The following is a 72,089-nucleotide window of genomic DNA, read 5'->3' on the forward strand; positions in this document are numbered from 1 at the left end:
CACATCGCGTATGAAATCGACCACATATATGCATATCAGAATTGTCAGAATTGTATGCTTACACTTCTTATTTTGAGAAGGCTTATCAAAATTATAACTTCGTTGGTCGTTAGAGCATCTTCAATAGCTGCCCTGTTTTAGGGCAGTAGGCGTTTGTAGGCAAAAAACACCCTCCAACAGCTGTCTTATCATAAAAATTTTGTATTTTTTTTGGGCAGCCTTAAAGTGCAGCACCAAGTGATGCAAATATACAACACTTGTATGGCTGCCACAAAATAGTGCGACTGCCCCGTGATGCCAAACCGAAGCCGTTTTACTCCCGCGCGTGGCTGGACCTCCACCCTGCCAAAAGTCACTGCCGCCCGCCTCCGACTCTGCCCCGAACCCACCTTCCACCCCGCCCCCTCTCACAGAGTGCCCCTCAGATTTTGCATCTGGCGCCCCTCCGATCCTGGCCGTGTCCCTCCGAGGTGGACTAGCGGCCGCCGGTACACCGTCGCTTGCCGCCCTACCGCCGCCACCGAGTGGATCCACAACAAGCTTGGGATGGTGTCGACGGCGCGTCATCGGTGATTTTCGGCTGCGTCAGGCAATATGATCAATGAGAACGAGCATGGACAAGATTTGAATTACAGTGTGTATGACCTCATGGGACGACCGGTGTGGCCGAGTCAAAAACAAGAATGATCCGTCGCTTTCTTGAGGTCTACGATGAGGAGTGGTGGGCATGGCATGGGAGACAACAGACCTCGTTTTATGTCTATGTTTGTTGCATTTGTGTGATGAATTTGTTGTATTGTGTGCTAAACTTTGTTGTTGAGCTTGATGAACAATTTATATTGTGGGTTTGATGAACTATGTAATACTTTGTAATTTGTTTGGGAATCATTTGAAATGCATTTGGTATTATGTATGTTGCAATATGTATAAATAGAAATGAAACATATACATGTGGAGTTTTAGTGCCCTAAAATTTTACTCCCAAGTCCAAAACAGACGGCCTAAAATACATATATGCAACTCGTCACCTAGAAGCGTTGCACGGTGTATTTCTGATTTAAGGTCATGTTTGTTTGAGCCGGAGATTGACGGCAAGCAGCTGCAATACGCCACCAAATGCATATAATGCACTGAACTGAATTGTCTCCATATTCGTCTGAAAATATGTATGTAGCATGAAACATATAGTATGCGTACAACAAATCCGCATTTGCCATCTCGATGCTTACCACAATTTCTCCACAAAAATGAATCACAACTGTACCATGATAAAATATTTTCCTGGTCTCCTAGAGAAATGATCTCCCTATCCCTAGCATGACCAGGATTGCAGCATCATAGGCGTATATCCTAGCTAGAACTACCTATCCGGATATCAGGTAGTTCGTTCAGGGGGCATCAGACAGAAATATCTACTTCTCTGAAAACAAACACCGGCCGGAGCAATCCGTCCAGCCATGGCACGAGCCAGAGGAGCAAGCGGCCAGCTGGGTGCAGAGAGAGACACGCTTGCCTCCTCGCGTTCCATGTGATCTCCCTGACCCCGAGGCCGTTGTCATGCCGCCACCGACCAGTAACTAATAAATTACCCAACGACGGCAATGATACGGTAGGTTTTGGCGGCCTTTCCATTGTGCGAAAGCGTAGCTTGCTTCATCAGGGACAGAAACTGCGCAAGTGGCTGTTGAATATGAGTGTATGACCCCAATCAGGCAGCATCGATCGGCAACACATGAATGAAAAATTACCCTCGTCGGCGTCGCGGTTTTCTGAGAGGGGTTGGTTGTTTGGCAGTTCAGTTCATCGTCATCAGGAGAAAAGAAAGCATAGCTTTTTCTCAGAAGCTAGAAAAAGTAGACCACTGATTGAAGACGTGAGCTTACAATTATCAATATGCAAACCTGTTTAATCACTACTGATAGAATGCCTTTTTTGTTTAATTAGGTTATCTGCTTGCAGGCCCCCCACAATTATCGGAAGCTAATCATCAAACAGAGTGCTCATCCTTTTCTCCGCCTGCAGAATTTGCGTGTACGGACTCATTTTCCAGCTAGGAAATAATTCAGCCGGAAGCATGATCATCAGGTCCGAGTCATCACCGGGCATTATACAACGATTCCTCCAATTTGAGGACGGCATGAACATATTTTACTCCCAAGATCCGACAGGCGCCTAGGCTGGCCACTCACTCCCATCCATATATTATTACGAAACGGCACCCACTTCCATCCAAATTAGGCGTCCTGATCGTGGATGCAACCGACGGATTCGGTGTCAACAGCGACCCTTTTTCGTTGTCTAGCCGGCGATTGTCCCCTGCAGCTTCATCGGAATCCGCTGCAACTTGAGCGTGGCTGCCGATGCATGTGCCTGTGGACGTAGAGGCAGCTCCCCACTTCTTACAAGGGGTATATGACCCCGTCCCTATCCTCCCTGTCCCATTAGGGTTTCTATAAGCGCAAGTGGGCAGAGATGTGAGGATCATGTGGGAGTGTGGTCTCTTCCGTTTGGCCATTTCCCAGCTATATAAGCGCTGCACACTTACTTGACTTGACCACAGATCACAGATCTATCCTTCCAGTACTAGCAGTCTAGCAGTGTAAGAAGAGAGAGCCTTCCTGCTCACCTAGCTCAATCAGCATCTCAGCCGAGCAAGCTCAAGATGGAGCACAAGGTGAAGAGCCATGACAGCAAGCACAAGGGGTCAGGAGGAGTAGGAGGAGGGCTGAGCAGGATGCTGAGGCAACACAAGGCCAGGCTCTACATCATCCGCCGATGCGTCGTCATGCTCCTCTCCTCTTGATCTCATTCTTCTCTCTAGCTTTAGGCTTGACAAATTCTTTGGCGTGTGTACATACTACATAACATAGGGTAGTTGAGAAGGTCCCGATAGATGTTGCTGCAAGTTTTGGTGTGGTATGGTGCTCCTAAGTCCTGCAATGGCAAGGTTGTACATGTACTGATATGTCTGCTCTATCAGCAGAAGTGAATGATCTCAAGAGAAAAAGAGGTTACCCCTGGCATTCCATTTTATCTACACATCTCAGTATTATTCCTGTGATATCGACTGGTTTGCTCGGAAAATTGGCAGCATTGTCACGTGTGTTTTCTTAGTACTTGCTTCTTGTTAGTTGGTAACTAAGAGCATCTCTAGCCGGTGCCTTAAAAACGGTTTTTGAAGAGTTAACCGCACCTAGCCGAGTCCCTATTCAGCTAATTTTGAGGAGTTATACCAAAAAACTGCCCCTAGACCTTATTTTTGAGCGGTCGCTCGCACTTCTCGGGAGAATTGTCCCCTTCCAACTCCTGCTCGTCGCGCCTCTTCTTTCTAATGTCACTACCGCAGCCATCGAAGGTCCCGATTTCCGCAGGACTCTCTGCAACTCCGCCGGCCACTTCCGCCAGAGTCAACCCATACGCCGCCACCTGCGCAAAGGAAGCAACTCGGGACAAAAGTCTAATTTGAATCGAGCATATCTTTTCAACCAAAAATCTAATTTAAATTCTGTTTGCATATTTGTGTTCCTTGCGACGAGGACTTTCAACCAATATCACTCTTGAATACATTTTGACAACTTCTAAAATTTGCTCAGTTCTAAATAGTAAAACTTGATAGTTGCAAAATTAAGTTTTTACCAAGTTTCATTTTCTTATGCGGTTTAAGGTTTATGGCTTAGCGTTTAGAGTTTTGGGGTTAGGGTTTAACTTTTAGTTATTCAAAATTTTGTGAATTTATCATTCGTTCCTACCAAGTTTTAGTAGTTGAAACTTGGTGAAGTTTTTAAAACTTGTCAACACGTATTTAAAGTGGTCTTGTTTCAAAGCCCTCATCACAAGGTACACGAATATGTAAACGAAATATAATTTATACTTTCAATTCAAAAGATATAACAGATTGAAATTTAAAAGTGAGAAGAAGAAGCATGGGAGGTGGGTGGAAGATGCGCTCTCTCCCAAAAGTTGTCAAAAACTGCATGCATGAACCTTGCCTGATGTAATTAAGCCTTAAACGCATTGACGAGTTTCTGAATCTTGATGCAATCATAGGGTCCAAGCTCCGTTATGAATAGGCTAAACTCCGTACTTAGTCCCTCTCATGTGTGACTCACGAAGCTATGCTCAACTCCGTCAAATAACTTAATGTTGATGTCACTTACTCTAAACACGCAAAGGGGCTGGTGTGTGGGCGTTTATCACTTCGCCCACACGCCCCTCTCCTTGCCCACACCCAAAGCTGTCAGTTGCCATGTGTTTCTGCAGGGCACATGGCAACTGCCCTAGCTTTGCCTGTAAGCAGATGACAACTCTCTTTTACCTGAGTTGCCATGTGTTTTTGCATGGTACATGGCAACTACCCTAGCATGCACGTAAGCAGATAACAAACTCTTTTTTTTACATGGCAACTTCCCTAGCGTGCTTGTGAGCACATGGCAACTCTCTCTTTTTACCCGAACATGTTTTTTTGCCATGCCTTTTTTGTAGTGCTACATGGCAACTGCCTAGTGTTAGTAGGTGGCAACTCCTAAAGTTTTGAAATCATGGCAACTGCAATAGACCAGACCATACATGGCAACTGCAGTTGAGCAACCATGGCAACTGTAGTTGTCAGACATGGCAACTGTAGTTCAGCGACATGGCAACTGCAGTTAAATGAACATGGAAGAGGGTCCAGACCATGGCAACTGTCGGGACGCGTGGTGACTGTCACGCGGGGCGTGCGGGACCATAAGGTAGGAGGCCTGACGTACGGGCGTGTGGGCGTTATCTATTTTGCCCACACGTAGGCATGTGCGAGGGACCGCGAGGAAAAAAAGAGGCGTGTGGGCATTACTTGTTTTGCCCACACGTAGGCGTGTGGGCTGATCCTCTTAAACACCACACAAACTGTGTGGACAGACCCCTTAACGCCCACACGTGTGGGCGTTATCGGCGTCCGATTTTCGTCGAATTTTCATCCATCACATGATAAATAACCTAGCTCGACAGAAACAATCGTATAGGCCGGTTGTTTACATCTGTACCTCCTAGTCCCCAACGTCCATCTTAGCTGGCTTGACACCCCGCAACGCCTTCAAACATCATTGTTGTGCAAACAAATTTTCACCCTTGTCTACCCACCTCAAACCCAGTACCAATTGGCGCCATAGTATTTGTATGATTGACCCGTGGAAAAAACATCTGAGCTTCCTACGTGATGCCCAAGTACACAATGTTGTAACCCGTGACGACTAGATAGTGATAGACACCCAGGGAGAGCCATCGGTGTGCCGGCGCCTGGGCGGCCGGTGTTGCGGTATTTTGGGGAGAAGCGTCAGTAGCCATTGCCCTAGAAAGTAAGCGGGTTCGCCAAACCTCATTGGCAAATCTGGATGTAGTCATCGTGTTGTCATACATATGTCCAATTATTCTAACACTACCAAATGGATATAGGGGACTGAACCGAAGTGTTTCCATATTCATCCAAAAATATGCATGTATCCTGAAACATATAGTGGGCGTACAACAGATCCGCAATTGCCATCTTGATACGTATCCCAATTTCTCCCAAACGAAGAGACAGCACTCACACACACATATCCTAGCTAGACCTAGTGGATATCAGGTAGTTCGTTAGGGGAGCATCATCAAACAGAAATATCTTCTACTCTGAACTGAAAACGAACACCGTCAGCCTGTCAGTCCAGCCATGGCACGAGCCAGATGAGCTAGCGGCTAGCTGGGTTCAGGGAGAGAGACACGCGCTTGCCCCCTCGCATTCCATGTGATCTCCCCGACCCCGAGGTCGTCGTCGTGCCACCACCGACCAGTAAGTAAATAAATTACTCAACGACGGCAATGATACGGTAGGTTTTGGCGGCCTTTCCATCGCTCGAAAGCGTAGCTTGCTTCATCAGGGACAGAAACTGCGCAAGTGGCTGCTGAATATGGGTGCATGACCCCGATCGGGCAGCATCGACCGGCAACACATGAATGAAAATTTTACCCTCGCCGCGTCCGGTTTCCTCCAAGGGGTTGTTTGGCAGTTCATTACCAGAAAAAAGAAAATAACACATCTTCTTCCCAGAAGCTCGAAAGGGTAGGCCATGCACTGATTAAAGAGGACAGCTTGATTATCTGCTAGCTTGCTTGCAGGGCCCGGATTATTATCTCCGGCTGCACACAATTTGCATGTACGGACTCATGCACCTAACAATGATCATGGTAGCCGAACAAAATGATTAACGCTTGCATACAAAAGGTGGAATTTCCCAGCTAGGAATCCTGCCGGAAGCATTATCAGCACGTCATCATCATGCAGTATAAAACGATTCCTCCAGTTTGAGTACGACATATGAAGACCTGAGCATGTATTATACTCCAAGATCCGACCGGACAGTTGCTCAGCGAAAGGCGCCTAGCCTGGCCACCCACTGCCGGTCCCATCCATCCTCACTAATCTGGAATTAGGCGTCATGGAGCCGACGGATTCGCTGTCAAGAGCTACCCTTTTTGGCTGTCCACAAGGCGTTTGTCCCCTGGTGCTGCTGCGTCATCGGAATCCGTTGCAACTTGGGCGAGGCTGCCGCTGCATCATGTGCATGTGGAGGAGGTGGTGGCGGCGGCCCCCCGCTTCCTCCAAGGGGTATATGACCCCGTCCCCGCGTCAGTTTTTTATAAGCGCAAGTGGAAAGATGATGTGAGGGTCATATGGGAGTGTGGTCTCTCCCGTTTGGCCATTTCCCTGCTATATAAGAGCTGCACACTTACACTTGGCCACAACCACAGCAGAGGCAGATTCTATATCCATCTAGTATTGGCAGAGCAAGAGCAAGAGCAAGAGCACAGCACAGCTTTCTTCCTTCACAACCACCTTCCTGTTCAGGCGCCCGTTCTAGCTCAGGATGGAGTACAAGGGGAAGAGCCATGGCAGCAAGCACCGGGGAGGGTCCGGATCAGGAGGGCTCAGCAGGATGCTGCGGGAGCACAAGGCCAGGCTCTACATCATTCGCCGATGCGTCGTCATGCTCCTCTGCTCTTGATCCCATTCTTCTTCTCGATAGCTTAGGCTTGACAGATTCTTTGGTGCGTGAGTACATAACATAGGGTAGTTTAGAAGGTCCCGATGGATGTTGCTCCAAGTTTTGGTGTGGTATGGTGCTCCTAAGTCCTGCAATGGCAAGGTTGTACATGTACTCATGTGTCAGGTGTTGGAGTGTTACTTTGTGTGTTTGCTCTATCAGCACAAGCGAATTATCTCAAGAATAAAAAGGGGTACCCCTGGCATTCCATTTTTATCTACATCTCAGTTTTAGTCTGCGATGCCGATTGCTTTACCCACAAAATTGGCAGCACTGTCACATTTTTTTGAAGAACTTGCATTCTTGTCAGTCCAATATTTTGGAAGCTAACGTCATACCTACAAATTTTGAAGTGATTCATCTCATCCTATGTCCAATTTACTGTGATACAGAGCAATTGCCACACATCGTATAAAATCTTCAGGGATTTTGCTTATTTCGTACTATACACTCGGTTGCTAATAGCTCGTTGAACAGCAATCCAATGATTTCTCTTACTTGACGTCGATGTCATGCATGCTTCGTATAATATACATACAGATATTCTTGAATTTTGTACAGCACTATGAATTCATGTATGTAATATGCTGGTAAATGCATACCCTGTCATTGTATAATGCATTTTATCAGTCCAGTCATCTTACTTTGTTTTTATTTTAGTCCAAATTGAATTTTTGAGTTGGCCGTAGAAATAAAATTGCTATTTTTCATCAATGTTATCCCAAAGCATGGCTATTTTAATTCTGGGTTTATATGCATAAAACATATTGTTAGTTTTATTAGAGAGTAACAGTTCCCTGCAAAAAAAAAGTAAAGTGCATTTTTATCCCTCAACAGATCCCCAAGTGTGACTTTCATCCCTGATTTCCTTTGGGTGCAATCATCCCTCAACTCTTAATACTGAGTAGATTTAGTCCCTTATAGTGGTGTTCTAAACCGGTTTAGCTCAAATAAGTATTGGAACATGGACTTTGCTCCGACAAAGATTTCTAGCAAATGGCGGCGTCATCTTTGCTGCCGAGCATATGCTCGTGCTTGGGAAGCCTTGTGCGCCCTGTAGACCATACATTGGTCACCTGGAACATCTATTTATGCCGACGGCAATGGTTCCCGCTATTAATGGTCTCCATCGTCGCGTCTTTCTCCTCTAGGCCGAGCGCAACCCTAAAGAAGAGGGCAACACAATCCATGTGAAGACGAACAAAAGAAGAGAGATGGGATAGTATCAACAAGGGAGGAGTTGCTCACGTGCCTTTCTAATGTACGTGTACCAGAGATGACCGTGGTGGTCGCCGGATATGCGATGGTCGAAATCTTTGGGCAAGGAGAAAAATAGAACTAGGGTGATGAGAGGGTGTCGGTGGTGTAGTCGGGAGGACCAGGAAGCGGTGTGACGTCATGCCCGCTAGACGCGAGGAAGACAGCATTGGTGTCGTGATGCTCGAGAGGTCATGTCGTTATCCCCTTCAGCCATGGCGTAGCGAGCCAGCGACATGCACCTCCCGATGAAGGGGCGACGATGCCATGTGGGAGAACACTGGTGCGGCAGCGCTAGACTGTGTACGTGTCCCCAATATTGGGTTTGACGGTGGAGTACCACTCTCGGGAACTAAATCTAACTGGTAATAAGAGCTAAGGGACGACGACCATACCAAAATAAGTTCCAGGACTAAAGCCACTTCCCAATAAGTTGAGGGATGAAAATGCACTTTACTATTAGAATAGAGCAATGAAATTTTCCACTAAAATGAATTTATGCCAACTTAGAAATCAACATCATGTATGACTCGCGGAGGTGGCAGCAACTCGAATGTGGTTTATCCTTGCCAGTGTCCATCTAGAGGAAATGGATTGAAAGCATTGCATGGCGCATTACAAATCTTAGGCTTTGTTGTTTGAATTGGAGCACGACAAGCAGCAACAGTATGCTATCAAAAGGCATGTAATGCACTTCCCACACAAAAAGGCCATATATAAGGCACTGTACTGAATACTTTTTCTGTATTGGCTTAAAAATAGAGCAAACAACGCAAAACCACAACTTTAGGGGGTCATAATTTCATTTTACCACAACTTTTAGGGTTTGCAACAAGGAACCCCATATTTTGAGGTAGTGATTCAAAAATAACTCACATCTGCATCTAAGCCATTTTAATAGTAAAACTGACTCTCGGGGCCCACCCATCAGACGTGGCAAACAACACAACACAAACGATGTGCAACTAGGTTGAGTTGGATTAGTTAGCTATCCTTGAGCTTCGACAACCCTCTCACAATGGCACCAACAACTCCAATTTGGCAACTTGGTAGTGAAGTGAGGCGACGATGGTGGTAGCCAACCATGACGAATTCTTTGAGCTCTTACCCAGGCTCTCACCAACTGCAACGAATCCTCTGAGCTCCCGCCCAGGCCCTCACCGACTATGACTAGGGCGTCTGTCATGCCCCTCCACCACTGCCTCGATGCTAACAACAAGGACATGCAACTTCACGGTGGCAATAACCAATTATGATGGTGATTGTAGGCCCCCAACCCACCTTGCCACTTGTCCATGACTGCGATGACAACTGGGTCCTCCGAGATGCCCCCTCCATGTTTCTTCGATGTAGTGGACACATCTTGGCGTGTTTCAAGCGGCCACTTTGACAGCCATGGCTTGATGTGTCTTCATCGTGATTACAAATGACCATGCCTTGAATGTCAACTCGATGCTACGATGACCACTACTCGGAGCTGACTGTCGCGTTCATAGCTAGGAGCTGGAGGCTGGAAGCTTTTTTTGTTTGAGAAAAGACACCTAATGCTCATCGGGTGGCTGAAAGTTGTAGAGCTAAGACAAGAATGAAACAACTAAACCTGTTTTTTTGGCCGGGTTCTGAGCACAGCATACGAATAGGGGAATTATGTGTATGTGAATCAACCTCGTTCCAATGCATTGTCGTCGCAGTCACCTCTGAGGCATGGCCAACGACACTTCAATTCGGTGCCAAATTTTAGTCTTCATCGCCATTCCCTAAAGAGGGAGGAGAGGGGCAAGTCACGCTGTGTCCCATCCGCAAGTCTCAAACGGTCGCCATTAGAGTTGGCAGTCGATGTTGCCTTGCTTCATCTTCAAGTTTTCGTCGATAACTTCGGCGTGCGCTGACTCTTGGGGCAGAGAGAGAGAGAAGCGATTCAGATCACAAGGGCGATAGGAAAGTGGTTTGGCTCAACATATGCGAGGGAGCTGGTGTGTCACACTGTCTACATGGCACATTTACATGGGCCTTGGAGGCCGATTTTGCTATTAACAACGCTTGTTTGTGAAGCACTTCCTCAAAACAGGGGTTTCTTACTACAAACCATAAAATCTATGGCAAAGTGAAATTATGACCTCTGAATTTGAGCTTTTGTGTTATTAGCAACGTTATTTTTTTTAATAATTTAAGAATGTACATATTTTGATTTAATATTTCAAAGCCAATCATTTCGTAGTTTTCTAGGCTTTTGGACTAGGCTTCAGGCGGAAAACTAAGACCTAAGGCCTATTTGGACGTTGGTATTGGGCCATGAGTATACCGCTAGTCATTTTGTTTATTGAAAAGAGCGAACCCTAGCCTTTGCATCATCATGATGCACAGAACCAAAACTACTGCTAGACATATAACATCCCTTCTTATGGATGGTGTGCCGCCAAGCGCTCGTGTTAGTGATAAACCTTAACAGCTGACGAGGCACATCATCGAGTGATTGCCTCTGGGTGATTAATACTTTACACATGAGCCTCCTGTTGCAAGCTCAAGATGCAAAGATGAAGAGTCATGGCAACAAGCACAAGGGATCAGAATCGGGAGGGCTGAGCAAGATGCCGAGGGAGCACAAGGCTAGGATCTACATCATCCCCCAATATGCCAGCATGCTCCTCTTCTCATGATATGATTCTTCTCTCTTGCGTACGCTTGATAGATTCTTTGGGGCGTGCGCACATACTATTGCATTACAAAATAGTAAAACTGAGCCACCTAAGGGCCTTCCAAGGTGATTTGATCCCGCAAGTCGGCTAATCTATCTGCCCAACACTCCGGATCTCCCTTTTACGGCGCCACCCAACATGAACCAGTCTGGGCACAAAAATGGGTCACTACTTCACAAATTGATTATTTTGTCTTCTCGTTAACCGGTCCAGCACTTGATGCTCGGTCTGCAAACCCGACCCATCAAGTTTCATCTCCTTGCTTTGGGTGTTCCCGTTTGGTTACTTTTAAGACTGCTCCTAACTAGCGCCTTCTATCTACGCTGAGTAAGGATTCAGCGCTCACGTGCCCCGGTCCGTGGGCCGGCCCAACAACAAGGCGAGCAGCTTGCTCACAACATACTGGTTCTTGGTCGGCCGGTTCGCAGTTAATTGATCGACCGTTGACTTTGATGAAAATGCAATTTTTTTAAAATATTAATAATCAGGAATAAAACATGTTCAAGAATTTGGAAAAGTTTCTGAAGTAAAAAATCACAGGTTCAAAAAAAGTATGTAGATTTGATAAAAAATCACAAACTCCAAAAACTTCAAGAGTTTAAAGAAAAGTTCACGGGGATTCAAAAGATATGATTTAAAAAATTGTGCATTTTAAAATTTTTATGGATTTGAAAAAGTTCATGAATTTGAAAAAAAAAAAGCGGAGCAGGCAAGCCCATCCAAAAAGCGAAGGCCTATCTAAAACACATCCTTCTAGAAACTCGAACTAATGGTCGGCACTCGGCACGGCAGCGAGGTTTGACGAACGGAAGAGGGGAAAACCAAGAACTCTGGCGCGATGGCGAGGACGGGGCGGTCCGTGCTGCTCCTCCTCCTGATCCCGACGGCGCTCTCCCTGCTAATGCTCTCCGAGCGCCGCCTCTCCGTCGCGCTTAACCCCATCGGTAAGCCCCCCACCCCTCCCCGTCGTCGGTCTAATTCGATCGAGATCTGAGGCATTTTCTTGGCACTGCGGTTCTCACGGTATTTACGTCGGGTTTCTTGCAGAAAGGAAGGATTTGCCTGCCGAGATTGCGAGTCAGGTTAGTGTTTTTGTAGGATTTTGGGTTTTGGTACAGGGGCCGGAGATGTTCATGGACTTTAATGGTTTCTTTATGTTTTGACAGGGCCATAGCATCAAGGATAGCAAGCTAAATGCGCTTCCTCTGGTAAATTTTCTGTTAGTATGTTTCTTATGTCTTGGCCAACGAGTAATTATGGATTTCGACGCAGGAAACTCTGAGTTCTCTGAAGGAACCTGTCGGTGCCGTGTTAGCGGAGGAACCACTCCATTTGGCCAACGATTCGATTGAATCCCCGGACCAAGGTGTGCTTTATTTTCTTCCTGGTTTTGGGAAATTTTACACTGTACTAAAGATATATAGGTCTTGTGAGCTCCTGTCCTTAGACGGTTTGCACATGAACTGTTTGTAGAATTGCTACCGGGGAAGAAGGCCAACAGGGTGCTTTCTGAAATCACTTCTGGTGATGTTGCTGCATTGAAGGGTGGCTACCTGATCGACCAAGTGACAAGGCGGAAAGCACAAGATGGTGGTTTGGCGACGGGCTCGATGGATGGGCAGGAGAAGCACACAGGATCCCGGCAGCAGTCTTCTTCTGAGGTTGATACATGTTACTTCTCAGGCTTTAGGTGCATACTGGCAAATTTAGTTGAGTTGTCACCTGTGTATTTTTAATCTCTTTGTAGCGCCCCGGGTCCGGTACTATGCAGATCTAGCACATCCACTAGCATCCGCATAATATTGATCCTAAGACGCCACCTTCACACAGCGTAGACGTGCCAACGTGCACGCCATGTCGGTGGAAAGCAAGTATCACAGCACAATTGCAATACAGATCCACAAGAACATACGTACACAACAACTTCAAAGAGTCAAATTTAACGAATGGATACAATACAGGGGTCATTCCAGAACACGTTGGGCCCACCGTTCGTCTTCTGTGGCCAACCGCCTCAGAGTGATGCTGGATCTATTGAGCCCGTCGAGGGCTTGAGCTTGCGCGGCTTTGGTCTTCAGGGAGAGTTGCTCCTAGCGCCGCACAGTCCGGGGTGTCATCCAGGTGGTGTCCTGGGTCACATGGGTTGGGCCCCAGACGATCTGGCGATTGGCTCGGGCGGTCCAAGCGGCTTTTTCCGTGGGCAACAGTCCCTGCACTGGACGGTCTGACACGAGGGCCCGGTGTGTATTCGGGGTCACTCGTATTGATGATACCACCAAGCATCCCTGCAGTTTTTATAAGGATTACCACATTGTAGGCAAGGCACCAATAAACTCATGGTTCACAGACACTTGGAACACTTTGCTGCATTGGCGACTAGCGCATTAGTTTGGTCAGTCTGTTCTACTTTTCGTACATTACTTTACTTAGAAATGTTCATCCATATGCTGGAATCATCCTGGCTGCACTCTCTGCGGAATTTGGGCATTTCCATTTTGTTATGAAGAAAATTCACATAATTGTTTTTTGTTACATCTCAATGCGATAGGTTGCAATCATGATTTCTTGCCACATAACTTCATCTAAATTGTGTGGGCTTGTATTTGCAGGGAAGATCATTGGAGGCTATAACACAGATACCTCAGGGATATCAAGGTGCAGGGAAGAACCCTCAAAAAGAAAACACAGATGGTAGGAGTAAAAATATGGCTTTGTCGGATACTAGAATCCGGGATATCAAGGATCATTTAATCAAGGCAAAGGTCTACCTTGGTCTTGGAGCCATTCGAGCAAATCCTCAATACCTCAGGGACTTGCGACATCGGATACGGGAAGTTCAAAAGGTGCTTGGTGAAGCATCCAAGGACTCTGATCTACCGAAAAAGTATGGCTCCCAAATGTTTATGATTTTTTAAGTATTACATATTGTGGGCATTTTGCAGCCCCATGCAGTTATTCAGTAATCTTTAATTTATGTTGACTTATTCAGTGCCAATGAGAAGGTGAAAGCACTTGAGCTGACATTGGTCAAGGGCGAACAGACACAGGATGATTGCTCTGTTGTTGTCAAAAAGCTCCGGGCTATGCTTCATTCGGCAGAGGAGCAGCTGTATGCACAAAAAAAGCAAACTGTTTTTCTAACACAACTTGCAGCCAAAACCCTTCCCAAAGGTCTTCACTGCCTCCCCTTGACGCTAGCTAATGAATACTTTTCATTGGATCCTAGTCAGCAGCAATTCCCAAACCAGGAGAAACTTGATGATCCCAAACTGTATCACTATGCCTTGTTCTCAGATAATATATTGGCAACAGCAGTTGTTGTTAATTCGACAGTGTTAAATGCCAAGGTATGTATTCTTGATACTTCCTACTTGAGTTATGCTGATAGATAACATGCAACGTACCGAGTGGAATTTTTTGTCTGCAGCATCCTTCTCGTCATGTTTTCCACATAGTAACTGACAGACTAAATTATGCTCCAATGAGAATGTGGTTCCTCTCTAATCCTCCTGGAAAAGCAACAATTGAAGTACAAAATATTGACGAATTCACATGGCTAAATGACAGCTCGAGCCTGTTGCTGAAACAACTGGGATCTCAATCTATGATCGATTATTACTTTACGGCACAAAGTGCAAATTCAGATTCATATTTGAAGTACAGAAACCCAAAGTATCTTTCAATGCTTAATCATCTGCGATTCTACTTGCCTGAGATTTATCCAAAGCTCGACAAGATGGTTTTTCTTGATGGCGATGTAGTAGTAAGAAAGGACATAACTGGCCTCTGGTCAATCGATATGAAGGGGAAGGTTAATGGTGCTGTAGAGACTTGTGGAGAGAGCTTCCATAGCTTTGATGATTACTTGAATTTCTCAAGTCCTGTTGTTGCAAAGAATTTTGATCCCAATGCATGTCTCTGGGCTTTTGGAATGAATATATTTGATCTGGCTGAATGGAGGCGGCAGAACATAACTGAAATCTACCACTTTTGGCAGAAGCTTGTAAGTTTCACATACTTGTGATTACTTTCATACATGATAAATTACCCGAGATGTCTAGAACTAGCTTAGGGACAATATGGCTTCTATGCCTAAATAGGCTGATAAAGTTTTAAACTAAAGATCATGTGCAATGCTGAGTTTATTCATATCCCTCTATAAGGTTCTCCATGTTATATCGCAGATTGTCCATGTAATTAACACATCTAATATTTAGCTTACATGGGTAGCAAGATTTAGAGAAGTCTCTCAACACTTGTATTGTACAGAGTTTCAAAATTTGTGAGGACATGACTACTGTGCAAAAGATGAGAGAATCAGAGAACTATATAGTCCTTCTGAATTGTCAATAACTTGGAAGCTTTTAACTCCATCCTTTGTTTTATTTCAGAGAACCTGTCATTTGTTGTTTTCTTTTGCATTCCATTTGATAAATATTTGTCAACTTTCAATTGCAGAATGAAGACGGATTGCACTGGAAACTTGGCACTCTCCCTCTAGGTCTGGTTACATTCTGGAACAAGACATTCCCCCTCGATCGATCATGGCATGTTCTCGGTCTAGGTTACAACCCGCATGTAAGCAGTAGTGACGTGGAGCGTGCCGCGGTCATACATTACAATGGCAACATGAAGCCCTGGCTTGAGATTGGCCTGCCCAAGTTCCGAAGCTACTGGTCTGAATATCTTGACTACGATCAGCCTTTTCTGCGGGAATGCAACATCAATCCGTGAAGCAAGACCAGTGCCTCCCAAGCCATTCTGACATCTCTAGCCTAGTTAGTTCTGTGTTTGATCTATTTGTCGGCATCCCATGTTGGGTATGGTTTGTGGAGAAGGTTGTAGCGGTTGAGATTACATGCCAGTAGGGGAAAATAAGTTCTGCTGTGCAAATGCTTTTTGGCATGCCATCGTTGTGTACGAAATGTTAGATTGCTGCCGTCGAGTAACTGTAACGGGGAAGTTAGAAATACACGAGAAAAGACCCAAAGACCCTGGGTCTTACTACTAGTCAGACAGGGTTCAAGCCTCACTTCTACAGTATCTATTAAAATTGATGCCTAGTTGACAGCATTGTCAAATGTGTTTTTCCTTAAGTACTACTTGGCTTCTTGTTAGTTGGAAACTAACCTCGTGCCTACAAATTTAAATGGTTCATCTCATCTTATGTCCAATTTTGCAGTGATATAGAGCAATTGCTACATCTCATATAAAATCTTCAGATTTTTTTTCTTATTTCAATACGCTCAATCGCTCATAGCATGCTGAAAACAATCTACTAAGTTTTCTTGATGTTGATGTCATGCATACTTGGTACAATTCTTATAACCCCTCTGATCTAAATTAATTGACGCATATTTAGTACTCCCTCCGTCCCAAAATTCTTGTCTTAGATTTGTCTAGATACGGATGTATCTAATACTAAAACGTGACTTGATACATCCGTATTTAGACAAATCTAAGACAAGAATTTTGGGACGGAGGGAGTACAACTTTAGTACGAAGTTGTACTAAGTGTGTGTAAATTAATATGGATCGAAGGGAGTATATATTTTTTTCTATTTGAAAGGAGGTTAAACTATTTGGAAGGAGGTTAAACCCTGGCCTCTGCATCATGTGATGCACAATTTGGGTTTTATCATTTATGCCATTAGTTGTGTCTCATTACTCAGTTTTTTAAGGAAAGATGCGAGCCTGGCTTTAAATTAATAAATCCAAAAGCATCCAAGAAGGTTTAATTGTGTAGTTGTGTCCCACTAAGTTTTTTCACTAGGAGTTTCAACTGCTAAAAAATGCCATCGCTACATTAGGCAGATGCTAAAAAATGCCACTAGACTCCATTACTATCCGCTCAAATCCCGTTACCATGTTATATAACGAAAATACCAATGGACCCACATGTCCATTGACCTCTTTGTCACTACGATGGTGTGGGCTCACTCAATCCCCAACCGCCTTCTTATTTTCCTCTAAAATTACCTGCTTGCTTATTGCTAACAAGTGGAGACCACACTTGTCATTGTGAGATAGCAAGAGCTAACATGTGGGTCTAGGGGTATTTTGGTCATATTGTATGATCAACGGGTTTGACATGAAAATAATGATGTCTAATGCGAAAGTGCCATTCTACACCCAGGAGCAAATGCTCCTGGTGTGATCAGTAAAATCAAAAAAATAGAAAAAAAAATTCAAAAAATTTTGAAATTTTTTTGTGACATACTTTCACAAGTGTTTCTTGTGCATGAAAATTTTCACCACGAAATCACATTCATGGAAGTCGTGCCAAAAAAACAAAATCAGAGCTCCAAAATGCTTTTGTAAGTAACATTTTTAGAGCATTGATTTTTACCACATCTTCCACCAATGTGATTTCGCGATGAAATTTTACGTGCACAACAAACATTTGTATAAGTATGCCACACAAAAATTCAGAATTTTTTGACATTTTTTTTTAATTTACTGTTCACACCAGGAGCATTTGCTCCTGGGTGTAGAAACTCCACGTCCTGTCTAATGGCATTTTTTTAGCAAACATCTAATGGAATTTTGAGCAATCATCTAACAAATCGATGGCATTTCTGAGCAGTTGTAACTTATAATGGGAAAACTGAGTTGTGGGACACAACTAGTGCATAAATGATATAACCCCTCTATTAATTACTACTCATCAAAGTACAAAACAAAGATAAACAGGGATGCACCATTACAAGAGAGATGAATAAACAACTATGAGCAAGTCGATTTCTTTTGCAGCAACGCCTTTAGCAAGGGGTACCAGTACACGACCTCGCGCCATCATCGCCATGTCTGACTGAAAAAGGCCAGGAAAAGGATTTTCATCCCGAGTGTGGAGACCAACCACCGAAGGTCAGTACATCAGCAATGAAACAATGCCTTCAACGTCGTAATGAGACAAGATCGTCGATGTTGAGCCTGGCCAATAAAGGTCACAACAAGGGTTTTCACCATGGATCAAGCAGTGTCCCATCCACCACCTTGAAAATGTTGAAAATATGATTTAGAGGCAATAATAAAGTATTATTATATTTTAACGTTGTAATTAATGTTTATAGTTCTGTGCTATAATGGGAATGATTCTAAAATATGAGATTAAGATAAAACTCAGTTGTATGTGTGGAAACTTAAAAATCAAATTGATCCTTATTCTCGCCTCTAAGACTAGCTCATATATTGCAGAGATCTTGTTTTCCTGGTCATGAGCATGAAGATGCTGGCAATAATGAGAACACATTGTTGGTTGAACAATGGTGTTGGATACTCAAATTACTTCTAGAAAGGTGTGTGTGTGTGTGTGTGGGGGGGGGGGGGGGGGGGCGAAGAGGGCCTCCGCGTTGTCCGTTTGCAGGTGACGTGTTGTGGGGGCCTCCCGGGGGTTCTAACATCGTCCGATCTGTGAGCCCGTTGTCTAGGTCATCGGGCTCGTTCACACGATGGGTAGTTCGAGCCCGGCTGTGAGGGCCTACTTTGGTTGTTGCGCTAGCCGGCTTGTTTGCCTCGGGCTAGACAGGTGCGCACCAACCGCGCGTGGGGTGGTTGGAGAGAGTCGTCCGGCTAGGGTTGCCACATCGTGCAATTGTCGAAGCTGGGTCCACCTGTTAGCGCTTGTCGCCTCTTGTTGGGCTGCCTCGCTCTCACCAGCCATGAGCCGGGTGGTCGGAGAGGGCCATCCGAACAGGGTGTGGCCGCGACCCTGCCGGTTGGCTAGGGCCCAGCCATATCTGAATGCTACCGCGAGGATTGCTCGGTCTTTTCCTTAAAGCGGTTGTGTCTTGCTATAAGTTCGCAATTTTATGCTGCACATAGGATTGCGCGCACGGTGGCCTCCCTCTCGCTTTTGCCTTGCACCCGCTGCTCCCTTGTGCTCTTTGCCCGTAGCCCCCGCAATGGTCGAACACATCTCCGGCATCTTCCTTTTTGCACGGATGTGCAACGTGCCGTGTTCTTCGGCCTCTTTAAGCGTGCAGTTCCCCGTCTACCAACTCGCCGTCTCTGTTGAGTGTTGCCTTTGCTCTATTGTTTGTGTTCATCTTTCTTCTGTTTGGCGTCTTTCTGCTTTGATCGTGCCGCCGCAGTGCCGCCACAGGACACACTGTTTCTTCCCGCATTGAGATGGTTTTTCTTTGGGGGGTTTTCTTGAGTTTCATGGTTTTTCCTGGGTTTTTTGTGTCATTTTTTTTTCAGTTTTTCTTGGTTCCCTGTGTTCTGTTTTTTTGGTTTATTCTACATTTTTGGTTTTTGTCTGTCAAAAGCGTGAAAGCACGATAGTGCTTCAGATCAACTACAACTATGCTTATCTGAAAAAAAAATGGAGCATATGTGTGCTTTCGTGTGAAGCACATTAGTGCTTCCACGAGAAAGGAAAGCACGGTAGTGCCTTGCGTGAAGCGTCATTTTGCTTCTCTGGAAAGTGAAGCACGACTGTACTTCTCGCGTGAAAATGACAAATTGTGTTTCCCAAAAGTAAAGCACGTGCTAGGATAGTTTTGTAGCACGGTTTAGTACAGTTTTGGAGCGCAGATTTCACACCCAAAAAAGTTGGTCAAAACTTATCAATGTGAGACCAATTTTGAAGATCTCAATGCGAAGAATGTAATGATGAAAACGATTCATGATTTAGATGCACAGTTCGAGAGATAAATCGTTTAAAAAAATGAATCTGCGAAATAACACAAACAAACATACCCATCTCTCCTTCATGTGGGATTTTTTTTATCAAACTCTCTAATTGCGACAAATGAACATGTGATGCGTCATTTGTCACCATCAGAGAAGGTGGGAAGGCTCTTACAACAAAGGGCACCTTTAGTTAGTGATTTCACCCACTGACGACGAACTTGAGCATCCCACGAGCTAGAGTATGAGTGATTTCCCCCGGGTGATTAATACTTTGCACATGAACCTGACGACCTTCTTATGTTGCAATCGGGGAGGAGATTAAAGCCTGGGCAAAAGAATTTAAAGAAGTGAGTTGCAATCATTAGAAGAGGAGTTCAAATGTGAGTAGTGCTATACGGTTGATAGCTTTTCACCCGAATATTTTTGAACGATGTATCAAATCATCCATTATATTGCATCATTTCGCCAATAAGCACCGTTCTAAAGTAGACATCGTCCAGAATTCATGCACTGTGGTGTGCACTGCAGTTTCGTTCAATTTTTTTTTTTTGAAACGAAGGCAAAAGATTTGCCTCATATATTAAATAAGGAGAGAAGAGTTTGTTACAACACACAACCAGAATACGACATGCCAATTATTCTCGCAATAGAAAAGACCCTAACTTCTTTGCCCCGGCGGTGATCCAAAGGTTTGCCTCGTCGATGATGATGTTGAGTAGAGTTGGCGGAGGCGTGCTCTTATGCCGGAACACTCTTGCGTTTCTCTCATTCCAAATGACCCACGACACAAGTATGGTGATCGAGGCCTTTGCTTTTCGGTTGGTGGTGCCCACGGCGCTCATGCTCGCCCACCATGACTTGACTAAGTTGAAGGAGCTCCACGCCGACGTGTCCATGTCGTGTATGAGAAATTTCTAAATAACCAAATTCCAAAGCCTCAACGTGAAGCGGCAAATATAGAAGCGCATAGATTAGTTCAATTTCTTGCCCTGATACGGCCGCCATGTCTCCTTTGTAAGCACGCCGTCAGGCGTTGGCATTCCAGAATCCAGACTGCTTGATTCTGTTTAATAAAGGGTGGAATTTCTCTCTGAAAATATAGAATCCTTTTTTTTTTTGCTTAGGTTATCTGGTTGCCGGTCCCCTATTGCTTCCTCTGTGAAGAAATATAAGAGCTTTTAGATAACTGTACAGAGGGAGTACATCACAAACTAGTCAAAAAACAAAGTCTCAGCTTGAATTTCTGACGGGAACATTATCATGATGTCATTCATCATACACTATAAAACGATCGTTCCAATTTGGCGAGGACATATATGGACATGGGCATATATTACATTTCAAGATCCGACCGGACCGGACCGGACAATTTGGTGATGCAGAGGCTGGGGTAAAACCCCTTTTTGAAAAGAAAAAAAAGATCCGACCGGACAGTTCCTCAACGAAAGGCGCCTTCCCTGGCCACCCACTCCCACTCCATCCATCCTCACTAATGTGGAAATAGCCATCCTGATCGTGGATGGAACCGGCGGATTCGGTGTCAAGAGTGGCCCTTTTTGGCTTTCCAGAGGCGATCGTTGCCCCCTGGAGCGTCATCGGAATCTGCTGCGAGTTGAGAGAGGTCGCCGCTACATGTGGCCGTGGAGGTAGCGGCAGCCCTCCACTTCCTGCAAGGGGTATATTGCCCCGTCCCCATCCTCTCTGTCCAATGTCTCTCCCTGTCCCGTCAGGTTTTTTATAAGCGCAAGTGGGCAGAGCTGTGAGGATCATGTGGGAGTGTGGTGGTCTCTCCCGTTTTGGCCATGTCCCTCCTATATAAGCGCTGCACACTCACTTGGCCTCAACCACATCACTACACAGATCCATCCATCTAGTTTTCCAGTAGAAGCAGTGGAAGAGCAGAGCAGAACCTTCCTGCAAATTCACCCTCCTGTTCAGGTGCCCTGTTCTTGCTCAGGATGGGCAAGGTGAAGAGCCATGGCAGCAAGCACAAGGGATCAGGAGGGCTGAGCAGGATGCTGAGGCAGCACAAGGCCAGGCTCTACATCATCCGCCGATGCGTCGTCATGCTCCTCTCCTCTTGATCTGATTCTCCTCTCTAGCGTAGGCTTGACAGATTCTTTGGTGCGTGTGTACATATATACTCCCTCTGTAAACTAATATAAGAGTGTTTAGATCACTATTTTAGTATTCTAAACGCTCTTATATTAGTTTACGGAGGGAGTACTACATAACATAGGGTAGTTCAGAGGTTCAGATAGATGTTGCTGACGGTTGGTTTGGATGGAAGTTTTTGTGTGGTATGGTGCTCCTAAGTCCTGCAATGGCAAGGTTGTACATGTACTCATGTGTCATGTGTTGGAGTGTTGTGTGTTTGCTCTATTAGCACAAGTGAAAGAAAAAAAGTGGTTACCCCTGGCATTTCATTTTATCCACACTTTTAAGTAATATTTCTGCGATGTTGGATTGCTTTACTTAGAAAATTGTCAACATTGTGGCATGTGTATTTCTTTCCTAATACCAACAAATTTAAATGGTTCGTCTCATTCTATGTTCGATTTGAAGTGATACAGAGCAATTGCTGCATCTCATATAAAATCTTCAAGGATTTTTCGTGTTTCCATACGCTGGATTGCTATGCAATCCACTGATTCTTCTTACTTGATGTCGATGCCATGCATACTTTGTAAAACTTTATACTACATGCAAATATACTTTGATTTTATACCATCGAGAGCATGCACTCTTGTAAGTCATATGTGGCAATATGTCACCTAATTACAAATATGAGAGTTCTCGCGGAATTGCAAAGAAACCTTCTAGAAGTGTCGGAGTAATTAATGGGCCACGGGCAGGCTCAGCCGAGTCCCTGAATTTATCAAGACTTTGGGCTAGCTCCGCCTAGCTGGGCCCCAAGCTGAAAGCTCCGCCCTCTGGGGCCGGCTGGCTCAGCGGCCGGCTGCCAGAGGGCGGCCGACCCAAGACTACGACGCTCCGAGTGACTGGCTCCTGGCGGCCGCCCTCCAGAGAGGGCGGCAACGGGCAGGCGGCCACCTCACGACTACGGGGCGGCCGAGCTCCCATCGAGAGTACAAGTCAAGGCATGGCTACAGTGAAGCACGTCGCCTCCCACGCTCGAGACGGTCGTGGCTACAGTGCTCCGTACAGACGGAGATCTCCGCACGACGGAGCACTGTGCCGTATCTACCCTGACGTCGCTCCAGGCAGGCGGAGCCCTGTTCCCCACGACGGCCTGTCGGTACGGCCCGCCAGAGGCGGGCCCTATTCGGCAGTGACCCCAAGGAAGACGGCGAAAGCTCAACCAGGCGGATTAGAGAGGGACCGGCCTCCAGCAGGCGGCCGTCCCTTGTCCCGAGGCGAGCACGCCATTAAGATGATAAGACCAGGTGTGGCTACAGTGTCCTCCCACCAGGCGGCGGGACTGTAGCCACGCTAAGATGACCAAGCCCCCGTCACCAACGACACGACTACAGTGAGCAGCCACCAACCAGTCGGCGGGGCCCACCAGGCGGCGGGGCCCGACGGTCGGCGGAGAAGCCGGAGGCTGGAGACACTGACAGTCGGGCCCAGCAGCCGGTCAGATTACCATTGTACCCCTGGGGGGTAGGCCTATATAAACCCCCCAGGCCACCCATGCAAAGGGTTCCCACTCCATTAGAACTAGCCACCCCCCTAGAGCAGGAAGAGAGCTAGCCTTGCCTCCTTCTGCCTCTAGCGCACAGCTCGAGGAGCACCATTGTATCACTTGTGCCTTAGTGATCATGCGGAGACCCCGTAGAGCAGGACTAGGGGTGTTATCTCCTGGGAGAGCCCCGAACCTGGGTAAAGTACGCCGGCGTTCGTGTCTATGCCTTATCCCGCTTCCAGGCACCGGCGACATTCTACTCGCTCCCACCATGATAAGCCATCCATTGGCATATGTCGCACCCAACCCCCAACATTTGGCACCCACCATGGGGCGAGGTGCACCATCTCCCGGAGATCTGCTCTGGACGAGAACCCTGTTCCTTCCCGGCGAGCGAAGCCAACCCAGCACACCCGACGGCATCAGCCTTGACGCGCTGCACGATGCGGAGATCGCCTGCGCGGCGGGCTGCCTCGCTGACCTCGTCGGCGAGATCGACCTCTCCGACGAGCCGGCCTCCGACGCGGGCACTGAAGGAAATATGCCCCAGAGGCAATAATAAAGTTATTATTTTTTCCTTACTTCATGATAAATGTTTATTATTCATGCTAGAATTGTATTAACCGGAAACATGATACATGTGTGAATACATAGACAAACTGAGTGTCACTAGTATGCCTCTACTTGACTAGCTCATTAATCAAAGATGGTTATGTTTCCTAGCCATGGACAAAGAGTTGTCATTTGATTAATGGGATCACATCATTAGGAGAATGATGTGATTGACTTGACCCATTCCTTTAGCTTAGCACTTGATCGTTTAGTATGTTGTTGTTGCTTTCTTCATGACTTATACATGTTTCTATGACTATGAGATTATGCAACTCCCGTTTACCGGAGGAACACTTTGTGTGCTACCAAACGTCACAACGTAACTGGGTGATTATAAAGGTGCTCTACAGGTGTCTCCAAAGGTACTTGTTGGGTTGGCGTATTTTGAGATTAGGATTTGTCACTCCGATTGTCGGAGAGGTATCTCTGAGCCCTCTCGGTAATGCACATCACTTAAGCCTTGCAAGCATTGCAACTAATGAGTTAGTTGCGAGATGATGTATTACAGAATGAGTAAAGAGACTTGCTGGTAACGAGATTGAACTAGGTATTGAGATACCGATGATCGAATCTCGGGCAAGTAACATACCGATGACAAAGGAAACAACGTATGTTGTTATGCGGTCTGACCGATAAAGATCTTCGTAGAATATGTGGGAACCAATATGAGCATCCAGGTTCCGCTATTGGTTATTAACCGGAGACGTGTCTCGGTCATGTCTACATTATTCTCGAACCCGTAGGGTCCGCACGCTTAAGGTTTCGATGACAATTAAATTATGAGTTTATGAGTTTTGATGTACCGAAGGAGTTCGGAGTCCTGGATGAGATCGGGTACATGAAGAGGAGTCTCGAAATGGCCGAGACGTAAAGATCGATATATTGGACGACTATATTCGGAGTTCGGAAAGGTTCCGAGTGATTCGGGTATTTTTTGAAGTACCGGAGAGTTACAGGAATTCGCCGAGGAGTATGTGGGCCTTATTGGACTTTAGGGGTAAGAGAGAGGAGAGGCTGGGCGCCCCCCCCCAAGGCCTAGTACGAATTGGACTAGGGGGAGGGGCTGCGCCCCCTCCTTCCTTCTCTTCTCTTCCCCCTTTCCTTGACTCCTACTCCTACTACTTGGAAGGGGGGAATCCTACTCCCGGTGGGAGTAGGACTCCCCATGGCGCGCCCCCTCCTAGGCCGGCCGCCCCCTCCGCCTTGCTCCTTTATATACGGGGGCAGGGGGGAACCTCTAGACACAACAACAATTGATCCCTTGGATCTCTTAGCCGTGTGCGGTGCCCCCTCCATCATAGTCCACCTCGATAATATCGTAGAGGTGCTTAGGCGAAGCCCTGCGACGGTAGAAAATCAAGATCGTCACCACGCCGTCGTGCTGACGGAACTCTCCCTCAACACTCGGCTGGATCGGAGTTCGAGGGACGTCATCGAGCTGAACGTGTGCTAGAACTCGGAGGTGCCGTAGTTTCGGTGCTTGATCGGTCGGGCCGTGAAGACGTACGACTACATCAACCGCGTTGTGCTAACGCTTCCGCTTTCGGTCTACAAGGGTACGTGGACAACACTCTCCTCTCTCGTTGCTATGCATCACCATGATCTTGTGTGTGCGTAGGAATTTTTTTGAAATTACTACGTTCCCCAACAGTGGCATCCGAGCCAGGTTTTATGCGTAGATGTCATATGCACGAGTAGAACACAAGTGAGTTGTGGGCGATATAAGTCATACTGCTTACCAGCATGTCATACTTTGGTTCGGCGGTATTGTTGGATGAAGCGGCCCGGACCGACATTACGCGTACGCTTACGCGAGACTGGTTCTACCGACGTGCTTTGCACACAGGTGGCTAGCGGGTGTCAGTTTCTCCAACTTTAGTTGAACCGAGTGTGGCTACGCCCGGTCCTTGCGAAGGTTAAAACAGCACCAAGTTGACAAACTATCGTTGTGGTTTTGATGCGTAGGTAAGAACGGTTCTTGTTAAGCCTGTAGCAGCCACGTAAAACTTGCAACAACAAAGTAGAGGACGTCTAACTTGTTTTTGCAGGGCATGTTGTGATGTGATATGGTCAAGACGTGATGCTATATTTTATTGTATGAGATGATCATGTTTTGTAACCGAAGTTATCGGCAACTGGCAGGAGCCATATGGTTGTCGCTTTATTGTATGAAATGCAAACGCCCTGTAATTGCTTTACTTTATCACTAAGCGGTAGCGATAGTCGTAGAAGCAATAGACGGCGTAAACGACAACGATGCTACGATGGAGATCAAGGTCTCGCACCGGTGATGATGGTGATCATGGAGGTGCTTCGGAGATGGAGATCACAAGCACAAGATGATGATGGCCATATCATATCACTTATATTGATTGCATGTGATGTTTATCTTTTATGCATCTTATCTTGCTTTGATTGATGGTAGCATTATAAGATGATCTCTCACTAAATTTCAAGATAAAAAGTGTTCTCCCTGAGTATGCACCGTTGCCAAAGTTCGTCGTGCCCAGACACCACGTGATGATCGGGTGTGATAAGCTCTACGTCCATCTACAACGGGTGCAAGCCAGTTTTGCACACGCAGAATACTCAGGTTAAACTTGACGAGCCTAGCATATGCAGATATGGCCTCGGAACACTGAGACCGAAAGGTCGAGCGTGAATCATATAGTAGATATGATCAACATAGTGATGTTCACCATTGAAAACTACTCCATTTCACGTGATGATCGGTTATGGTTTAGTTGATTTGGATCACGTGATCACTTAGAGGATTAGAGAGATGTCTTTCTAAGTGGGAGTTCTTAAGTAATATGATTAATTGAACTTTAATTTATCATGAACTTAGTCCTGGTAGTATTTTGCAAATTATGTTGTAGATCAATAGCTCACGTTGTTGCTTCCCTATGTTTCTATATGTGTTCCTAGACAAAACTAAGTTGAAAGATGTTAGTAGCAATGATGCGAACTTGGTCCGTGATCTGAGGTTTATCCTCATTGTTGCATAGAAGAATTATGTCCTTGATGCACCGCTAGGTGACAGACCTATTGCAGGAGCAGATGCACACGTTATGAACGTTTGGCTAGCTCAATATGATGACTACTTGATAGTTTTGTGCACCATGCTTTATGGCTTAGAATCGGGACTTCAAAGACGTTTTGAACGTCATGGACCATATGAGATGTTCCAGGAGTTGAAGTTAATATTTCAAGCAAATACCCGAGTTGAGAGATATGAAGTCTCCAACAAGTTCTATAGCTAAAAGATGGAGGAGAATCGCTCAACTAGTGAGCATGTGCTCAGATTGTCTGGGTACTACAATCGCTTGAATCAAGTGGGAGTTAATCTTCCAGATAAGATAGTGATTGACAGAATTCTCTAGTCACCACCACCAAGTTAGTAGAACTTCGTGATGAACTATAATATGCAAGGGATGATGAAAACAATTCCCAAGCTCTTCGCGATGCAAAAATCGGCGAAGGTAGAAATCAAAGAAAAACATCAAAGTGTTGATGGTGGACAAGATCACTAGTTTCAAGAAAAAGGGCAAAGGGAAGAAGGGGAACTTCAAGAAGAACAGCAAGCAAGTTGCTGCTCAAGTGAAGAAGCCCAAGTCTGGACCTAAGCCTAAGACTAAGTGATTCTACTGCAAAGGGACTGGTCACTGGAAGTGGAACTACCCCAAGTATTTGGCGGATAAGAAGGATGGCAAAGTGAACATAGGTATATTTGATATACATGTTATTGATGTGTACTTTACTAGTGTTTATAGCAACCCCTTGGTATTTGATACTGGTTCAGTTGCTAAGAGTAGTAACTCGAAACGGGAGTTGCAGAATAAACAGAAACTAGTTGAGGGTGAGGTGACGATGTGTGTTGGAAGTAGTTCCAAGATTGATATGATCATCATCGCACACTCCCTATACTTTCGGGATTAGTGTTGAACCTAAATAAGTGTTATTTGGTGTTTGCGTTGAGCATGAATGTGATTTGATCATGTTTATTGCAATACGGTTATTCATGTAAGTTAGAGAATAATTGTTGTTCTGTTTACATGAATAAAACCTTCTATGGTCATACACCCAATGAAAATGGTTTGTTGGATCTCGATCGTGTGATACACATATTCATAATATTGAAGCCAAAAGATGTAAAGTTAATAATGATAGTGCAACTTATTTGTGGCACTGCCGTTTAGGTCATATTGGTGTAAAGCGCATGAAGAAACTCCATGCTGATGGGCTTTTGGAATCACTTGATTATGAATCACTTGATGCTTGCGAACCATGCCTCATGGGCAAGATGACTAAGACTCCGTTCTCCGGAACAATGGAGCGAGCAACAGATTTGTTGGAAATAATACATACTGATGTATGCGATCCAATGAGTGTTGATGCTCGTGGCAAGTATCGTTATTTTCTGACCTTCACAGATGATTTGAGCAGATATGGGTATATCTACTTAATGAAACACAAGTCTGAAACATTTGAAAAGTTCAAAGAATTTCAGAGTGAAGTGGAGAATCATCGTAACAAGAAAATAAAGTTTCTACGATCTGATCGTGGAGGAGAATATTTGAGTTACGAGTTTGGCCTTCATATAAAACAATGTGGAATAGTTTCACAGCTCACGCCACATGGAACACCACAACGTAATGGTGTGTCCGAACGTCATAACCGCACTTTATTGGATATGGTGCGATCTATGATGTATCTTACCGATTTACCACTATCGTTTTGGGGTTATGCATTAGAGACAGTTGCATTCACTTTAAATAGGGCACCATCAAAATCCGTTTGAGACGACGCCTTATGAACTGTGGTTTGGCAAGAAACCAAAGTTGTCGTTTCTTAAAGTTTGGGACTGCGATGCTTATGTGAAAAAGTTTCAACCTGATAAGCTCGAACCCAAATCGGAGAAGTGCGTCTTCATAGAATACCCAAAGGAAACTATTGGGTACACCTTCTATCACAGATCCGAAAGCAAGATATTCGTTGCTAAGATGGATCCTTTCTAGAGAAGGAGTTTCTCTCGAAAGAAGTGAGTGGGAGAAAAGTAGAACTTGATAAGGTAATAGTACCTTCTCCTGAATTGGAAAATAGTTCATCGCTGAAATCAGTTCCAGTGATTCCTACACCAATTAGTGAGGAAGCTAATGATGATGATCATGAAACTTCAGATCAAGTTATTACAGAACCTCGTAGGTCTTCCAGAGTACGGTCCGCACCAGAGTGGTACGGTAATCCTGTTCTGGAAGTCATGTTACTAGACCATGATGAACCTACGAACTATGAGGAAGCGATGATGAGCCCAGATTCCGCGAAATGGCTGGAGGCCATGAAATCTGAGATAGGATCCATGTATGAGAACAAAGTGTGGACTTTGGTGGACTTGCCCGATGATCGGCAATCCATAGAAAATAAATGGATCTTCAAGAGGAAGACGGACGTTGATAGTAGTGTTACTATCTACAAAGCTCGAATTGTCGCAAAAGGTTTTCGACAAGTTCAAGGTGTTGAATACAATGAGATTTTCTCACTCGTATCGATGCTTAAAAGTCTGTCCGAATCATGTTAGCAAATTGCCGCATTTTATGAAATCTGGCAAATGGATAAATAAAACTGCATTCCTTAATGGATTTATTAAAGAAGAGTTGTATATGATACAACCATAAGGTTTTGTCAATCCTAAAGGTGCTAACAAAATATGCAAGCTCCAGCGATCCATCTATGGACTGGTGCAAGCATCTCGGAGTTGGAATATACGCTTTGATAAGTTGATCAAAGCATATAGTTTTAATACAGACTTGCGGTGAAGCCTGTATTTACAAGAAAGTGAGTGGGAGCACTACAACATTTCTGATAAGTATATGTGAATGACATATTGTTGATCGGAAATAATGTAGAATTATTCTGCAAAGCATAAAGGAGTGTTTGAAAGGAGTTTTTCAAAGAAAGACCTCAGTGAAGCTGCTTACATATTGAGCATCAAGATCTATAGAGATAGATCAAGACGCCTGATAAGTTTTTCAATGAATACATACCTTGACAAGATTTCAAAGAAAGAGTTCTTGCCTGTGTTACAAGGTGTGAAATTGAGTAAGACTCAAAGCCCGACCACGGCAGAAGATAGAAAGAGAATGAAAGTCATTCCCTATGCCTCAGCCATAGGTTCTATAAAGTATGCCATGCTGTGTACCAGATCTGTTGCATACCCTACCACTAAGTATTGGCAAGGGAGTGCAATAGTGATCTAGGAGTAGATCAATGGACAGCGGTCAAGAATATCCTTAGTAAGGACTAAGGAGATGTTTCTCGATTATGGAGGTGATAAAAGAGTTCGTCGTAAAGAGTTACATCGATGCAAGCTTTTACACCGATCCAGATGACTCTAAGTCTCAATCTGGATACATATTAAAAGTGGGAGCAATTAGCTAGAGTAGCTCCGTGCAGAGCATTGTAGACATAGAATATTTGCAAAATACATACGGCTCTGAATGTGACAGACCCGTTGACTAAACTTCTCTCACGAGCAAAAACATGATCATACCTTAGTACTCTTTGGGTGTTAATCACATAGCGATGTGAACTAGATTATTGACTCTAGTAAACCCTTTGGGTGTTGATCACATGACGATGTGAACTATGGGTGTTAATCACATACAGATGTGAATATTAGTGTTAAATCACATGGTGATGTGAACTAGATTATTGACTCTAGTGCAAGTGGGAGACTGAAGGAAATATGCCCTAGAGGCAATAATAAAGTTATTATTTATTTCCTTATTCATGATAAATGTTTATTATTCATGCTAGAATTGTATTAACCGGAAACATAATACATGTGTGAATACATAGACAAACTGAGTGTCACTAGTATGCCTCTACTTGACTAGCTCATTAATCAAAGATGGTTATGTTTCCTAGCCATGGACAAAGAGTTGTCATTTGATTAACGAGATCACATCATTAGGAGAATGATGTGATTGACTTGACCCATTCCGTTAGCTTAGCACTTGATCGTTTAGTATGTTGCTATTGCTTTCTTCATGACTTATACATGTTCCTATGACTATGAGATTATGCAACTCCCGTTTACCGGAGGAACACTTTGTGTGCTACCAAACGTCACAACGTAACTGGGTGATTATAAAGGTGCTCTACAGGTGTCTCCAAGGTACTTGTTGGGTTGGCGTATTTCGAGATTAGGATTTGTCACTCCGATTGTCGGAGAGGTATCTCTGGGCCCTCTCAGTAATGCACATCACTTAAGCCTTACAAGCATTGCAACTAATGAGTTAGTTGCGAGATGATGTATTACGGAACAAGTAAAGAGACTTGCCGGTAACGAGATTGAACTAGGTATTGAGATACCGACGATCGAATCTCGGGCAAGTAACATACCGATGACAAAGGGAACAACGTATGTTGTTATGCGGTCTGACCGATAAAGATCTTCGTAGAATATGTGGGAACCAATATGAGCATCCAGGTTCCGCTATTGGTTATTGACCGGAGACATGTCTCGGTCATGTCTACATTATTTTCGAACCCGTAGGGTCCGCACGCTTAAGGTTTCGATGACAGTTAAATTATGAGTTTATAAGTTTTGATGTACCGAAGGAGTTCGGAGTCCCAGATGAGATCGGGTACATGACGAGGAGTCTCAAAATGACCGAGACGTAAAGATCGATATATTGGACGACTATATTCGGAGTTCGGAAAGGTTCCGAGTGATTCGGGTATTTTTCGGAGTACCGGAGAGTTACGGAAATTCACCGAGGAGTATATGGGCCTTATTGGGCTTTAGGGGGAAGATAGAGGAGAGGCTGGGCGCTCCCCCAAGGCCTAGTCCGAATTGGTCTAGGGGGAGGGGCTGCGCCCCCTCCTTCCTTCTCTTCTCTTCCCCCTTTCCTTGACTCCTACTCCTACTACTTGGAAAGGGGGGAATCCTACTCCCGGTGGGAGTAGGACTCCCCATGGCGCGCCCCCTCCTAGGCCGGCCGCCCCCTCCGCCTTGCTCCTTTATATACGGGGGCAGGGGGGCACCTCTAGACACAACAACAATTGATCCCTTGGATCTCTTAGCCGTGTGCGGTGCCCCCCTCCACCATAGTCCACCTCGATAATATCGTAGCGGTGCTTAGGCGAAGCCCTGCGGTGGTAGAACATCAAGATCGTCACCACGCCGTCGTGCTGACGAAACTCTCCCTCGACACTCGGCTGGATCGGAGTTCGAGGGACGTCATCGAGCTGAACGTGTGCTAGAACTCGGAGGTGCCGTAGTTTCGGTGCTTGATCGGTCGGGCCGTGAAGACGTACGACTACATCAACCGCATTGTGCTGACGCTTCTGCTTTCGGTCTACGAGGGTACGTGGACAACACTCTCCCCTCCTGTTGCTATGCATCACCATGATCTTGCGTGTGCGTAGGAATTTTTTTGAAATTACTACGTTCCCCAACAGGCACAAGCTGCCCTGAGAGCCCCCTCGTCAGCCTCCTCGACCAGCTCCATGTCGCCAGCGAGCCTGCTGTGGACCTGGAGTCCGTCGGCTCGATCGATCCGATGATCGTCGACTCTGACACGGCATCGCTCGACGCGTTCCCCACCAACGTGGTGGTCTACGACGAGCCGCCTCCTCGCGAGTACAGCGGCGGGAGCACCGTCACGGAGGTACTCGTCATCAACTGTGAGGAGCACTCGGACGGACGTGCTCAAGATCCCCTCGACACCACTCTGCGCGACCTCACGGCGCCCGTTCCTGAGGGCGTGGACGCTTAGGCGCTGGAGGCACGCTGCCTCCAGCTTCTTGAAAATGCTGGCCGCCTGGCCAGCATGCGTCGGCTTTCGGACGCCTATCGGCGTGAGATGGACCGGGCCGTAGGTGGCACACCAGCTCCTGAGGGGCCTAGCCGCCTCGGCACATTCGGCAGTGTGGCGTGACTGTCGCCAGCATATTCGGGGCAGAGCGCCCCGTCTACGCCATGCCTGCGGAAAACATCCGGGCGGCCCAGGCGGTAACGGATGAGCTGGACAAATACTACGGCGATGAGCGCCGCCACATGACGGAGCGAGTCTAGCAGCTCCTAGACGCGGCTGCCGCACAGCACGAGGCCGCCTGCCGCGTCGAAGTCCCACCCGGACGAAACAACGAGCCGCCCCCACGCCGAGATCATGGGGTGACCTCCCGGACGCCTACTGGTGGCGCGCGCAGAGGAAAGGGCAACGAGTCGGCTGCCAGCCGCAGTCGGACACGCCTCTCCATCGAGCGGGACGAGGACGGCCGCCCTCGTGCAGTAGAGCGGCGAGGCGACCTGCCGCCTCCCCCTCCTCGAGGAGAGAGATACCCCACTCCGCCTCCTATCACGCATCCGACACTCGGCGACCGCCTTGGCTGCCGAGAGGCTGTCGGAGAGAATGATGCTCGCCATCGGATCGATCGTCTCAACCGATCCCTGGCGCTTGAAGAAGAAGATGCGCTGGGCCCGCCCTGTTTCGGCCCCTGAATCCGAGATGAGCCCTTCCCTAAGGGGTTCACCCTCCCATGAGATACACCCAAGTACACCGGCTCCATGAAGCCGGAGGACTGGCTGGTCGACTACTCCACGGCCGTCAGTATAGCAAACGGCAACAAGCGTGTTGCTGTGAAGTACATCCCGCTCATGCTTCAGGGCACTGCCCGGACGTGGCTCAACAGCCTGAAGCCCCGCAGCATCAACAGCTGGGTTGATTTCACTGAGGTCTTCATCCGCAACTTCACCAGTACCTGCAAGCGGGCTCCCAAGCCCCGACAGCTCTCCTTGTGCGTCCAAGGGCCCACAAAGTCAACTCGCGACTACCTCACGCGCTGGATCGAGGTGCGCAATTCCTGCGAAGGCGTGCACGAGGTGCAGGCGATCGAGTACTTCACTGCCGGGTGCCGAGAGGACACCCTCCTCAAGCATGGACTCCTCTACGACGAGCCCGAGACCCTCGATGAGCTGCTGGTCATCGCCGACAAGCATGCCACGGCCGACTCCTCCATGAAGGCGGAAATCCTGGTTGATGCGTCCGACAAGGTGGCCCCTCAGGCACCTCGGACTCCAGCTAGTGACACCAGCCGGCGACAGCAACCAGGTGATAACAAGCGGAAGGCCACCCAGCCGGCTTCCACCAGCCGACAGGTGGCGACGGCCGAGGATCAGCAGCCAGAGGGGCAGCCGGCCCCCAAGCGGCAGAAGGGCGGCAAGGCCAATTGGTTGCCTGCTTTCTCTTACGAGCAAACCTTGGATGCACCCTGCAAGTTCCATAGCGGCGCGAAGCCCTCCAACCACACCACTCGAAAGTGTCACTGGCTCACCAGAATTGCCAAGGGAGATGGACTCCTACCTCCTCCGCCTGCCGGACCGCCGCCTCCTCAGCCCCAGCAGCCGGCGGCCTAACCAGTCGGCGCCATACAAGACGAGTACCCGGAGGAGCACGGAGCCTATGTTGTGTTTACCAGTGTGGCCGATGATAGGTGCAACAGACGACAACAACAACAAGAAGTGCAGGCAGTGGCCTCCAATACTACAGAGTTCATGCATTGGTCCGAGAAGCCTATTAGTTGGAGCAGGGCCGACCACCCGGAAGTGATGCCTTCCCCCGGTTCTTATGCCCTGGTCCTAGAAGCTACCCTTGCAACGGAGAGGCGAGCAACCCGTTTTTCTAGATTCTTGATAGATGGCGGCAGCAGCATCAATATCCTGTACCGTGACACGATGGAGAAGTTGGGAATCAAGCAGAAGCAGCTCATCCCAGTCAGACTGTATTCCATGGCATAGTCACTGGCCTTTCCTGCTCACCAATTGGCAAGACCCAGATTGATGTTCTCTTCAGAGACAAGAATCACTTCCGCCAAGAGTCAGTTTGGTTTGAAGTGGTGGACCTTGAGAGCCCCTACCATGCACTGCTAGGCCGGCCTGCTCTGGCCAAATTCATGGCAGTCCCCCATTACGCCTACCTCAAGATGAAGATGCCGAGTACCAAGGGAATCCTGACAGTAGTCGGAGACTACAAGAAGTCGATCGCCTGCGCTGCAGATAGCAGCCGGCTGGGCGAGTCCCTTGTGATTGCTGCCGAGAAGCGACTCCTTGACCGGGTGGTGGCGTTGGCAGGCAAGAAGCCAGAAATGTCACCTACCCCCCAGGAGTCAGAGGTTGAGGGCTCGTTCAAGCCGGCCAAGGAAACAAAGAAAATACCCTTGGACCCGGAGCACCCGGAGAGGCACGCTGTCGTAGGCACATGCCTTGACAGCAAATAGGAAAGCAAGCTCGTTGATTTCCTCTGTGAGAATCGGGACATCTTTGCATGGTCTCCCAAACACATGCCGGGTGTTCCGACGGATTTCGCCGAGCACAAGCCACATGTACGACCTGACGTCAAGCCGGTCAGGCAGGCCTTGCGCCGCCTGTCAGAAGAGAATAGAAGAGTTGTCGGAGAAGAGATAGCCCGGCTCCTAGCAGCCGGATTCATCATGGAAGTATTCTTTCCAGAGTGGCTGGCCAACCCAGTCCTGGTGCTGAAAAAGAACAAGCAGTGGCGCATGTGCATTGACTACACCAGCCTCAACAAAGCCTGCCCCAAAGATCCCTTTGCTCTGCCAAGGATTGATCAAGTAATAGACTCCACAGCCGGATGCGAGCTGTTGAGTTTCTTGGATGCATACTCCGGGTATCACCAGATAAAACTGAACCCGACCGACAGGCTGAAGACCGCCTTCATCACACCATTTGGAGCCTTCTGCTACTTGACCATGACGTTCGGCTTGAGAAACGCCGGCGCCACGTTCCAGCGTTGCATGCAGAAGTGCCTCCTCAAGCAACTTGGCAGAAATGCCCATGTATATGTGGATGATGTGGTGGTGAAGACGGAGAAGTGTGGCACGCTGCTGGAGGACCTCAAGGAGACCTTTAAGAACCTGCACCGATTCCAGATCAAGCTCAACCCGGAGAAATGTGTCTTTGGAGTACCAGCCGGCCAGCTCCTCGGTTTCCTGGTCTCAGAGCGCAGCATAGAGTGCAATCCCGTGAAGATCAAGGCAATTGAGATGATGAAAGTGCCCACCCGACTGCTGGACGTGCAGAAGTTCACCGGCTGCCTGGCGTCAGTCAGCCGTTTCATCAGTCGGTTGGGCGAGAAGGCCCTTCCCCTGTACCATCTCATGAAGAAGACCACTTTTTTCAAGTGGAACGACAAGGCGGACGAAGCATTTCTCCAACTCAAGAACATGTTGGCAACCCCGCCTGTCCTGGCGGCTCCGACTGAGAAGGAGCCAATGCTCCTCTACATTGCAGCCACCAGTTGGGTTGTCAGCATAGTCATGGTAGTAGAGCGCAAGGAGAAGGACAAAGCATTGCCGGTCCAGAGACCGGTGTATTACTTGAGCGAAGTATTGTCCGCCTCCAAACAAAACTACCCCCACTACCAGAAAATGTGTTACGGCATGCACTTTACCGCCAAGAAGCTGAAGCCCTACTTTCAAGAGCACCCAATAACCGTTGTCTGCACAGCTCCACTTGCTGAGATCATTGGGAGCAGAGATGCTTCTGGCCGAGTGGCCAAGTGGGCTATTGATCTGGCCCCTTACACCATCTACTACCAGCCTCGCACTGCCATCAAATCACAAGTGTTGGCCAACTTCCTCGTCGATTGGGTCGAGACCCAATATTTGCCGCCTGCACCAGACTCCACTCATTGGCAGATGCATTTCGATGGTTCAAAAATGCTCACTAGTCTGGGAGCCGGCGTCGTCCTCACCTCTCCCAAGGGCGACAAGCTCAAATACGTGTTGCAAGTCCACTTCGCCGCCTCCAACAATGTAGCAGAATATGAGACACTCATACACGGGCTCCGGCTTGCCAAGGAACTCGGCATTCGCCGGATCATGTGCTATGGTGACTCCGACTTGGTGGTCCAGCAGTCGTCAGGCGACTGGGACGCCAAGGATGCAAAAATGGCAAGCTACCGCTTCCTCGTGCAGCAACTCAGCGGATACTTTGACGGGTGCGAGTTCCTTCATGTACCAAGAAATGACAACGAGCAAGCAGATGCTCTGGCACGGATTGGCTCCACCCGACAAGCAATACCAGCCAGCATCGCCCTACGCCGCCTTCTGAAGCCGTCTTTCAAGCCGTCTCCTGATTCAGACTCCATCTTTGTGCCCCCCCCCCGAAGCAGTCGGGTCCGACTTGGCGATCCCAGAGGCCGGCACGGGGATTTCGACAGGCGGCCCGAGGACTGCTACAGCCGCGCCCGGCCCGGGGACTTCACAGTCGGCCCGGGGACTTCTACAACACAGCAGGCGGAAGCACCTGCCAACCCGCCGCCTCCCAGCCCAGCCGCCCTCATTCAAGTCGCAGTAGTCGTAGTCGAAGAAATTGCGGCGCCCTCATGGGCCCAGCCAATCCTCAAGTTCTTGGTGAATAAAGAGCTGCCAACCGATGAAGTCTCAGCCCGACAAGTGCAGAGGCGAGCTGCAGCTTACACCATAGTCAACAGAGAGCTGGTGCGACCAAGCGTAACAGGGGTTTATCAGCGGTGTGTGGAGTCGGACCAAGGCCAAGCAATACTCAGAGATATCCACCAGGGCGAGTGCGGCCACCACACGGCTTCAAGATCACTTGTGGCCAAGGCTTTCCGCCACGGGTTCTTATGGCCGACTGCCCTAGAAGAGGCCAAAGAGCTAGTTCAGAAGTGTCAAGGGTGCCAGAGGTTCCGCTCCAAGCCACACCTGCCGGCTTCTGCACTCAAGACCATTCCCATAGCCTGGCCCTTTGCTGTATGGGAACTGGATATGGTGGGACCATTCAAGACGGCCCGTGGTGGCATGACTCACTTGCTTGTTGCTGTGGACAAGTTTACCAAGTGGATAGAGGAAAAACCAATCAAGAAGCTGAATGGGCCGATTGCCGTGACTTTCATCACCGACATCACCACGCGATACGGCATCCCACACAGCATCATCACTGACAACGGAACCAACTTCGCCAAGGGAGCCTTGGCTCGTTTCTGTGCAACACAGGGCATCCGCCTGGACTTAGCGTCCGTTGCCCACCCACAGTCAAACGGCCAAGTGGAGCGTGCAAACGGCCTCATTTTGTCTGGCCTCAAACCCCGACTGGTCGAGCCTCTGGAGCGTTCGGCCGGCTGCTGGCTCGATGAGCTGCCGGCCGTCGTCTGGAGCCTGCGCACAACTCTGAACAAGTCGACGGGCTTCACGCCCTTCTTCCTCGTCTACGGTGCCGAATCCGTCATCTCGACAGATATTGAGTTCGACTCCCCAAGAGTCACCATGTACACCGAGGCGGACGCCAAGGAGGCACGAGAAGATGGTGTTGACTTGCTGGAGGAAGGCCGGCTATTGGCACTCAGCTGGTCGGCCATATACCAGTAGAGTCTGCGTCGATACTACAACCGCAAGGTGAAGCCAAGATCCTTCCTGGAGGGAGACCTTGTGCTCCGACTGATCCAGCGAACAGCCGGACAGCACAAGCTCTCGGCACCTTGGGAAGGCCCTTTCATCATCAGTAAGGTGTTGGGCAACTATGCCTACTATCTGATCGATGCCCAGAAGCCTAGAGCGCGCAAGAGGGATGATTCAGGCAAAGAGACGGAGAGGCCATGGAACGCAAACCTCCTCCGAAGGTTTTATAGTTGAAAGCAGTATGTATCACGCTACCTTTTGTACTATGTATAGAGACTTCGGGTCCCCCGAGAAGAGCTCGGGGACTGCCCTCTTTTATCTATATGATAAGTGTCACACCTATGAGAATGTGTAGTCTATCTTTTCCGCCTGGCACCGGGTTCGACTAGTCGGCCCGGAGCCTCGCCGCCTTCTACAATATGCCGCCTCCTGCAGCCGGACAAGTAGTGTGCTGGCACCAAAAACTTCCTTTGTCAGAAGTCACAACTCGCAGAGCGACTGCATGGCGGGCAAAGGTTGCAAAGAAGTGCCCCACACGAAAGAACGACTAAGGAAGAAAGCGCATATAGTAGCGGGCGGCATCGCACCTAGCCGTCTGGCTGCTTGGCAGCCAGACGGCCGGCCTCCGCCTCTATTACCAAAAAACTCTGAATGGCTAAGTCCTAGCCCCCCTCACAAACGGCTAGAGCGCTCAAATCAGCCACGGTCCACAGAGCGGCCACCCGGCTAGTGAAAGCAAAGCCAAAGGATTGGCGGCAAAGGAAAAAAGCCAAGGAGAAAAAGGGAAAAAGACTGGAGGTCGGCACAGCAAGCATAAGCAATGATAAATATTTACATGGATAAAGGCCTCTGGCCAGCATTCAAACAGAGTTTTGATATACACCCCGAGGGTGGAATTGCGCGAATTTAACAAAATGTTCAGAACGGCAAGCAGAAAGCAGATAAAACCCTAAGGAGCAGCAGAAGACTCCGGCTGGGCGGCGCCGGTTGGCGCAATGGAAGACTCCGGCTGGGCGGTGCGGGCTGGCGCGGCAGAAGGATCCGGCTGGACGGTGCCGGATGGCGTGGCCAAGGACTCTGGCTGGACGCTGGAGTCGGCTGCACCACCTGGCGCAGTAGGCGGCTCCGTCTGGATAGAAGGATTGCCAGCAGTAGGCGGGGCGGCGGAGGACTGGAGGACGGAGTCGGTGGCATCCGTCAGAGGAACGGGTGGCTGGTCGGTCCCCGCCTGGCCGCCGCCCTGTTGACAAGCTCAGCTTCCATTGCCGCAAGCTCCTCCCGCGCCTCCAGTCGGAACGTGGCTAACTGGGCTAGATCTAGCCCAGGGTACCACGCCTTGACAAATTCCAAGGCCCTGCGCGCCCCTGCCCGGGCTGCTGAGCCTTTCCAGGCTTCCAGGCGGCCGGCCGCCATCTCCAGCCAGTCGGCAGTCCGACTTGGGGTGCACAGAGCTGGCAAGCCTGGCCAGAGGGTGGAGACCGCGTGGGCTCCGATGCGCTGGAGGCGGCGGAGCAAGCGGTGAGCAGGCCGAAGCCGGGCCTGAATGCTGAGGACCTGTTCGCCAAGAGTCCATGGGGCATCAGCGGTGATCTGCGCACCCTCCGCCCTCCGCTCCTCGCGCTGGGCCTCGATCATCTGGATCGCGGCCATAGAATGGCCCAGGAAGAAGTCTGTCCGGGCGGAAGAAGAAAAAGGCCAAGGCTATAAGCAAAGGCTGACAGCTCAAAACAAGAAACCAAGAAAATAAGGCTTACCATCGACCAAGTCTTCGATGTTGCTGAAGCAGGCCGTCACCTGGGCCTCCTTGTCGGCCCAGGCGAAGCACTCGACCTCAAACTCGGCGAGGAGGCTGGTCTCCGTCATCTCCGCCTTTAGCTGGGCCGCCTTGAGGGTTTCCGCATGCTCGGCAAGTTGGGCGACCAGGCGGTCCCGCTCCTCCGCCAGCTTGCTGCACTCCGCCTCCTTGCCACGCAGGGCGGTGTTGGCTTCACCCAGTTGCTGCTGCAGGGCGGCGTTGGCCTCTGAAGAAAGAAAGAGAAGGAAAAAGCATCAGTCAAGCGGACACGACAAAGGAAAGAAACAACCGAGGAGATTTGGCCCGACTGTGCAGCAGTTGGAACCTCGAGGACTACAGCCCGCGGGCGCGCCAGCGCGACCCCGCGGAAAAGAAGTAGTTGGCAAAGGAAATAAACAACTAAGGAGATTCGGCCCGACTGCTTAGCAGTCGGCCCGAACCTCGGGGACTACAGTCCGCGGGTGCGCCAGCGCGTCCCCGCGAGGAAGGAAGACAGAAACTTACGCCGGCTCTTGGCTAGATGGGCTGTCTGTGCCTCCATCTCCCGAACCTTGGAGTTGTAGGCGGTCGCGCGGAGGTTGTGATAATCCTGCAGAAGAGACATCATATGAAGTCAGCAGTTGACAGTCGCAAGATGAAGTTCCGACCCGCCTGCTCAGCAGCCGGCCCGGAACTTGCGGACTACACCCAGTTTGTGTGCTTGCGCGCCCCCACAAGAGAAGCAAAAAAGGATCATTCGAAGAAGAAAGCCAAGGACAACTTACGCGGATGGCAGTGCGCGACTCCAAGTAGGCCTCGTTGCAGCGCCTAAGGGCCTCCCCCTCTGCCCAGAGCTTGGTCTGAACGTCAAGAGACGCCTGGTTCAGGGCACCAGTCCCACCCCCGTGTATCCAACCCACGGGTGCGGCGCTGGTCGCCTCGGTATCAGGGGCCGACGAGCTTGCGGTGCCGATCACCTGCGGCCGCGGTGCTGACGCCGCCTTCTCTAGACGACGACGCGTGGGTAGGCGGACCGTAGGGATCAGGTCCGTCACCACCATACTCACGACCGGCGGCACCGGCAGCGCTACCGGCTGCTCGTCCTGCGGCTCACTGGCTTGCGGGGGCGGCAGGGGCGGGGGTGGCGGCACGAAGACGTCCGACATGGCTACGTCGCCGCCCTCCCGCTCCTAGATCGGGTAGTCACCGCCAGCTCCTCCGGACGTCGCCTCGAATTCAGGCGGAGGCGGCGCAATGTTCAGGGGCGCCACAAGCAGCATCTCTTGGCGGCGTCCGGCCTCCGCGAGCCGCTCCTTCTCCGCGGCCTGGGCTTCCGCCTGCGCCAGTGCCCTTTCGGCAGACGCGGCGGACAAAGCCGCTCGCTCCCTGGCCAGGCAGTCGGCCTCTTCTTCGCGTGCCTCCCGCGCGTTCCGCTCTGTCGCCTCCCGGAGGTCGGCGGCCGAGTCGATGCGCCGACTGGTCGAGGAGGTCGTTGCCGACCTAAGGACCGAGGCGGCGCCCGAATTCTCGAGGGTCAGCGGGGCCCTGAAACAAGAAGACAAGTCGGAAGGCTTTTACGCCAGAATGACAAAAATATAAGGGGTGAGGGAAGGATACTTACGCCGACACCATAACAGGCACATTCGCCGCCTCTGATACTGGGCCGCCTTGGCCGCGGTTTCTTTCCGCCTGGTCACCACGGCCGGGTTCTTGGGCTTCTTTGAAACGCTGCCAAACAGGGTCGCGCCCTGTTTCCGCTTGCGCTTGCCGCCTTGAGCGGGCGGTCCAGAAGAGGGGCCGGCGCTGGTGGTGGCGGAGCTCCGGGCAGGGCGCAGTTCGTCTTCATCTTCGTCGTCGTCAGGCCAAGCCTCCACGCCGCCGCCTCCCTCGGAGCTGCCTGCTGCACTACTGCCGTCCGTTCTGCCACCGCCGCCTGTCACGTCATCGACCAGGGCGGCCGCCCCCAAGTCGGGGTCGTCCAAATCGCTCTCTGCCCTGTCCGCCTGGAGGGCATCACCCGGCCCTAGGAGGGCGGCCGTCACCTCGGACATGTAAATCTGCTATCAAGAAAGGGCGGTGTCATGAAGAGAAACGAAGCTGAAGGAAACAGTTCCAAAGACAAAACGAAGAAACTTACAGCAGGAGGCGGGTTGTGGCGGGAGTATGGCCGCTTCCCGTACCGCCACTCCTTCTCCGACATATTGAGGTCGGAGATCTCGTTCACCATCCGCGAAACTTCAGCAGGCGGCATCCCCTTCATGCACAGCTGGCACGGATCGCGGTGTCCGCCCATCCGGAAGATCGGATGAGGGCGGCTCTGGAGCGGGAGGACCCGGCGCTCAACGAAGGCGACGAGGAGGTCGGAGGCCACGAGGCCCTCCAATTCTTGGAGCACACGGAGTCGGCCGATGGCGGCCGCCGTGTCCGCCAACACTGGCTTCGGTTTGTACTTCCAGGAAGTACGAGCTCCGGTGGGGGGGGCGGCCTCGTAGGCCGGCAGGTTGAGGAAGTCGGCAGTCAGGTCCACGTTCTCGACGTAGAAATAGGACTGCTGCCACATCTTCACCGACTGCGCCGGCTTGATGACAGGGAAGGCGTTCCACTTCGCCGGCCGACGCACGGCGACGAAGCCCCCGCACTCGGCCGTTGTCTCCTTGGCGGAGGTGCCGAGCTTTCCATAAAAGAATGCTCCCAACAGCTCGATTGTGGGGAGGATGCCGAGGTAGCCCTCGCATGCCGTGACGAAGGCGGAAAGCAGAGTCATGGCGTTGGGCGTGAGGTGGTGAGGTTGAAGATTGTAGAAGTTGAGGAAGGAGCGGAAGAAGTCACTCACGGAGAGGCCGAAGCCGCGCAGGAAATGCGAGCGGAAGATGACCCGCTCGCCTTCCTGCGGCACCGGCGAGATCTCCGTCTCCGGCGGCACCCGTGCCTTGACGAAGGCCGCGCTGGGCATCCGGCGCGTGTCGCGGAGGAAGGAGATGTGATCCTCGATCACAGTCGATCCATCCCAGTCGCCCATGGCTCCGGCTGGCGGCGCGAAGAGGAGAAACGCGCCATCAGTGGGCAACGGCAGCAGCAACGGCGGAGGATGAGAAGAGGAAGAAGAAGAGTGGGAGGGGCGCGAGAGCTTTGCTGCACCTTCCCCCCTCCCTACTTATAGCGCCCGGGCTGTGAAGCCGAGGGGACGGGACGTGGGGTCGTGGGATTAACTGCGCCCACGTCCCCCCGACCCCCATTTCCTGCGCGCATTTACCACGTCGTAAATGGTCGTGGGAATGGCAACCGTCCCCTTTGGCACAGTGGATCCGCCCGGTTGCCGAGGCACGGTAGTGGCGGGCCCGGCCCTGTGTCACGTCCCGTCCGAAACGTGGGGCAGCAGGCTGACCAGGCTGACGTGCGCCGCGTGGCGCGTCCGTGGCAGGCGGCGGCCCGGGAAGCTTAGCAGACACGCCACCAATCTCCCACCCTGGAGTTCAAAAACCAACAGTGCAAGCACCGCCTGCTGGGCTGGATGCACAGCAAACCGGCACCTTCCCGGAGCCCGTTGAGGAGGGAAGCCACTGAGGCTTCGCAGCCCTCGATCGCGGTGCCTCACCGGCTTCGGGGACTACTGTTGGAGTAATGGGCCATGGGTAGGCTCACCCGAGTCCCTGGATTTATCAAGACTTTGGGCCAGCTCCGCCTAGCTGGGCCCCAAGCTGAAAGCTCCGCACTCTAGGGCCGGCTGGCTCAGTGGCCGGCTGGCAGAGGGCGGCCGACCCAAGTCTACGACGCTTCGAGTGACCGGCTCCTGGCGGCCGCCCTCCAGAGAGGGCGGCAACGGGCAGGCGACCACCTCACGACTACGGGGCGGCCGAGCTCCCATCGAGAGTACAAGTCAAGGCATGGCTACAGTGAAGCACGTCGCCTCCCACGCTCGAGACGGTCGTGGCTACAGTGCTCCGTACAGACGGAGATCTCCGCACGACGGAGCACTGTGTCGTATCTACCCTGACGTCGCTCCGGGCAGGCGGAGCCCTGTTCCGCACGACGGCCTGTCGGTACGGCCCGCCAGAGGCGGGCCCTATCGGGCAGTGACCCCAAGGAAGACGGGGAAGCTCAACCAGGCGGATTAGAGAGGGACTGGCCTCCAGCAGGCGGCCGTCCCTTGTCCCGAGGCGACCACGCCATTAAGCTGATAAGACTAGGTGTGGCTACAGTGTCCTCCCACCAGGCGGCGGGACTGTAGCCATGCTAAGATGACCAAGCCCCCGTCACCAACGACACGGCTACAGTGAGCAGCCACCAACCATCGGCGGAGAAGCTGGAGGCTGGAGACACTGACAGCCGGACCCAGCAGCCGGCTAGATTACCATTGTACCCCTAGGGGGTAAGCCTATATAAACCCCCCAGGCCACCCATGCAAAGGGTTCCCACTCCATTAGAACTAACCACCCCCCTAGAGCAGGAAGAGAGCTAGCCTTGCCTCCTTCTGCCTCTAGCGCACAGCTCGAGGAGCACCATTGTATCACTTGTGCCTTAGTGATCATGCGGAGACCCCGCAGAACAGGACTAGGGGTGTTATCTCCTAGGAGAGCCCCGAACCTGGGTAAAGTACGCCGGCGTTCGTGTCTACGCCTTATCCCGCTTGCAGGCACCGGCGACGTTCTACTCGCTCCTATCATGATAAGTCATCCATTGGCATATGTCGCACCCAAACCCCGACAAGAAGTCACATAATTATGTGGAGGTCCCGGATCTTCCAAGATGGCCATTGGACCGTAGATCCAGCGGCTAGGCACTCTCGTAGCATGGGAGTATGTAAGCTCCAGGCACACCTGGTATTTCCCTCGGCAGTGGAGGCTGGAAGTTGTAGAGCTAACACATGAACAAGACGACTGTAACATGTTATTTGGGCTGGGTAATGAATAGAGCACAAGCATAGGAAATTATGTGTATGTGATCAACCTTGTACCAATGCATTTTCGTCGCCTTTGAGGCCTGGCTAGCGATGCCTCGATTTGGCGCTAAGTCGTATCCGCCACCATTGTTGTGTAATGGGGAGGAGAGGGCCAGAGGGGTGACTCAAGGAGCTTTCATAAACCTTTATTAGTACTCAAGCTCGTGCAAGTGAAAGAGCGGCAGTATTGATGTTTTGGTCCAATTGCAGTCTCTTTGCTGATATCTTGGGAGTATTTTGTCTTGCGAAAATTGATACCACTGAGAAGATGCCTCCAAGAGATAGTTGTAGAAATTATTTTTGTGAGGTGCTCTTTCATACAACCCCCCTCCTACAAAATGTCTGAAAAGGTTTGTTCTTTGCCTATCCATGTAACACAAAAAATGAAATCTCTTAATTTGTTTGGCAATTAATAAGTTGACATGTCCCTTGAATCCCTGATTGTGCAATTGGAGGATGATACGACGAGATTCCATCTAGCTTTGATGGAAGATGGAGACATGAGATGTAGCGGAGTGGATTCTAGCACTTACATGAGGAACAACGCTCTCCTTCCATGAGGGGTACGAGGAGAGCGATGACTGCAGAGGAACGGGCGTCGAACGAAGGAGGAGAGCAACGACCGCATAGGAACGGCCGTCGAACGCTTCTGGAGGTCATTATGTGCTTGCGAGTCCCCGACTACATTGGAAGCTAGCTTTTTAGGACATTATCAGCATGTCATCATGCATTATAAAACGATTCCACCAAGGACGAAATATACAGAGATGAACATATATTACATTCCAAGATCCGACCGGACAGTTCCTCAACGGAAGGCCCCTACCCTGGCCGCCCACTGATCACTGAAGCAAGTGGAAATGTGGAATATTAGGCATCTCTGACCGTGGACGGAACCGACGGATTCGGTGTCAAGAGCGACCCTTTTTGGTTGTCCAGACTCCAGAGGCGATTTACCCCCTCGAGCCTCATCGGAATCCGCTGCAACTTGAGCGTGGCTGTCGCTGCATGTGGCTGTGGAGGTAGATCGAGGCAGCCCCCCACTTCCTACAAGGGGTATATGCCCCCGTCCCCATGGCTCTTCCCAATGCAGTCACATCAGTTTTTTATACGTGCAAGTAGGCAAAGGTGAGAGGATCATGTGGCCATTTCTCTGCTATATAAGCGCTTGACACTTACTTGGCCACAACCACAGCAGGCAGATCAAATATACTACTACTAGCAGAGCCTTCATCCAGCAAAATAGTGGAAGAACACTAGAGGTCTAGAGCAGAGCAGAGCATTCTTCCTGCACAACCATCCTCCTGTTCAGGCGTCCTATCACATAGCTCAGGATGGACAAGGTGAAGAGCCATGGCAGCAAGCATCGGGGAGGATCCGGAGGGCTGAGCAGGATGCTGAGGCAGCACAAGGCCAGGCTCTATATCATCCGCCGATGCGTCGTCATGCTCCTCTGCTCTTGATCTGATTCTTGTGTTCTAGCTTAGGCTTGACTGATCCTTTGGTGCGTGTGTACATACTACATAGCATAGGACATAACATAGGGTAGTTTAGAAGGTCCAGATAGATGTTGCTGCAAGTTTTGGTGTGGTATGGTTCTCCTAAGTCCTGCAATGGCAAGGTTGTACATGTACTAATGTGTCGAAGGTCACTTTGTGTGTTTGATCTATCAGCACAAGTGAATGATCTCAAGAAAACAAGAGGTTACCCCCGGCATTCAACTTTATCTACACAATCTCAGTAAATATTTCTGCAATCCACTGATTTTTCTTAGTTGATGTCGATGTCATGCATACCTTTTATAATTCTTGTTCATACAAATATTCTTGGATTTTAGACCATCAAGACGAAACTATGACTCATGTAAGTAATATGTTGGTGATATACGTCACATGCATCATTGTACTCCCCCCATTCTTACATATAAGTCTTTTCAGAGATTTCAATATGAACTACATACGGATGTATATAAACATAGTTTAGAGTGTAGATTCACTCATTTTTCTCCGGTGTAGTCCATATTGGAATCTCTAAAAAGACTTATATTTAGGAGTATAATGTGTTATTGGTCCAATTTTCTTAGTTTATTTTATATCAATCCACATTGAAGTTTTGAGTTCATATGAATAAAATAGCTAATTTTCATCAATGTTATTCCAAAATATAGCTATTTTAATTCTGGACTTTATATCCATAAACAAATATATTGTTAGTTTTTATTAGATAGAACAGTGAAATTGTTTCCACTAAAGTGAATTAATGCCAATTTAGAAATCAATATCATGTCTGACTCATTTGGCGAGAGTCGACGATTCTAGCAATCGAGCAGCAGGAGCAAGATGGTGCTACAGGACAAGATGGGTCGAGTTCAAGCTCAAGCTCAAGAGGTGGTGGCAACTTGATTATGGTTTATTTTGGCCAGTGTCCATACAGAGGAGAGCGGATTAAAAGCTTTGCATGGTGCATTGCAAATCTAAGGGTTTGTTTGTTCGGACCAGAGCACGACAAGCAATTGCATTACCTTCCAAAGATGTGTAATGCACTTTCTCACAAAATAAGATATATAATGCAGTGAATTGATTTTTTTTCCATGTATTGGTTTTAAAAATAGATCAAATAGCACAAAAGCAGAACTTCAGGGGCCATAATTTCATTTTATTACAACTTTTGGGGTTTGCAACAAGAAACTCATATTTGAGGTAGTGATACACAATAACCCAAATCTCCTGCTAAGCCAGCTAACCCATGTTATAAAAACTGACTCTCGGGGGAGGGGGGTTTACCAAGGGCAGGCAACTCTACAGCGACAACAACCAACTACAACAAAGACTACATGCTCCCACCCTCCCTCGCGACCTGTATGTGACCGCAATGGCAACTGGGCCCTCCGGGATACTCCTTCTATGTACTGGCCACAACTCAACATGTCTCGAGCGGCAACTATGAGAACCATGGCTCGATGTGTCTTCGGCGGTGACTGTGACAACCACGACCCAATCGTCTCAAATGGGGCTTCAATGGTATGTTCCTTAAGTGATTGTGACAAGGATTTTCAATAAAAGATTACTATGCTTCCTTGTTGTTTCACGACATACCTTTGATGGCGTGGTAGACCACTTTTCACAGCATACCTTCCATCTTTATTACATATGGGCATGTTTCTCGAATGCCTAACCGCTGCACCAATCATTTGGTGGGAGGGGGGGGGGACACTGCGAGGTGGGTAGTTTTTATCTGAGACGAATGCTTCCTAAAGAGTAACGGAGGTGTGCAAAGATAGGCTCAAGTGTTGATTGTTCTTGTGAGCATAATGGTAAAAGCCCGCCTGACTATGAGACACACTGTGGATGTCGAATCGTTGTAGTGACAGCCCCAATTGGAGGTGACACAGCGACCATAGCTCGAAGTTTGTGGAGCTAACACATGAACAAAACAAATGTAACATATTGTTTTGGTTGGGGTTTGAATAGAGCATAAGAATATAATACTTAGGTGTATGTGATCATCCCTGTTACAGTGCATTGTTGTTGCCTTGAGGCCTGGCCAGCAACACCTCGATTCGGCGCCAAGTTGTAGTCGCCTAAAGAGGAGAGGGACATGCCACATTGAGTCCCCTCCATAACACTCGCACACAGTCACCGTCAATGTCGGCGACCGCCATGCTTTGCTACCAAGTTGTCGTCGACGGCGTCGTCGTCGGTTGGCTCATAGCATGGAAAGAAGTTGTGCGGGTCACAGTAGAGAGAAGTGGTGTGTCTCAAAGTCTACTGGCCCCGATGGTCGGTTTTGCTACTAACATTGATTATTTGTGAATCACTACGGCACTACCTCAAAACAAGGGTTCCTTGTTACAAACCACAAAAGTAGTGGTAAAGTGAATTATGACCCCCTGAATTGGTAGTTTTGTGTTATTTGTGATGTTATGCTTTAAAAAAATATACCAATATACCCATTTATTTGAAATGTCAAAAATCAATTATTTTGGACTATTTCTAGGCTTTTGGGCTAGATTTTGGTTGGAAAATCAGGACCCGAGCCCTATTTAAACATAAAAAGAGGAACTGCCGCTAGGCATAAATATCCCTTCTTTGTTAAGTTAAGCAGGCGAAGCATGCCAGAGTTAGGGTTTGAGGAGCCACCACTGTGAGAGAGACTTTCGTCCCTCTTGCCTTTGTTCGCCATCTTTGCACTGTGAGGTGGGGGACCTTATATCCTTCATATTTTAAGAGTTTTGTGTTCTTCGTTGTTGTCTAGTGGTGCTCGTGGTGGCCAGGGGAGGGGGGAGGCGGGCTACTGTTCATCTCCCTGTGACTTCTCTAGACTAAAAATAGGCAAGTGAGGAAACTTTTGAAGGGATAGAAAGTCAAAATTTAGAGAAAGTAATGGTTCGAGGGATCTGATAGATGGCACTTAATCCCCCGGAGCGAAAATTTCTCCCTCAAATATAACTTTTGAGGGATCTACTAGAGATGTCCTAACATGTATCCACCCTCCATTTATCTCCAGGTTTTCTACCGTCATATGGTGAGAATGTGGTTTAATATTATCCCCATATATTTAAATTTCATTTTCAACAATTCCAATGCTATAAATTTTCACTACCAAGGTTTCCAAAAAAAAAAAATTACTTCTTTGTTGTGGTTATCTGCTTGCCAGTCCCCGGCTACTACTACTCCAACGGAAGCCAGTCAGAGTATTGTCATCATGCATTATAAAACGATCCTCCAATTTGAGGACGACATGAGCAATATCATATACTCCGACCGGACAGTTCCTCAACGAAAGGCGCCTAGCCTGGCCACCCACCCCCACAGTACCATCCACTCCCAAATGAGAAAGAAGCTAACGGAAATGGGGACTTAGGCATCCCTAATCGTGGGTGCAACCGATGGATTAGGTGTCAAGAGCTGCCCTTTTTGGCTGTCCACAAGGCGATTTGCCCCCTGGAGCGTCATCGGAATCCGCTGAATGCAACTTGGGCGAGGCTGCCGCTGCATGTGGTTACGGAGCTAGAGGCGGCTCCTCGCTTCCTACAAGGGGCATCCCCATCTCTCTGCCCAATGTCGCATCAGGTTTTTTATACGCCCAAGTGGAAAGATGATGTGGGAGTGTGGTCTCTCTCCCGTTCGGCCATTTCCCTGCTATATAAGCGCTTGACTTGGCCACAGATCACAGATCCATCCATTCCATCCAGTACTAGCAGTGCAAGAAGCCAAGAACAGAGAGCCTTCCTGCTCACCTAGCTCAACCAGCCTCCTCCTGTTCAGCAATCAGGAGCAACCGAGCAAGCTCGAGATGGAGAACAAGATGAAGAGCCATGGCGGCAAGCACAAGGGGTCGGGAGGATCAGGAGGGCTGAGCAGGATGCTGAGGGAGCACAAGGCGAGGCTCTACATCATCCGCCGATGCGTCGTCATGCTCCTCTGCTCTTGATCCAATTCTTCTTCTTTCTAGCTTAGGCTTGACGGATTCTTTGGTGCGTGGGTACATACTAGCACTAGTACATGACATAGGGTAGTTCAGAGGTTCAGATAGATGTTGCTGACGGTTGGTTTGGATGGAAGTTTCTGTGTGGTATGGTGCTCCTAAGCCTGCAATGGCAAGGTTGTACATGTGCTCATGTGCCAGTGTTGGAATATTACTACTTGTGTATTTGCTCTATAAGCACAAATGAATGATCACAAGAAAAGAAGGTTACCCCTGGCATTTCGTTTTATCTACATGTGCCGATGAAGCGCGATTATGAATCTCTGACTACCAATCTAATTGCTTAATTTGGGGGATTTTGCTCTTGCTTCATTCGATTCGATCAGTTATCTGAATGGTTTCGCACACAAGGCCATGTCAAGGGTGTGCATTTTCAAATTTGCACACTGAAATATCCCGGTGAGGCCTAGAGGTGTGTATGTGTCTCTGTTAAAATTTCAAATGGCTATGTGCGCACAACCAAATAAAAGTCTACATGCATGTAGTACCAATTGTGACTCCTGAATTACATCAGTAATCTTTACCCAGAAAATTGGCAGCATTGTCACAAGTGTTTTGGGGGAAAATTTTGTACTTGCATTATTGTTCGTGCAATATTTTGAAAACTATCATCATACCTAGAAATTTAACAAATCAGTTTTTCAAATTGTACTTGCGTTCATGTTAATGATACATAGCGATTGCACGCAAAATAATGATCCTTGCTCCTGGAACTAATGCTTTCTAGCAGACCTTGGTAAGTCAGTTTGCCTAAGATATATCCAGCTATAATAAATTCCTCATGCCACATAAGTGTATCCTATACCCAGCAGCACTGGACCACAAAACTGAGAAGCTTCAGGGAAGTTGCCTACCTGCAAGCATTGTTGCTGCAAATGACCTGTCTCTGGGTCTTGATTTTCCGGGCAAAAGAGAGATCCTGAAGATCTCATCAGGCGCCAATATGCGACAACAATCTTCGGCATTGATCACACAGACTATATTATTGGACGACCAAGCAGGCTGACAATTCAAAACTTACCAACCAAACATGCTGGTCTGTTCTTTGGAGTCTGCAAGTAGAGAGGTTAGGATATCATGCCCAAACAATCTTCTAAGAAATTATTTGGTTCAATGCTGCTCCTGGAAATGGCTACATGCCATCCATGCTACGATCTTCGATCGCCTTCCTTGCCAAGAATTTATTCTTGTTGCTGCAACCACTGTTCAGAAACCCCTCTTGCATTTCTTTGATGCCTGAACCTGAAAAAAAGCTTTGCATTGTACTCTGTTCTTAAGTTCAGAAGCTGCTTTAATTTAGTCCAAAATTGTCTCGGTTCCAAACACGCTGCTCTTTTGTTTAGTCGAGAGGTCGGCGAACCATGTGTCGAACCTGCCATTGTTGCCGTTAAACGCTTACCCTGCAACCACTTGATGTACTCTCTTCCCCCTCTTCTATTGCAGAGTTAACGAGGAGCAGCTTCCATTCACACTAAGCATCTTACCGTATTAGCGCAAATTATAAGCTGTCAACTAATACAATATACAAAATTCCATATTTCAAAACACGCAAACTGCACCAACAAACATGTTCATTTTTATTTTTAAGAAAAAGGCCATAAAGTACGTTATATTGCATGGTCACACACTGGTCGAAGGACTGGTGCCTTGTTTTTAACTGAAGAATTGGTACCTTTACACAAAGTTAGTTGCTTTTCTTTAAGGGTTCATTTGATTCAAAAGATTTTTATAGGAAATTTAGAGGATTAGAATCCTAAGGAATTTTCCCTATGTTGGTTGTTTGATACATATGGTTGAATCCCAACATCAGTTTTCCCTGAGGATTTCTTTGTACTACTTCACATAGGATTTCTAGTATCCACTCAAACCTCTTTGAAAGAATCCTTTGTTTTTTCTATGATTGCAATCAAACAACCCAAAATCCAATAGGATTGAAATGAGCATGACATTACAATCCTATGTTTTTCCTATTCCCGCATTTGAGAATCCTACGAATCAAAGAGGCCCTGAGTATATTCAAGTGGAGTATATTAAGTTTGCTCCATTAGGCTCATTCTCAGCCGTTGATCATGGATCGGACGTCTCCCAGACTGCCATGAGTCGTTGTTCAACATCCGACAACGACACTTTCTTTTTCAGTTTACTTTTCATCATTCCATTTCTCTTTCAAGTAGAATTGCTCTGAAACTCTGAATTTCTAGCACAAAGTTCAGCTTAAACTAGTCAGATCATGATAGGCGATCTTCACCGACGCGGCTATTCACGGAAGCCTTGTTATACGATTCCTTCATATGCCCCTCCCTGGTCAACTTGGGCACATGACATCTCCATGCTCTCCGATAGCCACATCAACGATAGCCACATCAAGGCCACCACCATTGCTCCTCACCTCCCGCCTCCTTTCTCTCACATGAACATTCGATGACTCAATAACCACAATGTGTCAAAAGAAAGAAAGAAGAAAGAAAAGTCGACTTTTACATGTGATGTGTAAAACAGAGGTAAAACAATTGTAGGAAAAAAACATCCCAATTTCAATGAAATTGCAATACATTAGGGCAGCTCAAAGATGAATTGATACCACAAAACGAGCTCATTAGGACAGCTCATGTACTTAAGAGATATTTCACAGCACTACCAGAACGCTCCACATTGCACCATCAGATAACATACTATTCAGGAAAAAAAAAACATGTTGTTTGACAGGTTCGGTGAAGTGAAGAAAATTATAAATACAAAAGAAAGAACCATGCATACGACCATCCTCCTCACGACTTATTTATCTGCCAACAAGAGATTAACTGTCACATGCAAATGTGTTTGTCCCCAGGAGCATACCAACAGTAACCACGCAAGCGCCCCATAACCTTACTGATGCTGTCATCCTGAATCCAACCTCAAGGGTACTGTAGCCAACTCTTCTGCCTTAGGTATCATCCAGTCCTTGGAAAAGGGGTCTCAACCTCCTAATGAAGAAAAGCACTTTCCTCAAGACCTGGCTCCTAATGAATAAAAGAGCGGAGAACTGTCAGGTCTCAGGTGATTTACTGCAAGAAATCGGGGTGGAATTGGGATTCTAAACTAAGAACAAGATAATTTGCACTAAAACAGGTTGAAAAATGCAGGAAAGGTAAATGAAATGAAAACCAAAGAACAACATAAGTTACAAGTATTTTGTTTCCTCAGTTACCTACCCTCAACAACACAACTAACAGTGGTATTATATGGAGTACGCCTGAGCCAAGATACATGCAAGAGAAAATTCACACCTTTGCCCTTTCAGCTAGTAAGCTAATACACTAGCATATACTACTTGACAAGACAAGAAACGCTGCCATCATTGAAGTTAACCATATTTGCATCCTTCTAAAGAGTAAAGAGTACTGAAGGCAAGGACAGCAAGTTGATTTGTAGTACAACTCCTAAGACTGAATAACCAAGTTGATGTTTTCGCATCCAAATTCCATGTTCAGTAATAATGGACCTGATATTGTTTACTTCTAAATTATTATCCTTAGAAATAAAAAGGGGCACTCTCATTTCTAATTTCTCCTTCCGAGAGTATATAATCGCAAGCATAATTTGGACACCGACATATGCTCCACAAGCTAGCACATATCTAATAGGCACTACTACAGAGAGAAAATAGGAACTAGATTAAGCTAACATGCCAAGCAAGCTACTCCATAGCAAGAAGGTTTGTCTACTACTGAAGATCCACTCGTTATGAAGGCACCAACCTCAATTTTTATGTCATGCGTGCAGAGTTTGTAACTCAGAGTACAATGGCACATATGGCAGATATCGCGGATTGTCGTCTCCTCCAAGATCACAGATCTCTTGAATTTTGTGATGATCCATATCATAAGAGACCAATGTATTATCCCACCCCACAGTTAAGAAGATGATGTTACAGTCTGGATGCATTGCAACCCACTGAAAACCCTGTATAAGATCAATCTCTCTCTCTCCAAATATATATGAAGCGTCGGTGCTATGCTTCAATATCCATTCTTGACTGCGGTAGTTCTCAAGAACATAAACCACCAGTTCAACCATACTTTCATCAGTTTCAAGAAAACTGACAAAATGCAAAGAACCCTGAGATTTCTGAATGAGACCAACAGTGCAAAGTTCAGGGATAGGTATCTTCCTCCATGTTTTCCCCTCGGTGTCCACCACGGCTATATCATCATCCATGGTGAGAAAATGCAGACAGCCGTTAAGAAACACATCTCCCGAGTGATGACCAACAAGGGAAACAAATGCTTCATCATCTTCCGTATCAATCCATCCGTTCTCCTTGTGAACCCATTCCCCTGTTTCAGAGGAATACACCTCCATTCCGGGTTGGCTGATGTCGTGATCCTCGGAGAACTCAAACACATGGAAGTGATCCGACACAGCTGGGTCAAAACCCAGACGTGCCATGCACTCGGTGCCGGCATTGATCGAGTCGGGCAACCGGACCCACTCCTCCGTGGCTGGATTGCACACGACGTAATGGAAGTCGTCCTGGCCTTCCCAGCAGCGGCAGAGGAGGAGGCCGTTGCAGCAGGACAGCAGGAAGATGCTCTGGTGCTGCGGCAGGAAATCAAAGAGAGGAGAGACCAGAGGGCGGACTGTCCCGGTGACGTTGGTGAAACTGGGAGCTGGCGCCGGCTCGCTGCGGGGCACGTAGAAGAAGCCCTCGAGGGTCTGCGGCAGCTGCCTTTGGTTGTGCGGGTGCGAGATGATGCCCCGCCAGGTCCTGGAGACGCACATGCAGCGGCGGAGCGACTTGACGGGGAGACGGGAGAGGATCGCGACAAGGAGGTCGTCGGTAAGGCTAGCCACCGTCCGCATCTCGAGCAGCAGAGTGAGACCTGAGGCACGCAGATTTAATGGAGAAATGGTCAAGAGATGCGGGAAGAAGATGAAGGAAGGTAGGGATGGTGGATTATGCCTGCTTCACTCTGCGTACCTGATACGAGGAGGAAGCGTCGGCGGTGACCTTCCGCCGTGGCAGATCGGCACGGCACGGCGGCGGCGACCTCCCGACGAGCCAGATAGTCAAGATAAGCCGGCAGTGCCGTGCCGCGAACGAGATGAAGTGGGAACGGCGATCTGGCAGCAGGATCTGCCGCGCCCGCGACGGAGGTAGCGAGCGGTGGCCGGTGGCGGCGCCGCCGACCTAGGAACCTCTGCCGACGAAGGGACTGGAGAAGAATGGGATTCTGGGGTTAGGCTTCAAGCAAGACGCTAGACGGTGGGCCTGATGTTGCCTTACCCACCCACTTGAAGACCATTCAGGCCCAAGCAAACAGATACGAGAATATGTTTATTTATTTCACCCCTAAAAAAATAGTTTATAGAAAAGTTCTTGATGAAATTAGTTTGGTTTTTTATTTGCTTCCCAAATCTTCTTCCGAAATCATCCATGGCCCAAGCTCCAGCCATGGCGGACGGTGGTTTCAAATTGCTTCCCAAATCATCCACGACCCAAGCTCCAACCATGACGAACTGCGGTGTTGATTTGCTTTCCAAATCATCCACGGATCAAGCTCCCACCATGACGAACTGTGGTATCGATATGCTTTCCAAATCATCCATGGGTCAAGCTCCCGCCATGGCGAACAACAGTATCGATCTGCCTCCCAAATCATCCATGGCCAAATCTCTAGCCATGGCAAACGGCGGTGTCAATCTGCTTTCTTAGATTATCCACGGCCCAAGCTCCGGCCATCGTGCATGACAGTGTCGTCGCCGGAGAAGATAGAAGATATTTATTTTTGCAACAAAGGGTCTGTTGCAGCGCCTGTTGCGGCATAAAAAATCTCTTAAAAATGATTCCGCAACAAGACCTTTCTTGCGAAAAATTCTGTAACAAGACCTATGTTGTATAAAAATTCATAAAATTAATTCTGCAACAAAACGTTTTGTTGTGAAAAAATTCTGCAACAAAATATCTGTTGCAAGTACATTATATAACAAGACTTTTATTGCAAAAAAATACTGCAACAACACACATGTTGCGAAGATGACTCGTCATGTAGGTAGATCGAACGGCCATCCGCAGCTTCATCCAATGGTCACGGAGGCAGTCGATCTTTTCATATTATCCGCCGACGGACGCGTAGCGTCGCCCAATTTTGAAACTTTCAAACATATCCCATATACCTAAGAAGTTCATCCCCACTAGTGAGTATCTTAACATGCAACATGCACACATAAGCAAAATGGCCACGTCACACCCATGTATTCCCTACGGCATGATACTCGGGTGTGAACAGACCATTTCTTTTTTTCCCTAAAAAAAGAAGAAAACAACTTTTCCCAATCTTTTCCACCTTCTCCGGATCCACCTCAAAACAAAGAAAGGTTTGCCTCTTCTATGGATGGTTCCTTCGTCTACCCTCTCTATCAATAAAATCTATATCATGGTCAATAAATGTCCACCGTGCTCTTCCTGATTTTTCTACTTCCCTTTTATCTCTGCCATTCTCCAAACTATGTCGGCGGCGGCCAAGCCTGTTGCTGCAAGAGACCTGCGTGCTAACACCGATGTGGTGCCCCGTTCGCTGCCAGCGGAGGCTTTGTTGGCCCAAGCCATAGGCCGCGACATTGAGCTGGCCTCTGGGCTAATCATGCGCGCCATCGTCGGCGTCCTCCTATGAGGCTCTGAATATATCAGTAATATTTACTCATATTTGCCTTCGTTAAAATAAAAAATTGTCGCCTATGCGCACAACCAAATAAAAGTCTACATGTAGTGATAATTGTGACCTCTGAGTATATCAGTAATATTTACTCAGGAAATTGGCAGCATTGTCGCATTTGTTTTTGGGGAAATTTTGTACTTGCATTATTGTTAGTCCAATATTTCGGAAACTATCCTCATACCTAGAAATTTAACCAATCAGTTTTGCAAATTGTACTCACTTGCATTCTTGTTAATGGTACAGAACCATTGCACACAAAATAATGATCCTTGCTCCTGGAACTAATGCTTTCTAGCAGAACTGAATAAATCAGTTTGCCACAGATATACCCAGCTATAATAAATTTCTTATGCCACATAAGTTGTTTCCTATACCCAGCAACCCTGGACCACAAAACTGAGAAGCTTCAACGAACTTGCCCACCTGCACCATTGTTGCTCCAAATGACCTGTCTCTAGGTCTTGATTTCTGAGCAGCACAGCTCACTGCATACGAGAGGCCCCAAAGATCTCATCAGGCGCTAATATGCGAGACAATCTTCAGCATTGATCACACAGGCTAGATTATTCGACGACCAAGCAGGTTGACAATTGAAAACTTACCAAGAAAACATGCTACTCTGTTCATTGGAGTCAAGCATAGGCTAAGATATCATGCACAAATAATTTTCTAAGAAATTATTTGGTTCAATGTTGTTCCTGAAAACTGAGAGATGCCATCCATGCTATGATCTTCGATGGACTTCTGTCGGAGTAATGGGCCACGGGTAGCCTCACCCGAGTCCTCGAGCCTTTCAAGACTTTGGGCCGGCTCCGCCCCACAAGACTTCAGAATAAAGCGTGCCTTCCGGTGGCCGGCTGGCTCCTAGCAGACGGCCTCCGGAGATGCCGGCTTCTAGCAGGCGGCCACCCAGTGCCCTCAGAGTCTGCGCCCCTCGTCAATAGGACAAGACTAGGTGAGGCTACAGTATAGCCCCTCACCCTCGAATCCTGGGCTTGGCGTGGCTACAGTGCCCCGTACAGGCGGAGATCTTCGCACGACGCGGCACTGTTGCCACTCCCTCCTTGACGTCATTCCTGACAGGCGGAGCCCTGTTCCCACGACGGCCTGTCGGTACGGCCCGCAGGCGGCGGGCCCTACCCGGCAGTGAGAGCCCGGAAGACGGCAGAGGCCGGACCAGCCGGACCTGAGGGACGCCGGTTTCCAGCAGGCGGCCGGTTCCTCCCTCGAGGCCCGTGCACCATTAACCCGATAAGACGTGGTGTGGCTACAGTGATCTCCCACCAGGCGGCGGGACTGTAGCCACACTCCACTTACCAAGCCTGCGTCATTAGTATCACGGCTACAGTGCTCAGCCACCAACCAGACCCGCCAGCGACGGGGACGGCCTGTCGGCTTCGTACCAGACCAGTCAGTGGGGCCCACTAGGCGCGGCCCCCAGCTGCCGGCGGAGAAGCTGGCGACCAGAGACACTGATGGCCGGGTCCAACACCCGGCCAGATTACCATTGTACCCCTGGGGGTAGGCCTATATAAACCCCCCAGGGCACCCATGCAAAGGGTTCCCAACCTGTTAGAACTAGCTTCCGCCCTAGAGGAAGAAGGGAGCTAGCCCTGCCTCCTTCTGCCTCTAGCGTACAACTCGAGGAGCACCATTGTATTCACTAGTGCCTTAGTGATCATGCGGAGACCCCGCGGAGCAGGACTAGGGGTGTTATCTCCTAGGAGAGCCCCGAACCTGGGTAAAGTGCACCGGCATTCGTGTCTACGCCTCATCCCGCTTCCAGGCACCGGTGACGTTCTACTCGCTCCCACCATGATAAGCCATCCTTTGGCATATTTTGCATCCAACCCCTGACATTTGGCGCCCACCGTGGGGCGAGGTGCACCGTCGTCCGGAGACCTGTTCTGGACGGCAACCTTGTTCCTTCCTGGCGAGCGCAGCCAGCCCAGCACGCCTGACGGTGTGAGCCTCGACGCGTTGCACGGTGCGGAGATTGCCTGCGCGGCGAGCTGCCTCACCGACCTTGTTGGCGAGATCCGCCTCTCTGACGAGCCTTCCTCCGACGCGGGCACCGACTGCCCCGAGAGCCGCCTCGTTAGCCTCCTCGACCAGCTCCATGTCACCAGCGAGCCTGCTGTGGACTTGGAGTCTGTTGGCTCCACCGACCCGATGATCGTCGACTCCGACATGGCGTCGCTTGACGCGTTCCCCACCAACGTGGTGGTCTACGACGAGCCGCCTCCTCGCGAGCACAGCGGCAGGAGCACCGTCACGGATGTGCTTGTCATCAACAGTGGCGAGCACTCGAATGGAGGCGTTCGAGACCCACTCGATGCGGCACTGCGAGACCTGTCAGCGCCCATCCCAGAAGACACAGACGCTGAGCTGGAAGCGCCGTGTCCAGCACGTCGAGAGCGCCCACCGACTGGCCAGCATGCGACCCTCTCGGAAGCCTACCGGTGTGAGATGGACCGAGCTATTGGTGGCACGCCGGCTCCTGAGGGGCCTAGCCGCATCGGCTCGATCCAGCAGTGTGGCGCGACCATCGCCAGCATGTTCGGGACGGATCATCCCGTCTACGCCACGCCTGCGGAGAACATCTGAGCTGGACAAGTACGAGGGCAACGAGCTTCGCCACATGATGGAGCGAGTCCAGTAGCTCCTTGATGCGGCCGCTGAGCAGCACGAAGCCGGCTGCCGCGCATAAGTGCCCGTCCGGCGGAACGACGAACCGCCCCTTCGCCAGGATCATGCAGCGACATCCCGGACGCCGACTGGTGGCGCCCGCGGAAGAAGAGGCAATGAGCCAGCTGCCAGCCGCAGTTGGACTCACTTCTCCATCGAGCGTGAAGTAGATGGCCGCCCTTGAGCAGTGGTGCAGCGAGGCGACCCGCCTCCCCCTCCGCCTCGTGGAGAAAGGCACCCCACTCCGCCGCCTGTCACACACCCGACACTCGGTGACCGCCTTGGCCGCCGAGAAGGAGTCGGAGAAAACGACACCCGCCACCGGATCGACTGCCTTAACCGATCCCTGGCGCTAGAAGAAGAAGACGCGGTGGGTCCGCCCTGTTTCGGCCCACGAATCTGAGACGAGCCCTTCCCTAAAGGGTCCATGCTCCCAGGAGATACGCCCAAGTACACCGGCTCCGTGAAGCCGGAGGACTGGCTGGTCGACTACTCCACGGCCGTCAGCATAGTGAACGGCAACAAGCGTGTTGCTGTGAAGTACGTCCCGCTCATGCTTCAAGGCACAGCCCGGACGTGGCTTAATAGCCTGAAGCCCCGCAGCATCAACAACTGGGTTGATTTCACTGAAGCCTTCATTCGCAACTTCACCAGCACGTACAAGCGGCCTCCCAAGCCCCGACAGCTCTCCTTGTGCGTCCAAGGGCCCAACGAATTGACTTGCGACTATCTCACGCGCTGGGCCGAGCTGCGCAACTCCTACGAAGGCGTGCACGAGATGCAGGACATCGAGTACTTCACCGCCGGGTGCCGAGAGGGCACCCTTCTCAAGCATCGACTTCTCTGCGACGAGCCTGCGACTCTCAATGAACTGTTGATCATCACTGACAAGCACGCCACGGCCGATTCCTCCATGAAGGCGGAGATCCTAGTTGATGCATCTGGCAAGGTAGCTCCTCAGGCTCCTCGGACTCCGGCTGGTGACACCAGTCGGCGACAGCAACCAAGCGACAACAAGCACAAGACCACGCAGCCGGCTTCCACCAGCCAGCAGGTGGCAACAGTTGAGGACCAGCAGCCGGAAGGACAGCCTCTGCCCAAGCGTCAGAAGGGCGGCAAGCCCAATTGGTTGCCCACCTTCTCATACGAGCAGACTCTTGATGCACCCTGCAAGTTCCATAGTGGTGCGAAGCCGTCCAACCACACCACTCGGAAGTGCCATTGGCTCACCAGAATCACCAAGGAAGATGGACTCCTGCCTCCTCCGCCTGCCGGCTCGCCGCCTCCTCCGCCCCAGCAGCCGGCGGCTTGGCCAGTCGACGCCATACAAGATGAGTATCCGGAGGAACACGGAGCCTACGTTGTGTTCACCAGTATGACCGACGACAAACGCAGCAGACGATAGCATCAGCAAGAAGTACAAGCAGTAGCATCAGATACTCCAGAGTTCATGCATTGGTCCGAGAAGCCCATCAGTTGGAGCAGGGCTGACCACCCAGAGGTGATGCCCTCCCCTGGCTCTTATGCCCTGGTCTTAGATGCCACCTACGCGACAGAGAGGCGGGCAGCTCGTTTCTCCCGAGTCCTGATAGATGGCGGCAGCAGCATCAATATCTTGTACCGTGACACAATGGAGAAGTTGGGAATCAAGCAGAATCAGCTTCATCCTAGTCGGACTGTATTCCATGGCATAGTCCCTGGCCTTTCCTGCTCACCAATCGGCAGGACCCAGATCGATGTTCTCTTCAGAGACAAGAATCAGAACCAATCTGGTTTGAGGTGGTGGACCTTGAGAGCCCCTGCCATGCGCTACTTGGCCGACCTGCTCTGGCCAAGTTCATGGCGGTCCCCCACTATGCTTACCTCAAGATGAAGATGCCAACTGCCAAGGGAATCCTGACCGTAGTCGGAGACCACAAGAAGTCGTCCTCCTGCAGTGCAGATAGCAGCCGGCTAGCCGAGTCCCTTGTGATTGCAGCTGAAAAGCGGCTCCTTGGCCGGGTTGTGGCAATGGCAGGCAAGCAGCCGGAAATGTCACCCATCCCCAAGGAGTCGGAAGTTGAGGGCTCGTTCAAGCCGGCGAAGGAGACTAAGAAGATACCCTTGGACCCGGAGCACCCGGAGAGGCACACTATCATAGGTGCAAACCTTGACAATAAATAGGAAAGCGAGCTCGTCGATTTCCTCCGTGAGAATCGGGACATCTTTGCATGGTCTCCCAAAGACATGCCGGGTGTTCCGACGGATTTCGCCGAGCACAAGTTACATGTCTGACCTGACTCCAAGCCGGTCAGGCAGCCCTTGCGCCGCTTGTCGGAAGAAAAGAGAAGAGTTGTCGGAGAAGAGATAGCCCGACTTCTAACAGCCGGCTTTATCATGGAAGTATTTTTCCCAGAATGGTTTGCCAATCCAGTTCTTGTGTTGAAGAAGAATAAGCAGTGGCGCATGTGTATTGATTATACCAGCCTCAACAAAGCTTGCCCCAAAGATCCCTTTGCCTTGCCAAGAATTGACCAAGTGATAGACTCCACAGCCGGATGCGAGATGTTGAGTTTCCTGGATGCGTACTTAGGGTACCATCAGATCAAGCTGAACCCGGCCGACAGGCTGAAGACCGCTTTCATCACGCCATTCGGAGCCTTCTGCTACCTGACCATGACGTTCGGCTTGTGAAATGCCGGTGCCACGTTTCAGCATTGCATGCAGAAGTGTCTCCTCAAGCAACTCGGCAGAAACGCCCATGTTTACGTGGATGATGTGGTGGTGAAGACGGAGACGCGTGGCATGCTGCTGGAAGACCTCAAGGAGACATTTGAGAACCTGCGCCGATTTCAGATCAAGCTCAACCCGGAGAAATGCGTCTTCGGAGTACCAGCCGACCAGCTTCTTGGCTTCCTGGTCTCAGAGCATGGCATAGAGTGCAACCCTGTGAAGATCAAGGCCATTGAGAAGATGGAGGTGCCCACCTGACTGCTGGACGTGCAGAAGTTCACCGGCTGCCTGGCATCAATCAGTCATTTCATCAGTCGGCTGGGCGAGAAGGCTCTTCCCCTGTAACCAGCTCATGAAGAAGATGTTGACGGAACGACATGGCGGATGAAGCTTTTCTCCAACTCAAGAAGATGTTGACCACCCCGCCTATCCTGGCGGCTCCGACTGATAAAGAGCCCATGCTCCTCTACATCACCGCCACCAGTCGGGTGGTCAGTACCGTCATAGTGGTGGAACGCAAGGAGGAGGGCAGAGCATTGCCGGTCCAGAGGCCGGTGTATTACTTAAGCGAAGTGTTGTCCGCCTCCAAGCAAAACTACCCCCACTATCAGAAGATGTGCTATGGTGTGCACTTCGCCGCCAAGAAGCTGAAGCCTTACTTTCAAGAGCACCCAATTACTATTGTCTACACTGCTCCGCTTGCCGAGATCATTGGAAGCCTAGATGCTTTAGGCCGAGTGGCCAAATGGGCCATAGATCTGGCCCCCTACACCATATACTACCAGCCTCACACCGCCATCAAGTCACAAGCGCTGGCCGACTTCCTCGTCGACTGGGCCGAGACCCAGTACCTGCCACCAGCGCCAGACTCTACCCATTGGCGGATGCACTTTGATGGTTCAAAGATGCGCACCGGTTTGGGAGCCGGCATCGTCCTCACCTCTCCCAAAGGCAACAAGCTCAGATATGTGTTGCAAATCCACTTTGCCGCCTCCAACAACGTATCTGAATACGAGGCACTCATACACGGGCTCCGGCTTGCCAAGGAACTCGGCATTCGCTGGATCCTGTGTTATGGTGACTCCGACTTGGTGGTCCAGCAGTCGTCAGGCGACTAGGATGCCAAGGATGCAAATATGGCAAGATACCGCTTCCTCGTACAACAACTCAGTGGATATTTTGACGGGTGCAAGTTCCTCCATGTGCCAAGAAATGACAACGAGCAAGCAGATGCCCTGGCACGGATCGGCTCCACCCGGCAAGCAATACCAGCTAGCGTCGCCTTATAGCGCCTCCTTAAGCCGTCTGTCAAGCCGTCACCAGAGTCCGACTCCATCTTCGTGCCGGCCCCTCCTGAAGCAGTCGGATCCGACTTGAGGGCCCCAGAAGCTGGCATGGGGACTTTGGCAGGCGGCCCGGGGACTGCAGTCGTCACACCCGGTCTGGGGACTTCAAAGCCCGGCCCGGGGACTGCAGCAGTCGGCCCGGGGACTCCTTCAACTCAACAGGCGGCAGCCAACTCCAACACGCTGCCTCTCGGCCCAACCGCCCTTGTACAAGTTGCAGTCCTGGCAGTCGGAGAGATAGCAGCACCTTCATGGGCTCAGCCCATCCTTAACTTCCTTGTGAACAAAGAGCCGCCGACTGATGAGATCCTAGCCCGATAGGTGCAACGATGGGCAGCAGCATACACCATAGTTAACAAAGAACTGGTACGACGCAGTGTCACTGGTGTGTACCAGCACTGCGTGGATGAAAGCACAAGTGCTCCCCGGGTGGTTTTGGTAATTAATGTCAACATATCTCTTGTTGGACTAACACTTTTACCTAGTATGTTTCAGACAAATTCAACAATGGAGTGGGCATGGACTAAAGGATGTGGAACCCCTTCAAGATGCTAAGGACAAAGGATTAGCTCAAGCTCCAAGATCAAGACTCTACATTTTCTATTTTAGTGATCCAATATCACATTGAGTCTATAGGAAAAGCCAATACTATCAAGAGGGGATGAGGTGTTGATTAATGGCTTGCTTGCTCAAAGTGCTTAGTGATATGCTCCAAAGCCCTCAACTACTTTCTCACATCCACATATGTCCTAAACCAAAATTCTAACTCGGCCCTACCGATTCTTTCTATCCGGCGCTACCGGGTTCAGATGTCATAGCCACTGCCACAAACCCTAGGCAAATCGGTCTCACCGATAGGGATCTCGGTCTCACCGAGATGGGATTGTAATCCTTCTGTGTATGTCCATTACCAAAATCGGTCTCACTGAGTTTGAGCAATCAGTACTACCGAGATTACAATGCAAACTCTATGGTTAACTTATTACCAAAATCGGTCCTACCGAGTTTGTGTAATCGGTCAAACCAAGTTTGCCTGACCAACTCTCTGGTTAGCTTATTACCAAAATCGGTCCCACCGAGTTTGTGTAAACGGTCTCACCGAGATTACGTTATGCCCTAACCCTAACCATATCGGTCGTACCGAGTTGCATGTCGGTCCCACCGAAAATCCTAACGGTCACTAGATTTGCTGAATCGGTCCGACCGAGTTTATCAATTTGGTCCCACTGAGTTTGGCAAGTTGTGTGTAATGGTTAGATTTTGTGTGGAGGCTATATATACCCCTCCACCTCCTCTTCATTCATGGAGAGAGCCATCAGAACGAACCTACACTTCCAGCATACATTTTCTGAGAGAGAACCACCTACTCATGTGTTGAGGCCAAGATATTCCATTCCTACCATATGAATCTTGATCTCTAGCCTTCCCCAAGTTGCTTTCCACTCAAATCTTATTTCCACCAAATCCAAATCCTGTGAGAGAGAGTTGAGTGTTGGGGAGACTATCATTTGAAGCACAAGAGCAAGGAGTTCATCATCAACACACCATTTGTTACTTCTTGGAGAGTGGTGTCTCCTAGATTGGCTAGGTGTCACTTGGGAGCCTCCGACAAGATTGTGGAGTTGAACCAAGGAGTTTGTAAGGGCAAGGAGATCGCCTACTTCGTGAAGATCTACCGCTAGTGAGGCAAGTCCTTCGTGGGCGACGGCCATGGTGGGATAGACAAGGTTGCTTCTTCGTGGACCCTTCGTGGGTGGAGCCCTCCATGGACTCGCGCAACCGTTACCCTTCATGGGTTGAAGTCTCCATCAACGTGGATGTACGATAGCACCACCTATCGGAACCACGACAAAAACATCCGTGTCTCCAATTGCATTTGATTCCTCCAAACCCTTCCCTTTACATTCTTGCAAGTTGCATGCTTTACTTTCCGCTGCTCATATACTCTTTGCATGCTTGCTTGATATGTATAGTGAGTGTTAAATTTGTGCCTAAACTCCACTCCAACTTAAAGAAGTTAAAAAGTTCAACTTTTGGTACTTAGTGTCTAATCACCCCCTCTAGACACCTCTTCTCGATCCTTTCAGTGGAGCCGGACCAGGGTCAAGCAATCCTCAAAGATATCCACCAAGGCGAATGTGGTCACCATGCGACTTCAAGATCACTTGTTGCCAAAGCTTTCCGCCATGGTTTCTTCTGGCCGACTGCTCTAGAAGACGCCAAGGAGTTGGTCCAGAGGTGTAAAGGGTGCCAGAAGTTCTGTTCCAAGCCAAACTTCTCAGCTTCTGCGCTCAAGACAATTCCCATTTCCTGGCCCTTTGCTGTTTGGGGGCTAGACATGGTGGGGCCATTCAAGACGGCTCATGGCGGCATGACTCATTTTCTTGTCGTTGTGGACAAGTTCACCAAGTGGATAGAAGCAAAGCCAATCAAGAAGCTGAATGGGCTGACTGCCGTGACTTTCATCACCGACATCACCACTCAGTACGACATACCACACAACATCATCACCGACAACGACACAAACTTCGCCAAAGGAGCCTTGGCTCGTTTCTGCGCGACGCAGGGCATCCGACTGGACTTAGCTTCCGTTGCCCATCCGCAGTCAAACGGCCAAGTGGAGCGAGCAAACGGCCTCATTCTGTCCGACATCAAGCCCCGACTGGTCGAGCCTCTAAAACGTTCGGCCGGCTACTGGCTCGATGAGCTGCCAGCCGTCCTCTAGAGCTTGCGCACAAGTCCAAACAAGTCGACCGGCTTCAAGCCCTTATTCCTCGTCTACGACGCTAAAGCCATCATCCCGACGGACATAGAATTTGACTCCCCACGAGTCACCATGTACACCGAGGTGGATGCCAAGGAGGCGCGAGAAGACGGCGTCGATCTGCTGGAAGAGGGACCGATGTTGGCACTCAGCTGGTACGCCATCTACCAGCAGAGTTTGCGCCGATACTACAACTGCAAAGTGAAGCCAAGATCCTTCCAAGAGGGAGACCTTGTGCTCCGGCTGATCCAGTGAACAGCCGGCCAGCACAAGCTCTCGGCACCTTGGGAAGGCCCTTTCATCATCAGCAAAGTGTTGGGCAACGGTTCCTACTACCCGATCGACGCTCAGAAGCCCAGATCATGCAAGGAGACGGAGAGGCCATGGAACGCAAACCTCCTCTGAATATTTTACAGTTAAAAGCAGTATGTATCATGCTACCTTTTGTATTAAGTATAAAGACTCCGGGTCCCCCGAGAAGAGCTCGGGGACTACCCTCTTTTATGTACATGATAAGTGTTATGCCTATGAATGTGTTGTTTTATTATTCCACCTGGCACCGGGTTCGACCAGTCGGCCCAGAGGCTCGCCGCCTTCTGCTATATGTCGTTTTCTGCAATCGGACAAGTAGTGTGTCGGCACCAAAAAACTTCTCCTGTCAGAAGCCGTAGCTCGCAGAGCGACTGTACGGTGGGAAGGGGCTGCACAACAATGCCCACATGAAAAATGGCTAAGGAAAAACGCGCATATAGCTGGGGCCCGCATCCCGCCTTTTCGGCCGGCTGCCGAGCAACCGGCCGGCCAACTTCTGCTTACCTTGCCAACACTCCAAATGGCTAAGTACTTGCCCTCCCATAAATAGCTAAGTACTCAACCCAGCCGCAGTCCGCAGAGCGGCTGTTTGGCTGGCTAGAGGGTAGCCAAGGGAGGGCGGCAAAAGAAAAAAGCAAGGAGCAGAAAGCAAGAAAAGTCAGAAGCCGGCAAACAAAGCATAATTTGCGACAAAGGATATTTACATAGCAAAAGGCCCATTGGCCAGCATTCAACAGAGTTTGATATACACCCCGCGGGTGGAATTGTGCAAATTTAATCAAAGTTTGTTGAGACTAATAAGCAGAAAAATAAAGACAACACCCTAAGGGGCGGTAGAGGGTTCCGGCTGGACGGTGGAGTCGGCGGCGCCGGTTGAGGCAGCAGAGGATTCCGGCTGGATGACAGAGTCGGTGGCACCGGTCGGAGCAGTGGACAACTGGACAATAGAGTCGGTGGCGCCAGTCGGTGGAACGGGCGGCTGGTCGATCTCCGCCTGGTCGCCTCCAACAGCAGTCGGCACAATTGAGCGTGGGTCGTTGCTCGAGGCACGGTCAGGTTGAGGCTGGCCATTTGCTCCGACCTCCGGCGCGTCCTCCTCGCTTTCCTCATCCTCCGCCACCTCCCCTTCGTCGCTGGAATCGATCACCTCAGCTGAGTCCTCGCTGTCCTCCGGGTTCAGCCCGAGCCACTCCAGCGGCGCCTCGGCACCCTCGTCAACCAGCTCCGGGACGAAGACGCTGGTGTTGTTGGGGAACGTAGCAGAAATTCAAAATTTTCCTACAAGTCACCAAGATTTATCTATGGAGAGACTAGCAACAAGGGGAAGAAGAGTGCATCTACATATCCTTGTAGATCGCTAAGCGGAAGCGTTCAAGTGAACATGGTTGAAGGAGTCGTACTCGTCGTGATCCAAATCACTGGAGATCCTAGTGCCGAACGGACGGCACCTCCGCGTTCAACACACGTGCAGCCAGGTGACTTCTCCCATGCCTTGATCCAGCAAGGAGAGAGGGATAGGTTGGGGAAGACTCCGTCCAGCAGCAACACGACGACGTGGTGGTGGTGGAGGAGCGTGGCAATCCTGCAGGGCTTCGCCAAGCACCGTGGGAGAGGAGGAGGACTTGGGAGAGAGGAAGGGCTGCGCCAGAACTTGTGTTGCGGCTGCCCTTCCACCCCCCACATATATATAGGGGCAAGGGAGAGGGGGGCCGGGCCCCTCAGATCCAATCTAAGGAGGGGGCGGCGGCCAGAGGGGGTTGCCTTGCCCCCCAAGGCAAGGGGGCGCCCCCCTTTCGGGTTCCCCCAAACCCTAGGCGCATGGGCCCTAGGGGGGGAGGCGCCCAGGCCACTAAGGGGCTGGTCCCTCTCCACAAACAGCCCACAGGGCCCTCCGGGGCAGGTGGACCCTCCCGGTGGACCCCCGGAACCCCTTCGGTGGTCCTGATACAATACCGGTAACCCCCCGAATTATTCCGATGACCGTATGATGACTTTCCATATATAAATCTTTACCTGCGGACCATTCCGGAACTCCTCGTGATGTCCGGGATCTCATCCGGGACTCCGAACAACATTCAGTAACCACATACAAACTTCCTTTATAACCCTAGCGTCATCGAACCTTAAGTGTGTAGACCCTATGGGTTCGGGAGACATGTAGACATGACCGAGACGTTCTCCGGTCAATAACCAACAGCGGGATCTGGATACCCATGTTGGCTCCCACATATTCCACGATGATCTAATCGGATGAACCACGATGTCAAGGACTCAATCGATCCCGTATACAATTCCCTTTGTCTAGCGGTATAGTACTTGCCCGAGATTCGATCGTCGGTATACCGATACCTTGTTCAATCTCGTTACCGGCAAGTCTCTTTACTCGTTCCGTAACACATCATCCCATGATCAACTCTTTGATCACATTGTGCACATTAGGATGATGTCCTACCGAGTGGGCCCAGAGATACCTCTCCGTCACACGGAGTGACAAATCCCAGTCTCGATTCGAGCCAACCCAACAAACACTTTCGGAGATACCTGTAGTGCACCTTTATAGCCACCCAGTTACGTTGTGACGTTTGGTACACCCAAAGCATTCCTACGGTATCCGGGAGTTGCACAATCTCATGGTCTAAGGAAATGATACTTGACATTAGAAAAGCTTTAGCATACGAACTACGATCTTTGTGCTAGGCTTAGGATTGGGTCTTGTCCATCACATCATTCTCCTAATGATGTGATCCCGCTATCAACGACATCCAATGTCCATGGTCAGGAAACCGTAACCATCTATTGATCAATGAGCTAGTCAACTAGAGGCTTACAAGGGACATGGTGTTGTCTATGTATCCACACATGTATCTGAGTTTCCTATCAATACAATTATAGCATGGATAATAAACGATTATCATGAACAAGGAAATATAATAATAACTAATTTATTATTGCCTCTAGGGCATATTTCCAAGCGTCTCCCACTTGCACTAGAGTTAATAATCTAGTTCACATCGCCATGTGATTAACACTCACAGGTCACATCGCCATGTGACCAACATCCAGAGAGTTTACTAGTGTCACTAGTTCACATCATCATGTGATTAAGACTCGATCAGTTCTGGGGTTTGATCATGTTTTGCTTGTAAGGGAGGTTTTAGTCAACGGGTCTGCAACATTCAGATCCGTATGTACTTCGCAAATCTCTAGGTCATATTGTAAATGCTGCTTCCACGCTCCACTTGGAGCTATTCCAAATGGTCGCTCCACTATACGTATCCGGTTTGCTACTCAGAGTCATTCGGATAGGTGTTAAAGCTTGCATCGAAGCAACTCTTTACGTCGAACTCTTTATCACCTCCATAACCGAGAAACATATCCTTATTCCTCTAAGGATAATTTTGACCGCTATCTAGTGATCCACTCCTTGATCACCTTTGTACCCTCTTGCCAGACATGTGGCAAGGCACACATCAGGTGCGATACTCAGCATAGCATACTGCAGAGCCTACGTCTAAAGCATAGGGGACGACCTTCGTCCTTTCTCTCTTTTCTGCCGTGGTCGAGCTTTAAGTATTAACTTCATACCTTACAATTCAGGCAAGAACTCCTTCTTTGACTGATCCATCTTGAATACCTTCAAGATCATGTCAAGGTATGTGCTCATTTGAAAGTACTATTAAGCATTTTGATCTATCTTATAGATCTTGATGCTTATTGTTCAAGTAGCCTAATCCAGGTTTTCCATTGAAAAACACTTTTCAAATAACCCTATATGCTTTCCAGAAATTCTACATCATTTCTGATCAACAATATGTCAACAACATATACTCATCAGAAATTCTATAGTGCTCCCACTCACTTCTTTGGAAATACAAGTTTCTCATAAACTTTGTATAAACCCAAAATCTTTGATCATCTCATCAAAGTGTATATTCCAACTCCGAGATGCTTACTCCAGTCCTTAGAAGGATTGCTGGAGCTTTGCATACTTTTTAGCATCCTTAGGATCGACAAAACCTTTCTGATTGTATTGCATACAACCTTTCCTTACGAAAACTGGTAAGGAAACTCGTTTTGACATCCATTTGGCAGATTTCATAAATGCAGCTAATGCTAACATGATTCCGACGGGCTTAAGCATCGCTACGGATGAGAAAATCTCATCGTAGTCAACTTCCTTGAACTTGTGAAAAACTGTTCGCCACAAGTCGAGCTTCATAGACGGTGACATTACCGTCCACGTCCGTCTTCTTCTTAAAGATCCATTTATCTCAATGGCTTGCCGATCATCGGGCAAGTCCACCAAAGTCCATGCTTTGTTTTGATACATGGATCCTATCTCGGATTTCATGGCTTCTAACCATTTGTCGGAATATGGGCCCACCATCGCTTCTCCATAGCTTGTAGGTTCATTGTTGTCTAGCAACATGACCTTCAAGACAGGATTACTGTACCACTCTGAAATAGTACGCATCCTTGTCACCCTACGAGGTACGGTAGTGACTTGATCCAAAACTTCATGATCACTATCATAAGCTTCTACTTCAATTGGTGTAGGCGCCACAGGAACAACTTCCTGTGCCCTGCTACACACTAGTTGAAGTAACGGTTCAATAACCTCATCAAGTCTCCACCATCCTCCCACTCAATTCTCGAGACAAACCTTTCCTCGAGAAAGGACCCGATTCAAGAAAAAATCCCTATTGCTTTCGGATCTGAATTAGGAGGTATACCCAACTGTTTTGGGTGTCCTATGAAGATGCATTTTATCCGCTTTGGGTTCGAGCTTATCAACCTGAAACTTTTTCACATAAGCGTCGCAGCCCCAAACTTTTAAGAAACAACATCTTAGGTTTCTCTAAACCATAGTTCTCACGGTGTCATCTCAACGGAATTACGTGGTGCCCTATTAAAGTGAGTGCAGTTGTCTCTAATGCCTAACCCATGAACGATAGTGGTAATTCGATAAGAGACATCATGGTACGCACCATATCCAACAGGGTGCAACTATGATG

At 49.2% G+C, this 72,089-nt stretch overlaps 2 protein-coding genes across 2 annotated transcripts; one reads left to right on the forward strand and one right to left on the reverse strand.

Annotated features, from left to right (window-relative positions):
* The first annotated feature begins 11,757 nt into the window (after positions 1-11,757).
* Positions 11,758-16,084, forward strand: LOC123143532 (probable galacturonosyltransferase 4). Its single transcript, XM_044562478.1, has 9 exons — positions 11,758-11,955; positions 12,059-12,093; positions 12,178-12,219; positions 12,284-12,377; positions 12,485-12,672; positions 13,621-13,895; positions 14,001-14,358; positions 14,439-15,014; positions 15,470-16,084. The coding sequence occupies exons 1-9, from the start codon at positions 11,850-11,852 to the stop codon at positions 15,743-15,745; spliced, it is 1,950 nt and encodes a 649-aa protein (XP_044418413.1). The 5' UTR covers positions 11,758-11,849; the 3' UTR covers positions 15,746-16,084.
* A 37,119-nt stretch (positions 16,085-53,203) lies between these two features.
* Positions 53,204-55,776, reverse strand: LOC123143538 (putative F-box protein At1g30920). The gene is made up of 3 exons (XM_044562486.1): positions 55,515-55,776; positions 54,292-55,416; positions 53,204-53,553 (listed from the first exon to the last, which is right to left on the reverse strand). Exon 2 carries the CDS (start codon positions 55,394-55,396, stop codon positions 54,305-54,307), a length of 1,092 nt encoding a protein of 363 aa, XP_044418421.1. The 5' UTR covers positions 55,397-55,416; positions 55,515-55,776; the 3' UTR covers positions 53,204-53,553; positions 54,292-54,304.
* Between the last annotated feature and the right edge of the window lie 16,313 nt (positions 55,777-72,089).

Source organism: Triticum aestivum, chromosome 1B (genome assembly GCF_018294505.1).
Source record: "Triticum aestivum cultivar Chinese Spring chromosome 1B, IWGSC CS RefSeq v2.1, whole genome shotgun sequence".
NCBI classification, from domain to species: Eukaryota; Viridiplantae; Streptophyta; class Magnoliopsida; order Poales; family Poaceae; genus Triticum; species Triticum aestivum.

Bases quoted from the DNA above. Each gene is read 5' to 3' on its own strand.
- LOC123143532 (XM_044562478.1), top strand. From the start codon at position 11,850: ATGGCGAGGACGGGGCGGTCCGTGCTGCTCCTCCTCCTGATCCCGACG. The intron at 12,220-12,283 runs GTAAATTTTCTG...ATTTCGACGCAG, and splicing joins AGCTAAATGCGCTTCCTCTG to GAAACTCTGAGTTCTCTGAA. The intron at 15,015-15,469 runs GTAAGTTTCACA...TTTCAATTGCAG, and splicing joins ACCACTTTTGGCAGAAGCTT to AATGAAGACGGATTGCACTG.
- LOC123143538 (XM_044562486.1), bottom strand. From the start codon at position 55,396: ATGCGGACGGTGGCTAGCCTTACCGACGACCTCCTTGTCGCGATCCTC.